The sequence below is a fragment of the Argiope bruennichi genome, chromosome 9 (assembly GCF_947563725.1).
Source record: "Argiope bruennichi chromosome 9, qqArgBrue1.1, whole genome shotgun sequence".
Classification (NCBI taxonomy): Eukaryota; Metazoa; Arthropoda; class Arachnida; order Araneae; family Araneidae; genus Argiope; species Argiope bruennichi.
In genome coordinates this window covers 3,589,368-3,647,054 of record NC_079159.1, presented here as the reverse complement: position 1 = coordinate 3,647,054, position 57,687 = coordinate 3,589,368, and the positions used below count along the sequence as shown (strand labels likewise).

Genomic DNA, 57,687 nt, shown 5'->3' with positions numbered 1-57,687 from the left:
TTATTCAACGTAAAGTTTTTCATTAAAAATTTGGCTTTTTAATATTCTCATTTTTTTAAAATATTTGCAACGATAGAAATATTCATTATTGAATTATTTACATTTAATTCAATAGAAAAAAAGGATCCGGATTCTTGAAGCATATTTTGTTTAATAGCAAAGTACTTCGGTTCAGGTGAAAAATTATCTCAGTCAATATCTCTAATATAGTTTTAAAACTAAAGGAATTCAAAATGAATAATTAGCTTTAATTTCCTTTTACTAGCTGTTGACTCTGATTTAAAAATATGATTATCATTGTTTTAAAAATATGCCCTTGAAATAAATTTTTCCATTCTTCAATCCAGTAGATTTCCATTTTTTAAAATTAAAAGCAAAGAATTATCTTTCGAGTTTTGTTGAAAATATTTTCTTAAAAACGGTTTATAAAATTCCTAAAAATAATGCGTCAAGGCACTGAACATTTTTTTAATTTAAATTTTCAATTGTAAACCGTATAAAAAGCATTGTTAAGTAATTTTTTTTTTCAGCAGTTCGAATTTAGCATTAAAAGATTTTTTTAAATTCAGATCGATTCAAACAAAATGGCAGGAATACATTCTTTTATTGCAAATAAAACACGTCATTGATATTGTAAGCCCATAGTATTAGAGTACTTGCGTAAATATTTATAAATCCGAATTGAGTATATACATCTAAAATTAATAAATTCAATGCATCTTAATTATTCAACAGAAAAATTAAACTAGTTATAATCAGCAGGAGCAGTGAACCCAAAACTTTTTCGCAAGCTCTCTAATAAAGGTGAATATATGTTTTAAACGCGTTTCTTAACAGCCGATTCCCAAAATGTGACGCGGAACTGACTACAACTGCAATCATAAAACCATATACCAAATTTCATTCATTTTTGTCACTGCGTTTACATGCTTCTGAAAGTGCAGATCAATTCTGAACTGGATTTGGTTCAATATTTGATACGTGTCTAAACTATAGACATTAAATCTGTGTGCCGAATTTTGTCCATCTAGCTCTCTTCGTTTTATAGTTATCGTATTAACTTATATTCAAACAACCGCACAGACAGACTTCCCCTGAATAGATTTTGCTATAAATTGATTAGAAATATAAAAATTTGGTGTAAAGGCCGTATACCATATTTCATCCATCTAGCTCAAAATAATTTCAATCTTAGCACCCTGACATAAAGTTTCGAAGCTGGAGGAAAATATGCGGATTGCAATTTTAAAAAAGAAGGTAAGAGCGCCGTTTTGATTTTTGTCTTGGAAAGTGGTTTTATGGTTGTTCGCATCTTGAAAGAAAAGGGGGGGGAGGCGCAGAAGTCTGTATTGAAAATAGGTCACTGTAGCCCTTAATATGACTTTAATAAATTGCAGACCAATAATTAAACCCTAAAATCCAATTTTTCTTTCAACGAAAGAACAATGAGGGTAATCAGAATAAACTATCAGTCCATCCCTTGGCTCGGAGCACTGCGCCTTTTTTTTTTCTTTGTAATTTTATAGGAGCTTCGCAGAGTGAGCAACAAAAAAAAAACAATTTGCCGTCAAATGCAAGCTTTTTCTCGTTCAAAAGTAATACAGTGATTCGCCAAAAGTCGCATATTTCTTTTTAAAAGTCTCTTTTCCGTCTGACCCAATGGCATTCGATTTGCTATCACTTTTCCCATAGAATTCGGACAAGCGAAATTGAACCGGGATCACAGGGGTGCACGCTATTAAGTGCCCAGTCACATGCGTCCGAAAATAACCCAATTTCCATGGCAACGTGCCAATTGCTGTGGAAGTGAGCGCATGCGTCTGTTGACGTAATGTTTTTGAGGGTCTTGAAAGGTAGCCAGATTTGGCAACTTATCCCTCTGCTTTATTGATTTCATTCTCTGTTCTGTTGCTGTTTGTATTGCACGAGTTCCATTTAATTTCCGGGATTATGTTGCGTTATTTTTTAATGAAGTTTTTGATGAATTTTGCCTTCCTTACATTGATGTAAGAGAACTTGTGAAAAGACATGTGAGATACGTTTGAGCTCTAGTTTCCTGTCTAAAGTTTTCTGATTTATAATTTGTCAAATGCGTAGGGTTCTTTTTAATAAAGATCTAAATGCTACAGTAATTTAACCTTGAACAGTTGAAACAGTTCTAAGCCTTTTATCAGTCGTTTCACAGATTTGAAAGTCATCTGCTTCTATTATTGTTTGTAGAGCTATGCAATTTGAATTTTTATAGCAGGAAACTCATTGTCGATTTCATTAGGACTAATTACTATAGTTAAGCACGATAATTCATCAAAAAGGATATAAATATGAAAAAAAAATTCATATCCGTGTGATCCATTTGCGACCTTTTGAGGAGAAAGTGGCTGGGAAAGGCGGAAGGCTAAAAAATGAAAAGGAACTGAATTCAGTCCTTCCGAATAATATATATATATATATATAAAGCTGATTAAATGTTGGGTCTACTTTGGAAAGTGAATTGAACGCTGCACATAGTTATTCTGATTTTTGCCATTTGATACTTAGCCTGAGTTCATAAAGTTTAGAAACCTAGAGTTTTCATAATTAATAATTTTAGCTTAGGCGAACTCTTTAAAGTTTCAAGGTAAAGTTTTAAAAACTTCTTATAAAGAGTCATTTCTCTTCGTTTGAATCATCATTCTCTAGTTGAAAATCAGACCGTTCATTGTGCTTTTTTTTTTTTTCTTTCCAAAGTATTCTTATGTGCTAAAGGGGCATTATCTTTTTCTTTATTAACGCTACTTTCACTGTTCATCATTCAGTTCATCATTATCAATTCATTCCCTGACTTCTTTATCTTCCATATTTGAAAATCGCTGCAATGGCCTTTTGAAATTTATAAACTATATTGGCTTCATTTTCTATGTGGCAAAGAGTATATCTACAAAGTCCCAATGTATGATTAAATTTCTAAGATTGGACAAATGGAAAGGAAAGAAGACAACCTATAAGTTCAAAACTTAATGATATGCAAACCCGCACTCAGTAAGGCCTCACTGTATTATGGATATCGAGGATACAAAAACATACACTTTGCACTTGGAAAAGTAATTCAATGCATAATTATTCACCTAATATGAGGACTTATTTATTACTCCGAAAAAAATATATATACTTGTTTCAAGTTGAATTTCGCCGAAAAATTACTTTACATCTTCTTATCATTCTGCAGGTATTTTTAACGATCAAATTTTAAAAAATAAATAAATAAAATGTCAAAATGATGCACCATCTGGAATGGTATCTGAGGGTAGCCACCCGGATGCAAAGGGTTAAGATCTAGGTATGAAAATATGTCTTTGAAATATCGTGTATGCTCATTTATCGAGTTTACAACAGAGAGCTCAGAGTGGAATTGTTTCGAGCTAGACGGGTGAATTATAGCGTATGGTCTTTACATCAAATTTCTAGATTTCTAATAAATTTTGAACAAATTCTATTCAGAGGAAATCTGCCTGTCTTTAATTAATCTTCTCTTAATCTGAGGAAGTTAACACGATAACAACAAAAGGAAAGAAGCCAGATGGATAAAATTCGGTATACAAATTAAGCATCTATATTATAAACGCCTATCAAATTGTTGGCCGAATCCAGTGAGGGGCTGAGTAGCTCAGAAGCATGTCAAATACATAACATTTTGTATGCGGTTTTTGTGACTGCGATTGTAGTACTGTATCAAGTTTTGCTTTCAATTGGTTGAGGAAAAAATTCTTCTAAAACACAAATTTTCCTTTATTAGAGAATAGGCGAGAAAGTTTTGGGAAGACCACTCCCGCTATTTGAATGCAAGATTTAAAAAATTGATTTTGGAAGACACGAGTATTGGGAGGAAACAGAAGGGCCACGGCGGCTGGTGGTAAGATCTCGGCTTCGACCTATAGAGCTTCAGATTCGAGCCCCGATTCCACAGAAAAACCGGATAAGCGGGCATGATGCACGCTAAGTCCGTCGGGGCAAAATGCCCTCCCACTGATGTAGCGTGGGAACTTGGGAAAGGAAGGTGCCAGACCAGGTGTCGTCCAACCGCAGCTCAAAATGACGAGATGCGTCCCAAATTATCCCTAGTGCTTCCTTAAAACGGGACGTTAATGTTACTAAACCAAACTCGAATAAAACAGAAGCGCCATTTTCTCCGCACATCAACCTTTTTTTTACCGCTTTCTCAGTGGCAACACATTTTTCTTCTAATAACTAAATTATTTCAACAAAATTTCAATATAGTACATATATTGCAAAAATATCGACTTGCCTGAAGTACCGCTCAGAATAAAATATCCTATTCAATCAACCTTTCAAATAAAGCCCTCTTGTAACCAGAATGTGCTGACTCAAGAAAAAATCTGAAAGGGAGAGGGTTCCACTCGTTACCGCCTCTTCTCCACATCCCTGATCTCCCCCCCCCCTTGACTACTTCGGTTCCACAGCGGCGAAAAGGGCATTGTGTTTCAGTAATAGATTCCCAGATACGATACCATTGGGCTCCTGATATAAAAAAGAGCCATCTTATCCGATGGATTATTTGAGATCAGGAGCACTATTAGCGATATATTATTCCTTGCATGTATTTTGATCATTTTTTAACTTTAAAAAGGCGTTTATTGAGAAAAATGGGTACGATATATATCAATCAAAATATTTTCCATCATTTTCTACAACCTTTTCCCATTTTGCAATGAATTGTCTTCGAATTTTTTTTGGTCCTTCAGGCCGTTCTTTGTCATTGACATCGAAATCACCACTTTTAAATCGTTGAAACCAAAACCGACCATCGGAATAGGACGGAACAGCGTCACCAAAAGTTTCTAAAAGTGTCTGATGGGCTTCGGCAGTAGATTTCTTCAAATAATAATTTAAAAAACCAATGAATGTCGAAAATGCCATTTGGAGCGTTCCATGATGAGTGTCTTCATACACTGAATAACTCAATAATACTAAATGGGAAAACTTTCAAAATAATAACAATAAAGTATTATTTATTGTTATTATTTATTTATTTATTGCAAATGCCCAGAAGATTGGCTATGACTCCATTGGATCTCTAACCTTCCAATATGTCAGAGACACAAGGAAGGAGACAAAGCCGTAGCAGATTGAGTGTTAACGAGGGTGCACCGCTTGGAGACCTGCCATATTACACCCCATAAAGTAAGAGTAAATTGGTAAAACCCAAAACCATTGTTGTTCATACAGATACTTCGCATGTTTACCGATAGATGTCACTGATTAAAAAACATTCAAGCACCTCCTATTTAGATTATTCATTCATTTTAATTTGGAGCAAGAAAAAAAATATTTAATCATAATTTCAAATACGTTAAAAGTAAAAATAGGGTTAGAGTTTGTTACTACATGTCTTACGATTTTGTGATTTATCAATTGAAAAAAAAAAAAAAAAAAAATATTTTTTCAAAAATAATTCTTGGAAAAATCTAAACTATGCACGTAATGGAAGTTACCCCCATTATCAAATCAATCCCCCCGAGGGACACCACAGATGTGGAGAGGAGAAGCTTCCGGTATGATGGTGGATTCTCGTTCCTCTGATGAATACAGAAATGACGAGGTGTCAGCTATCCCTTATCGATGATGGGGGGCGCCTCCAACAGGAGTGGTTTACCGTGTCCGGTGATGGCCTTTAGAGCCATAGTTCCGCCTATGCTGTAGTGGAGTTTCGATCATTCAATATTTCCGTGTGCGTTCGGAAAAGTCGTTGTAATTGTTTATAGTTACAGCCATTGTAAATGCTAATCACTCATACCTAATCACGGCTGCATCACTGATACCTAACATCATAGTTGTGCATCTGATTAAAATGCATTTTCCTATATCCATTAAATAAATAGTTAAAAACGTTAAATAATTGCAAGGTGTTTATACATGTTTTATTATATTCATTCAAACATTAAGTGTGGAATTATATTTTTCAATTAAATTAATACATTGAATAGAATAGAAAAAAAATACTGCTTTTTGTAATGTAACCGTTAAATGAATCGTAGATGCCATCGGGGGAGGGGCGAAAAAAATGTTAACCTTAGAACAGAAAACTTTCTTTCTTTTTATTTCCCAATATTTTACATTCTATGTATTTTCGTTGGCTTATAGGCACTCATTAAGTTAGATCTCTCAAATTTATTAAGAATCCCATGGTTCAAAATCAGATTATGCACCTTACATAAGGAGCACCATACATAAGACAGGAGACTACTGTTTTTTACGAAAATACGAATTTTTGTTTGTTTGCTAATATTCTTAATGTATCCACAATTTTCTTGATAAAACCATTTGAATTTTATTTTTAAGTCTATTTTTGGGAAGTGACGCTGATTTTTATATTTACATTGATATACTTTTTAAAGCTATTTTCACAAATTCTAATCCTTGGTAGAATTTCCTTATGAAAAAAACTCATGAATTAAAATCCAATGCAAATTTTTAGTTCAAATTCGGTATAGTCATTTCTCAATACGTTCTGCCGTTCCTGAATTAGCTAATAACTAATCTATTCATTTACAAATATTCTACAGTTGTTTCAATGCCTTACAATACATATTTTTTTTAAATTTTGATGTTATTTATGAGTCGAATTCCAATATTTAAAGAATGAACAGGAATACAGCTTATTTTTTTTAGCTTAAGAACTAAACAATATATTAAGTAAGCAATTAGCAAATGTTTACGCAAATCGTTTATTATATTTCTCTAAACTAACAGATACTTGATTTATATCTCCTTTTTGCCAAAAAAAAAATAATCTTTTTTATAAATTAAAAAAATATCATTTAATGGGTAGATTTTGATTTCATATACGTTTTTCCGATCTTTTTAATGCAAAGATTCAAGAATATAACTATTATAGAACGTTTCTCACAAAAAAACAAAAAAAAATCCCTGACGTAGGACCTACTTTTTGTTTACGAGAACCAAACGTGCCCCGTTTGCGTGGTGCGGCAGTTTGAGTGTTCGTTGGGTGAGATATCATTCTCGTCATTAAACAAGCTTCAAAAATCGCAAGGCCTGTCTCACGGTAACACCTGGCGTCGCTTAAAAAGGGACGTTGATTCTTGACACTCCTATTCGCCTATCTGACTAAAACAACATTTTCATTTTCTTGTTAGATAATGATCATTATACATGTCTTATAATAGCAGTAACTCCCTCAACAGCTTTTGGAAGTCATAACAAAACTATAATTATATTTTTGAACTTCCTGAGAGCTAAAAGAAATTTTTACATTCACATGATATGTATAGTTATACATCTTATTACTTTCCGAAATGCAAAAGATTAACGTTACTGAAAAAAAATTAAACAGCAGAAAATCTCCCTATAAAAATCTACATAATTAAAACAGTTCATTCATCGATCATTATTGGATGTAAGCCCGGGTTCCGGAGTTCTCGGATGAATTTTTTCAGCTCATTCGCCAGTCATTGAAACGATTATTGAAAACGTTCGAGCGGAAATATTCATTTCACATGCTGACAGTCTGATGAGCGCAACAACGTTGGGTCCAATCACTCGCGCTATTATGTGAGTGGAAATGAATCAGAAGGATCCTACTTCCTGCATTTTTTTTTTTTTTTTCGCTGTTGTTGTTTTATTTTTATCAACATCTGCCCAGGTCGAGAGATCGAAAAAAAGTGAAATGAAAGCATCTGTCGAAGGTTGTGAAGAATGCAGACATGACATGTCAATGGGTGGAGCTAAAAAAAGTGCATAATGATTCTATATATTTCATCTTGGAGAAGCAGGCCTTATGTACAAGCGATGAGCACACACACAACACAGAAAGAAATGAAGAAAAAAATCTCGAACATTTTATCCCTGGTCTTATATAACCTGAGATATGGATAGGGGAAATATTTCTTTACAGTGCTAATATATTATTAAGATTTCGATAGGGATTTTTGCTACACACGTCGACAAGGCAAGGGGAAACACAGGGATCTATTAAAAAAAAAATGTGTGTTGTCAGCGGTATTTTGTCCCTTCACTCGGAGTGTGGGAAAATTAGACTTTTAGCCGATTCAGCAATTTTACAAAACTTCTCTTGAATGAATTAATCAGGGAAAGTGGAATTGGATCAGGAAATAAGCGAATATTTTAGAATGAAGTTACTATGGGCTAAATTAAGATAAAACCTTGGAAATTAATTAAAAATGAATTAAATTCCAATTAAAAACTACTTCTGAAACAATCTAAAAAAACTAAAATTATTTCTGAATCAAACTGCAAAAGCACAATTGTATTTGGAGAGCGCTAATGCTGCTACTATTAAAATACAGACGAACATAACCAACTTAGTAAAATTAAAAGGAATGGAATTATTAATGTTGGAAGGAATTTATTATTGTTGTTATCTTTTAGAAAATCTAAAACTTCTTTGTTACTATTAATTATAAAGTTATCTTCATCTTTAATTTTATTCAGTATAATTTTCAAGTATTTAAAGAAATGTTTCCCCGTATAGTAATTATAACTGCCAGTGCTACAAGTCACGAATCTGAATTTTAATGAGGTTTTTTTATGAAATTTAACTGCAGGGAACAAATAAGGATAGTTTAGACAGCAAGTCTTACTTTTAGCATTCTTTTATCTAATTCCTTTTTTTCCCGTATTCTTTAAAATATAAGTTGCATTAGAGTTATATTCATTAATTAATAATTCTCTGTAATAACATTTACAAATTAAACAGAAATTATTTGCTGATTTATCTATTATTGTAATAAAAAATTTAAAAGAGAAATTTTTTATTTCTTTTTTTAATGTTTCGCTAAAATAAATCCCTCGTTCTTAAGATCTGCCAATATCTGCATTCATTTTTGTCTTTATTCCCTCTAAAATTCTCACTTTCCATTCTCCGAAACCTTCCGCAGGCCAATGGTATTTCCTAGATAATTTAGAAATAAAAATATCGAAATCTTTTTCAATAGAAAGTATGATTTTTTATTGTTTATTTTTTCTTTTAATCTAAATTTGGTTCCTCTTTCTATTAAATCTCTTAAAGAGCTGGATTCAATCATTTTTAAATTTCCTGTAATAATATGACCTTTATCCACATCAATAAAATCTTTATAGCTTTCTTTGTTACAGTTACAATCTGTTTTATTTATTTTATCTACATTTTTGCTATAGTAATTATAATTACAAATTCGTTTCCTTAAAGTTGATGTATAACTAAACACTATTGAAACAGTTACTATATCCTTTAAAGGAAAAAATACTTTACTGTTATGCACAATTTTAGGTCATTTTAGGTTTTCGAAGTTAAAATCCAAAAATCTTACCACACAGAATTCTTTAAATAATAAATCTTTTTTTTTTCCCAATATTGAGCTTAAATTTAATTAGATCAAGAATTATGAATTTAGTGAAAGAATTTTCAAACTTTAAATCTCCAGATCTATTGTTCATAAACCATTTGATTTTATTTTTTCTAAGACTAAAAAGATATTTCCTAATTGTGTGAATTTTTCTCTATTATGATCCAGATTACAACAATTCTGAAATTCCTCAAATATAATATTATAATTGCCGGCTTTACCTTTGCCACTCTTTTACTATAGTTTTCCTTATCTATAAAATGTTTAAAAATATAAATAGTTTCTAGGTCTAATCTTTTTTTTAAGTCATTAACATTATCATCCAGAATGTGGATATTAATATTATTAAAATGATGGTATTGAAAGTGTACTAGTTCATAGTCAGAAGTCTTATTTTTTTATAAAGTTTTTAATTAAACATTTTATAAAAAACAATGTGTTCCAAAGCCTGTATATGAAATATGGTTTCATTTCGTTCATTAGCTGTAGAAGCCGTAAACTGGGAAAGTTATTTTAAGGTCACTCTATATATATAGAGAGAGAGAGCGAGAGAGAGTGGCCATAATATATATATATATATACATCCCAATATAATATGCGACATGAAAACAATTTGACTTTTTTGGAGGTTAATGATATAAAAATAATGGTCCTCCTCAAAGTGAAAATATTTTCCTTACATTCATTTATTATTACATCAAACTTAATTTTTTTTATCTGCAAAATTTGTTGAGATATTAAAAAACAAATGTAGTCCCTTGCTTGAGCAATGTTCCTAGTCTTTTCAGGGATAATACAGATACAAAAGATCATTATCCTGATTTAAAAGGGCGGAATCATAATGCATTTACGCCTTGATGCATTCATTACGTTTCATTAAATTTCGAAAGTGTTCAAATAAAATATCTGTTGGAGTATTTTGAAAGCTTATTCAGAAAACGGTTATTGACGCTTATACAAAATTCTTGAGAACACGCGATCCAAAATAGACTTAACAATATTTTTTTTAAAATTAATTGAAAATAGAAAAAAAAAATTCACATAAAAATTGCCATAGTTAAAATAACAATTTTTTGAATTTTAAAGCGATGAAAAAATGAATTTTATGCTGAAATATTTTTGGATCTTAAAAGTAGAAAATGTCAAAATTTCCCTCGGTTTTTTATTTACATAAAATTTTAAAAAATCGTTCTGAGATGGGCATTCCTACCCTCCAAAGGATATATGTGCCAAGTGTGTGGGCTCCAGACTTATAGAGTGTGAGAATACATGCGCTCATTTATCTTCATTATTAGTAGAGATTGGAATAGTATTAACTGACAATAACTAACGGTTGTTAAGTTTAAGAGTTCAGGTTCCTATCGGTTTAATTACCTTTATTTAATTGCAACAGTGTTTATAAGCATAAAACTCTACTCAAATAATATTAGTATACAGCAAGGGTGGGCATTAAGTCAATCACGATCGACCGGTGGACCTCCAAGGCATTTGAGGGCGACCGCCATTACTAAGACCTAAGATCAGAACTTGAATAAGGCAGGGGTATACGGGGCAGTTGCCCCGGGCCCCCACATCAGAGGGGAGAGGAATCGAATAGAAAGTTTATTTTACGTTTCCTTCTTTAATGGCTAATAGCTATTGTAGATTTTAGTCAATTTTCTTGTTATATATCTATAATGAGATGAAAAGCTGAAATATCTCCATAAAGTTCGATTCTTCATTACTAAAGTAGGGAAATAGTGGAAGGCCCCCAAAGAAGTTTTGTCCCGGGCCCCGATTAGGCTAAGTCGGGCCCTACCTAAGATGCGCATACTAAAAGAAACATATTTATGGAACACCGATATAATATAAATTATATATTCTCTTTATCTCTTGATGAAAACAAAGTTTTTCTCCTTCAAAAGGACATCATTTTAAAAGCGTGTAGTTCAGAACCCTAAAAATAAATTTTTGAATCTAATGGACGGAGTAAAGTATCCCGATTTTAAAAAAAAAAAGTTGTACATCATTTAACATCGTCCTTTGGCTCTTCCCTTCCTGTGTGAATCTGCCTTTTCAACGATGAATATAATTAAGGCAACATATCGTTCCCTTCTCACAGACTACCATTTAGAATCCAGGGCGAGATTAGAAGCTAGTTTTTATATACCGAGATATTCAAGATTAAGACTAAGTTTTCTACCAGAACAGGCCTTCTCTGTAAAGGGGCCTGGATGCAAAATCCATTTCGGGCCCTAAATCTTTTGCAAAGTTAAAAAAAAAAATACATGAGCACGAACATATATTACGAATGCATGTTTATTTAATACGTTATTTTGTTTTTGTTACAATATTAATTCAGAAAAAATACTATGTCTTGCATTTTCTTTTTCGATGCTTAAGATACCAAGTGCCTTTAAGCGCTCTACACACATGCTTGAATGAAGATAATTCTTTATTAATTTTAATTTGCTGAAAGAGCTCTCAGCACTTTCTATAGTAACTGACAACGTAAAAAAAAGTTTAAACACGTTTAATGCATTCAGAATACTCATGTCTTGCAATCCCTTTCATTCAAAATCGAATCCAGCAGCAAGCCAGTTTTCAGGATTAGGTTTTCATCTACATCTTTGTTACAAAACTTTCCAAAGTTTTTAAAACAGTTTTCTAATTCATGTTTTTCTAAAAATTTCCTATCAGTGATTCATTAGAAATCAGAAATAATACTTTACTTTTAAATCGATCTTCTGTTTCTACAATAACAATATTAATTACGAAATTTTAAAAATGACATATAAATTCATATACTGGGTTTTCTATAACTTCATCTTCTGCTATTTCGTAATATAATTTTTTTTCTTTTTCGATTTCGTTTTTCAGAAAACTTTCTAAATTTTCAAATTACGTGCTTGTACTTTTGATTCGTCCAAAAATGTGTCAAAATTTTGTATTTCGGTTTAAAATTTTATTGACTAAATTAAAAGCCGACTCAAGAACAATTGTTTTTGCTGAAATAGTTTATTGATAGTACTAATTTTAGAAAATATTGCAAATCCATACTCTTAAACATAAAATAAATAGCATTTTTTGTATTGAATCTAAAAGTCTTCTAGTTTTGTATATAGCTGCATTATTCGGTTCTTACGTCAATAAATTCTTCCAGGGCATTACAAGTTTGTCCAAATTTTGTATACACTGCTTTCAGCGAATCTGTTTGGCTCCTCAACCAGTGTTGCACAATGATTTAAGAGTAATGATTAAATATTTTTGTAGAATTTTCCATCTTTTTGCAGATGCAGAAAATAAGCGTTGCAATATCCCCAAAATTTTTTACAATATATACTGCTAGAAGCGGTGTCACAAATTAATAAATTAAAAGAGTGTGATAGGCAAGGCACATGAATTGCATGAGGGTTTAGAGCAATTATTCTAGATTGTAACCTCTATATTTCCATTTCATGTTGCTACCGTTTTCATATGCATGCCTGCCCTCTGCAATCCACAATATCTACATCCAGCTCACTTAATCTTTTCAATAGAGCTTTTGCTAGTCTTTCTCCAGCCACACCAGTTACTTCAGTAAGCTCCATAAATGGTTCATTTATAGGGTTTATTGAAGGTTTAGGTTTATGACACACTAATAGGATTTGCGGGATTATTTCAATCTTTTGTCTTCAAAATTTACATACCTAATAAGGACTGAAGTTTGTTCCTTTTGGGAAATATCAGGAGTACCATCCATTTGATCCGATAGTAAATGGCTATTTTTATATCTCCTTTCATTTTGTTAAGGACTTCATTTCCTACCGGCATCAAAAGACACTCAGTCAGCCACATGGAAACAAACTAGTTCGTATACTTTCAGTATGTGTCAGAATATTGTTTAGAACATTATTTTAATTCTTGATCATATTGATTGGGCGAATGCCAGTGCATGGCATCCGCCGCACCCCCTAGATGACCGGCTGTGCTTTCAACTTACTGTAACTACAAGAACTAACTTTAGATGAAAATATTCTTTAATGTTTTTCGAATTTTTTGATGTTAAATGCATCATTTGATTTTAATAGATTTGCGGCTAATATTATATTTGTATCTTGCTATTATTATTATGTTTGTAGTTATGTAGGTAAGTACATATTCTGCATTTATTACGTTGTATTCTGTATTTATTACGTTGTATTTTGTATTTATTTAGATTCTGTATTTATTAAATTGTAATAAATATTGCAGACCTTTTCTGAGCTCGCCACATCTACGCCACTGGGTGAATCGCAGCACCGTGAAAAAATTAGAAGTAGCTCGTACCGTGGAAAAGTCTGTCCACTCCTAGTTTACAATATTGCGGATGTTGCATAGGCATAAGCCATAAGTAAATATGAATATACACATATTTACGGAGCTTCTAAAATAAAAATTAACCTAAAATAAATAATTAACCTACTTATTAATTAAAAATATATCAAAATATAAAAGTGAGTTGATTAATTTATTAAGAGTCGGATCTTATAAAATGCAAACTGCTTGATTCCGCCACTGTCTATACTCCCCCCATTTCGTCCATTCCGCCACTATCTATACTCCCCCCTCTTTGTCTCCATACGTGACGCCTTCGCCTTTTTTGAAGCAACTTAATGGCTATTTCGGGACGAAGCTCATAATTTTTAACCGTGGTCAGATGATACCATGCAAGGAGGAATAAGAAATCAAAAAAATGCCGCAGAAGCTACAGCACAGAAGCGAATATTAAAAGTCGAGCGATGCTAATAAATGACATTCGATGCAATATGTATTCATGATGCCGGAACGGAAAAATAGATGGCTGGGGAGGGGGGGGGGGAATTCTGCCGATAAAAAAAAAAAAAAAAAAAAAAAAAGAGCGGAACAAAACCGAGCGGGTTAGCTTCCGGTATTGGCGAGAATTTCTGGCGCCGTTCTGTGGAGGCCATCGTCGCCGCTGCTTTTCGGCAACCATGTAATTGCCGGCAGTCAGATGTGTTTTCAACTCTGCTTCACGAAACTTCAGATCTGCGTTGATGTCCGCCGCAGCAACCCTGAATTTCAGAAGCATGCCGCAATTTCTCATTGTAAACTATGCAGCAGCTGACCATCACGACAAAGATGCACTTTTCGAAATGTCCTAAGTTTCATATTTAGCAAAAACCTATCATTCCCCCCCTCCATTCATTTACAATGCCTAAATTTCTCTTGGTGCGTATCTTCCAAAAACCAAGGACCAAATACCTGATTTCGATTGTTGTTTTGGTGTTCGTTTCCATCGCAATCCTCTACCACAGCGTCGGAAATAAACAGAATCCAACCCCGGCATCGCGGCTGGAAAGCAGAGATTCGGAAATATCTGTGCAACTCGTCGAGCAGATAGATGCAGAAGTGGAGATCGTCAAAGTGAAATCGCGCCAAAATCTGCCCTGCGATCCTTTGCCCCCGCTCAGAAATGTCGACATAAACACCCCCGACGTGTACCCGACCTTGAACTTCAAGCCCCCATATCGGAGCTATTGGAACTACACCTTCGAAAGGAGGTACCTCAAAGTCAAGGAAAACTGGAATAAATTGCCTTTACAAGTAAGTGTCCTCCTCCTCCTCGTTTTATAAAAATAATTATCATATGGTTTGAAATGATTTCCTTATTTTTGTATCTGATTGAATTTTTTTAAACTTTCATTTATGAGAGATTTTTAAATAGTGAGACGGGTCTAGCCATAGCTCTGGTTGTTAAAATTTTCATACTGTTGTTGTCTGAAAATTTTCCGTATTAATAAGGAAAAAATAATAATAGAATTGTCTTAATGAATCGTATTAAAATATGTTAAATAGATCTGTATTTAACGTTAATTTTGCTATTATTTATCATTAAAAATTATTTCTTTTCCTATACTTTCCATTTTTGATCAAAATGCGAGTCAGATGTAAGTAGGGTTCACTTCTGTATAAAGAAATTAAAGAAGCCCTGATTTATATTATTTCCTTTCTAATATCCATCTCAAAAGAACGTTATTCATTTCAGGTTTATTATAATGTATTTATATACTTGATTTTTGTATACAATTTATAATTTTCTCTAATTATATATATTATGACTGAAAAATTACGTTAACTATATTACTTCTCTTGTGTAAGAGTTAGTTGTTTACATTCAATAGCAAGCAGTCCAAGGTCTTATCGTATTCAGTTCCTCTTCTGTCTGGGATTTCATTGATAGAGATTTATATTGGTTCAAAACAATTAATATTCTTTGCAACGAATTGGCATTTCAGTTAGTTTGAAATATTGTAATTCTAAATTTCATTGTATTAGCTTGCAGTTACTTAATAGAATAGTTGTTTGACTTTACTTATGAATATAATTGTTAGTTAATGAAATATGATTATACTACTGTTGTTGATGGTATATCTCAACTTTTGTAATAAATTAGCCTATATTGTAATTCTAAATTTATTAACAACAGTAAAATTTTACATTTTAACTTTAAAATTTACAGCTCTGGAATTAAGTATTTTTAATGGAAATGCATTGCTATGTAGAGATTTTCCAGTTTATAAAACTCCCAGTTTATAAAAAAGTTAGCATGATGTAATGTGTTTCTGTTTCTTTATGATTATGGAGCCTGGATATGGATTTACATATAAGAATTGAAATCTGTGGACAGCAAACGAACGTCGCGAGCAATCGTAGTAGTTAATTACACAATATATTTTTTTATAATTTAAATACTTAAAATGAAATATGTAAAAGATAGCTTGCTAGGATCATAATTTAAACTGTTTTTCATTTTGTTGGAATAAATTTATGCTGTGATGTTTTCTAATATTTTAATCTCCGTAATTAAATGCCTTTTTGTTCAATTTTTTTTTTTTTTTAAATTAGGAATAAATCATAGGATTATACTCTTTAAGTTCTTACTGTTTTCTTCAGTGGTGTCTAAGCACAGTAAAACTTTAACATTGGAATATATGATTTATTTTCTCGTTTAGCTTACAAAATTTTTTATACATATCCTGGTTGTCTAGATTCATAGTAAAATAGTTTATTATTTATACTCATTTCACTAATAAAAACGGTTTATTGATATTTTTATATATTTCCCCTATCAAAAATTTTGATCCTTTTCCTTTGAATCATTTTAGCAAGTTCATTTAGTTGACCCAGTAATAATTTTACAGTTATATAGCTCTCCAATGTGTGCTTTTTGTATTTAGATTCAGTAAATAATTTTCTCTTATAGTGAATATTGATTTATTTTCCGACTTAAAAAGATGTACTGTCAAAATGAAAATAAAAAATAAAAATTTGTAACTGAAAACAGACATGATACATTTTCACGGAAGCTTGGATTTCAACTTTTTAAAAATCTAATTTTATAATTTTTGAGATCCAGTTGACCTTTATGTAATAATTCGAAAATATTTTTGATGTTCCAAGCATCTTCTGTATAAATTCATCAGCTTATGATTCAATTAGTCGTACTTATTTTGTTTTTCGGAGTTCATATTTGATGCAATTCATTATTTTAAGACTTTCAACTTTTTTTTTTATTCCAAGTTTTATGTCATATCTGTAATAATAGTTAAAAATCAAAAGAATTATAATTGTATTCAATGGTAGTGAACTGTTAAAAGAAAAAGTATCGACAGTTGATTTTCGTTTGTACCACATGTTATTAGTTTCATTTCATGTTATTCGTCTTTAATTATAAGAAAAAGAGAAAAAAACTCATCTTTGTGGTTTTTCATGCTTTATTATAAACTTAATTATTGTGATAAGCAAGAAATACAATTTAGTCGGCAAAATTTTACTGGAACTTCTGCCAAGTTTTGAAAGAAATATTACTCCATATTTTCTACAAAATGTGTTACATCTTGTCGCAAAAATGCCAAAAATAGAACAAATAAATAAAAGGCATGATAAAAGAGTAACGCTAGAATAACGATGCTGAATAGGATGAAAAAAATGGTGATTAATAGCAGCAAGCGAAATAGGGCGTCGTGTCTTCTCTTCATTGATTAAACAGCGGTTTCGCAAAGATCTCCTCTGCATTCATTAGCAGAGTAAACAAACATGATCTGAGATATGATCTGTAGATCTGCGATGCACGTTGAATAATTAGGCAGCGATAATTACACACGAGATTCTCTCCACTCATTGGATAAAGAATTTTCGGTATGTGGGGAAGAAAAAAATTTTTACTCAAGTTTCTAAAATAACATGACAGAAGAAGTATGATGGGTATTTAAGTACTGGTTTTAATTGGGGGGGGGGATTTAATTGAACTCCTCGTTAAATAAATTAATTAAACCGTTTTCGTTACAAAAAAAAAAATAAACAGCATTTGAAAGAAATTCATCTGCTTGAAAAACGTGTTTTCTAAAGAATTATATTTTTTAAAAAAAATTGTTTGCCTCATAAAAGCGCAGCGAACTGCAGAAAATAAATGGAGAGTGAATGCTGAGCTATGGTTTAAATTGAAGAGAAGGAATTTAAAAAAATATATTTATATAGTTTTTTTTAATTGATGAATTTTAACCTATCAATTCTTTTAAGTACGAATAAAAGAACAAAACTGAAGAACAGAAATAATTTCTAGTCCGTCTTCCTTTCTTTATTTCCTTTCTACAAGAATGGAAAATTCTGGCATTGGGATAAATATGTATTAAGTATTAAATTTTCCTTTCTGAATAAATATTTGGTACAGTATGAGACCAAATTGGCGCTTGTGCCATTAAACTAAACTAAACCCTTTCATGATCTTTTTAGCATTTTTTCTTTTTGAACTCGTTAATGCCTTTTTCATGGGATTGTAACCTAATCATAAAAAATAATAGGGGGGGGGGGCGCTTTTTTTCTATTTCATTTCATTTTACAAGAGACATTTTATCGTCAGAGGCAGGATATTCGCATTTTCCCTACTTTTGGTAATTTCATTTCCTGTCTACCTTGTTTTCAATGAATTTGACATTGCTTTTACATTTGAATTTAACTAAATGGAGCATTTTTTTCAGAATCCATTGGTAATTGGAATTTTTTCTTTGATTCCTTCAGTTGCCTCTTAATTTTATATTATAACATTATCTCTAATTCTAATTTATTTCGGTTAATTCGAAGTCAAAATTAAGAATTGAAAAAACATTTTTGTTTAATTGCTTTCATGAGAACGTAAAATGAGTCTTATCTAATTGCAGTTTAGATAAACTGTATTAAGATTTCAGCTAATCTAATTACAGTTCATATAATCTAATTTTGAAAATAAGTAAAGATTTTTCATGTTATTTCTACTTTCAAATGCTGATAATTAACCATTCTTAAATTCCTTTATAATTATATTGAGCATTTTGTGTTTAGTTCAAACATTTTATAAACTTCTTTTTATTACAGTTTATACATCTTTCAAAGGATTTACACAAAACGACATATAACTGAAAATAATCGAAATTTTTATGAAGAATTATTTATTAAGAATTTAAAATTACTCATATAAATTCATTATTTTACTCATATAAACTCATAATATTTGATTTTTTTTTGAATTAATCGTAATATATTGCTGCTAAATAGTAAAAACGATTAATAAATTTGAAAATGAAACATATAATGATATCAAATCATTAAATATTTTCTCATTTGCATTTTGACACATAATGTTTCTTTAAATGAAGGTAGAATAACTTTTTCACATTCTTTTTCATTAGCGCTTAAATTAGCAATAGCGCAATTTATCTCCTATTGAACGGGGGAGTATTGATTGATGTGCAAATGTAAGAAAGGGGGGAGACGGTATATAACCGGGGCTGTTAAAATGATGCATTTGATCAGCACAATGGTCATTAATGAACCGGGAATGGGATGAAATTTTAATATAAATTGAAATCATCGTGTTTATGTATACATTTATATTCCACATCTCTTCCTAAACACTGGCGCGAATTCAAACGAATTTTGCATATTTTTTAAAGATAACTTTGAAAAGTGGACAGAATCCTTTTCTTAAAATACTGATATCTGGAGCAATATTGTTCTATTTTCAAATGTCATTTGTGTAAAAACTTAATTTCATGTATGAAAGTATTTTATTTTAAATATTTCCGAAACATATAACTTTTTTTTGTCCCAGATTTTACTCTCAAACCAAAACAAATGCTTGGAATGGTTCTACTCTTCTGTATACTTAACCCCTTATAATAATGAACAATTGTACATGAAATAACCATTTAATTTTTATTAGAAAAGTTCATGTTATAATTCTTACATATTGTTATTTAAAATTATATTATTGATATGGATTAACTCCAATTCGTAAGTTCATTTTCGACGCTTTTTTAAAAACCACCAATGACTTCGGATTAGTAGCTAATTTTACGATTCGTTACTGTGTTTATTTCACGGCCAGTTTTTCCTCTAGCAAGACGGTTATTCACGCTAAATGTTTACAAGAACGGAGTGTGATGGTGATCTGTGACATCAGCATAGGTAATAAAAGTGCTGCCGGATTCAGTACACTTTGAAAATCATCATCACAATCAACGGTAACTTGAGTCGCTCGGCGAGTGTGGCTCGGCATCCTGCTATATGGCATGAAAAACCAATGACGAGCTGTACTCGTCATTTTACCGGAAGGGGTTAAATCACTGAAGAATTGGCTGAGGATTGAAATAAAATGAATTTTGAGTTGGGTATAACTCAAAATTCCTGCAAATTACAAGAGTTTTACAGTAAAAATCATAGGGTGGATGATTTGATCTTTCCTGAGAGCTTAAAAGGTGCATAACTTTACAATGGTAACTTTTTTTTTCATTCTTTGTTTGGTGCTTTCCACTATTACCATTACAATCTACCATGTACGCTATTATAATCTATCAAGTGTACGCGCATACCACAGGTTGGAAACCTCCGAGTTAGAGTACATATGAGCATTATATATTTATATTCTTTTTTGGATAAATCTGCTGGGAATATATCTGCTGGTTCGTGTTCATATGAATACCATAATTTAATTTGTGGCCGTGGTCCTCTTAAAATTTTCTTGCACATTCTCTAATAAAGGTGTTACCCCTTGCTCCCCCCTTCCCGAGCTTAAAAGGAACGATCTTGGTCAAAACTGATTACCATGAGCCGCAGTGGCCTGTTGGTTAGGTCTCGGCTTCGGAACCGGAAGGTTTCAGGTGCGAGACTCGATTTCCCCGAACCACTGTTGTGAAAACGGGTCTGGTGCACATTAAATCCCTCAGGGCTAAATGTGCTTCCGCAGGTGTGGTGTGGAACTTTGAAAAGGGGGGGGTGCCAGCTGAGGTGTCGTCCTTGTCATCTGACCGCGGTTCAGAATGACGAGGTCCGTCCCAAAATAGCCCTAATGTTGCCTTAAAACGGGACGTTAATATAACTAAACTGATTACCACGAGTACTCCGATTTCTAGTTTTAGAGTCCCACCTTCATGCCAGTTGTGTGTTTCGTAGTATTGTAAAGAAAACCGGTACTTGTATGTTAATTGTATGCTGCAACAGTAGTTACAAAATATCAAATCAATCTTTGGCTGTTTATTTACTTTTGTTATTAATCGTTCCGATGCGGTTAATATGCGTTCCAAAAAACCTAATATGCATTTCAGACGTCTTTTCCTCGACCCATTGCAGTCAAAATTTGACATAGAAATGCAATTGTGATCACAATTTCGCATCCCATATTTCATTCATTTGTCATTGGTTCGATTAAGTTATCGTGTTTACATGCATGTAGAAGTGTAGACCGACAGACGAGGAATCCTTTGACAGATTTAGTACACAATTTGAAAAGAATCTGTACCTCAGATGCTAAACCTATGTACCAAGTTTTATTTATCGAAATCTTTACGCTTAATACTTATCGTATTCATTTGTACTCGAATAGACAGATTTCCTCTAAAGGGATTTCTATCAAAATTGTTAAAAAATCTGCTAATTTAGTGTAAAGAATGCGTGCCAAATTTTATCTATCGAGTTCAAAGCGTTTTTGAGTGATTGTAGTCACAAATAGATGTAATACCATCAATCGGTTTTTCTGATTCAGGAAAGTCTGAAACGTGGAGATTCCTAAAAATCTCGGGCTCGATTTTTTTTTTTTTTTTTTTTTGACAATTTTAATACTCTTGTATGCTTCGTATAGGAGGAAGTAAAAATGCGACTTAATAGAAGGAATTTGGCATGAACCTTTTTTTTTTTTTTTTCCCACTAAAATTATAAATCTGTAACAAATTTTAGGCAAATCCGGCAACAGCCTCGGTTTGAATACGAATGCAGTTATTCAAATTCAACGAACGAGATAAATGCGTTGTGTGGTTTCAATACTGCAGATTTGCCACAAATTTTGATCTTCATTGGTCTGAAAAAAAAATCCAAACGTATATTTTGCATTTTCTTTATTCTGCCGGCTGATCTCCCATATTGTGTACGAATGCATGAAAGGTGAAGAAAGAATATTCATTTCGATTTCTGAGGAATTTTACGATTATTTTTCCCTGTTTTGAAGTATGATTTCTTTTGGTTATTTTTTGCTTTTATATTGATTGACATGTTTTTGTTGCTTCACATTATTTATTTTGAAATGTGAAAGGTTTTACTTCGTCGATTTTCCGTAATGCTTATTGTACCAAACTGGAAAATTATGACTTCCCTTGTTTTGTATTTTGGTTGAAAATTTTTATTTGTTGGAATCGCAAGGTTGTTGATTTATGACGTGATTGCCACTGAAACTGTCATTTAGAAAAGCATAAACGTCGTGTACCTAATATGTAGTGAAACACTATTTATAAACTTTTATTTTTAAGAAAGTGACGTCGAAAATGTGTGGATTCAACAAAATCTCGAAACCAGTTTTTTGACAAACACAGTTACTTTCCAGTATACGAAGCACACAAAGAATTATAATCGCCAACAAAATTCAAACTCTAGATTTTGCCGAATCTCCATTTTCAGACCTCCGTGAATTCCGAAAAGAACATTATTGGAATTATGTGTAACTGTCTATAAACACCGTAACTCGAAACGCTTTGAGCTAAACAGATAAAATTTGGTAGGCGATCTTCATATCAAATGTATAGATGTGCTTCACATCTCAGGGGAGTTTGTCCGAGTACGAATGACTGCAAAACGTGAAGATCTTCACAAATAAAATTGGATACGCAAGTTTAATATCTAAAGCGTAGATTCTCATCAAAACTTGGAACTACTTTATCTATCAAAGAGTTCACCGTCAGCACTTCCGCTTGCATGTAAAGCGATAATTCAAAAACACAGACTAAAATGAATTCAATTTGATTGCGATTACAATCAAAATTCATTAGCCAAATGTTGTAGAAGAAAAAAAGTACCCAAAATGTGTATTCGATTTTATGTTATTTATAAATGAATCGCCAATAAATAATTAAGCAAAATCGCCAAAGAGCGCATGTTGATATGTCCTTTTGTAGCTGTTGTGCGCCAATGGCTTGAAATAAATACACTGTTATCTACATGCCATTGGCGAACTATAATGTTAATACCATTAATGGTTTTCTTTACTTCACTACGAAGCAAACCATTCTCATGTGGTCGAAAAAAGAATGCGCTGCGTATCAATCTAATATATAAAAAGGAATTTTTGTTTGTTCTTATTTTATGCTCTACCGTACCCTTTGTTCGATTGCGATAAAACTTAGCCAACTTATTACTTGCGCTTGCGGAAAGGGTACAGTATAATTATTATATCTAATATTTAAAAATCAATTTTTATTTGTTCTGTTTAATGCGCTGCCGTACCGTTTATCCGATGGCGATACATCTTTGCCGACTTAGTGCTTTGAACCTAGAAAAACCATGTTTTTCACATGGCTAGTTGTATGTTAGATTTTAACGAGTCGGATAGCCAAAAAATTTGTTTTTGCTGAAGACAGAAAAACAAAGTATTGTGTACCCTAAAGTATACTTAAATAATAAAGTTTAAAAAAAAGTAGAATTATTATTTATACTTCTCCATTATATATCATCAAATTTCATTAAATTTATTCATTGTCGACAAGAAAATAAATATCACTCCTTCTATGAATCCTAATGAAACAAGATAATATTTCAAATTTCAAACGATGCTTCCAAAATTATTTCTTCTGCGGCAGCAATGCGCCGGTATCGGCTAGTAACAAATAAAAGAACATGCAGCTAAACGTCCTGCACAATCATGTGACAGTGATATTTTTTAAGGCCATTATAATCTAAAATGAAAAAGCGTTCATGTGCCAGGAAAACTGCATGCGTGAAATCACGCAATGTGTTCATACGCAAAACACATGCATCACGAAAGCACTTAAGATTAAGAGGGAGAACGAGAAACACGCCATCGTCTGTTTAAATATTATTTAAACTAAAATTTGTGAGCAGATTTACCCGAGTGTCTGGGAAAAAGTGTTTGGAATAGGCTTCTTTTTTTTTTTTTTTTTTTTTTTTTTTTCCCCACTCTAAACTATGCATTTTTCTTGTGTGAGGAATTGTTTAAATGTTGAGATGAAAACATTTGAAATGAATTTTCGAAAGTTATAATTGAATATTTCTACCTCTCTTTCGGGTAAAATCCATACAAGTGGGAAACTTTTCATGGTTTAATATAATGGCATCAAATACAATAAAACTTCAACTATTCATCCCGAGGTCAACCGATGACGATTACTATACATTACACTCCCGAGTATCCGGTTCACGACATCCGGCTTCCATACTATCCGGCCTACTTTACTTTCATCGTCATTAAATGAGGAAGGCAATGCATCTATTAATGACTTTTTCAAAACCTAACAACTGTAAGTTTTGATTCTTATCTTAGAGTTACTTTTTCATATCTGTGTCATCATTCATCAGAGAAAAATAAAATCAGTTTGAGTCCATTTTTTTAGGAATGAGTACTACGATTTCCGTAAATGTTTTGTTTATGTTTCCTGCATTTAAGTTGGGCATTACAGAATTCACATTAAAATGTGAACAGTTTATATCCTTTTACTTACTTTTTCTCTAATAACTTCTTGAAACGCGCAGTGGAGTATACAAACATATATAAACTACCAGTACACAGTCCTCTATTTTAACTCGACACGTTACCGGCAACTGCTTCTATGATTCACCGGCCCACGGCCGCATTCACTATCTATGTGGTTTGAGATAAATATAGTCTTAGTGCTCAATAAGAAGAGAGAAAATACGTATTATAGCTGTGAGTTTTGGTATAAAAACTTCTGGTATGGATGGGCAAAGAAATGAATTCATAAAACTCTGACCTATCCGGCTATTTTCTTTTCCTGCCAGCCCACCCGCCACATTAGGTCTGAGAATCAGTAACTTTACAGAATCGTCTTTTCTGTTGCGCATATTTGAATTGATTAGAGCATGGTAATATTTAATTACTTATTTTTATTATTTAAAATAATTAATTTTTCTAAACCTCATCTATACTTATAAAGCTCGGTGTGTGTGTGTGTGTGTGTGTGTGTGTGTGTGTGTGTGTGTGTGTGTGTGTGTGTGTGTGTGTGTGTGTGTGTGTGTGTGTGTGTGTGTGTGTGTGTGTGTGTGTGTGTGTGTGTGCTGGCCCTCTACAGGCCAGATCGTTCGACCTATAGCTACCAAATTTGGCACATGCATACCTTGGAGGTCGGGAATGTGCACCTGGGGTCCTTTTTTGAATTTTTAATTAGAATTTTAATTATTAATTAAAAACTAACTTTCCGGCCAAAAAATCTTTTCATTTCCCAACCAACAAATGAATAAGGCTTCAGTTATTTTTCCCACGCTAATGAGGCTTAGGCTTAACATATTTTCGGCCGATTATTTCAAACTATTCTGTTTATTTTCTTAGTGTTTGATGCATTTAAAATTAAAAATTGTTAATGAATCGATCTTTCAGGTTCATTCTGAAATAATTTTGAATTAAAATAAAACAGAATAAAGGAAATTTAAAATTTCTAATCTGCGTAGCGTTACCAAAACTGGCGTAGAAAATTCACGCATTTGCGTTACTATAACTGGCGTTGAAAAGTTCACGCATGCGCATTGTGTTCTGATTGTTGACAACTCTATTTTCAACGGATATAGACTTGGTTTTGAAGGCTTAACATGTTTCCGACCGATTATTTCAAACGACTCTATTTATTTTCTTAGTTTGATGCATTTAAAATTAAACATTGTTAATTAATTGATCTGTTCATGATGAATCTGTGCAAATTTTGTAGAAAACTTCTTGAGATATTACATAAATTAAGAAAGATATTCTTTAGTGCCCATAAGGTTTAAATACTCAGCGACTCTGTTTTTAGTACTCATATTTAAAAAAGGCTTCGTTTCAGTAAAAAACGTTTTTATATTAATTGCAATTTCACCATTTCCACTTTAATTTAAAGCATAAATCCTACGGGTGCTAACAGAAAATTCGAGAGATATATTACATATAAGATAAGAGAGATAATACATATTACGTTATGCTGAAGGTCTTTATAATATTATGAGTGAATTATATGACTACCAAAATGTGAAGTTTTAAAATATTTTGATGAAGAAGTTATTAAAATAGGAGTTATATAAAGGAAGAGGAAATAAAATATTTAATTATTAAAAATTTTAACGCGCATTTAGATTGCCAAGCCGGCTTGTCTTAAATAAATAAATAAAGAATCCAAAGTTTATTCGAGCTTTTTGCTGTCCCGTGACTCACTCTGCTCATAGGGGTTCTAAGGTAATCAACCAACAGAGGGTTGCTGATGCACTCGAATGGGTGGACATCTGCATTTGAAATGGAAAACAGTTGTTTGAAATATGCCTGCATTGTGGGTTGAATGACCAGATTGAATATTAAGATATTCACTGCATACATTTGTAGCACGATTGGGAATAAAAAAGCGTACTGCAATGTTGGATTTTTTTTAATTTCATTTTTTATTTATTTGTTTATTATTTTGCATTATGTAGTATATAAACAGATACTGTGAGTGTGTATTTTTTGCCGCTTTACAAGCTAGATTACTTGATCTAATGCTACCAAATGTGACACAAATGTAATGTAGAAAGTGAGAACGCGCAGTATGAACATATATATATATATTTTTTTTAATTTATTAATTATTAACTGAGATTTTGGCGATTTTCCTCGAAACTTTCAAAAATGGAACTGTACAAAAATGATTTTTGCATCAGTTTACAATGCAAAATATTGCATTTTTAATTATTTAGTTTAGTTCTATTTTCCCCCCAATTTCAATTATATTTCTTTTGAGTTATTTTTAACATTTTTTCAAACCATTTCCATTGTTTCAACAAAAAAATTTAATCTTGGGATTTTCTTCCATTGTTGAAAACGAAGGAAGAAAAGATTCTGTTTTCAGTTCATCTCAAAATTATATGGACAAGTGATATTTTTCACATAACAGTCAAAAAGGAAGCAATAATCACGAAAAAATTAATAAACACATGGAATCATAACATAAGTTTATCAATACAAAAAAATATAATATAACCTTTACAGAATTTGCATAAAAAATAGAAAAATAGACTATCCTAAAAATATATGGAATTTTTGAATATTTTATATTTAAATTCAAATTTTTGATCCATTGCTTTGGATTAACAATCCTCTCAGGCATGCTTTGAACTAGAGTTTGGAAAAAGTGCGGCTGTAAAGAGAACCAACTCTTCTCTACGTGTTGCTTTAATTCTTGAATAATTGAAAAATGACGACCACGGACTACACATCTCATGCAAGTACTTTTTAAAAGTTTCCCATGTGATTCATGTCTGGGCTGATGGCTGGCTTGTCTATAACATCATTTGATTCTGCGTAAACCAGTATGTTGTTGAGTGGGAGGTGTGAATCAACGCATTGTCCTATTTGAAATTCCACTTTTCCGCTTGTAAGATGTTTCCAGTTGGAAGTAGATTGTTCTTGGGGACATTTTGATAATCCTCAGAGCACTGTCGACCCTTAAAAAACACAATATCCGTTGTTCTGTTAAAACAGAATGTGTCCCATACCATGAGGGAACCCTCTCCTTGCTTCCACTGAAGAACTTGCGAGGTTCTCGATGTAGATCATGTCAATCAGGCCGATCTAAATTGATTTTTTTTTTTCATCATTGAAGAAAACATTTAACCATTCGTCCGTCCAGTGCATGTATTTTTTAACCCAAAGAACGCGTGCCTTTCTATGGTGCAATTTCAGCAGAGGTGCCCGATGCAGTCTTTGATATTTCTGAAATGTGCTTGCCTGTTCGCGATGATGAAGAGTAGGTCTTGAAATTGGAAACGCCAGAGTTCTCTTCATTTCACGAACAGGCCTTTTTTGCTTTGAAACTTCTCGCAAAATCTCTGTCTTATCGCCGGTATGGTTTTCTTAGTTAACCTGAAAGCTTTTTAGCAATCACTTTGTCACCTTTCAATAAAATTTCATAAATTCCAGATCTACTACTTCCATTTGTTTGGCGATATCAGAAACTTTGATATTTTGAGCTTTTAAGCACCAAATTTTAGCTATATCAGCAGGAAAGAATTGAACGTTTTGAAGCATTTTACTTCTCCAGAATTGAAGAACGAGCATGATTTTACATTTCGAAATTGTTACGTCACATGTACAGAACGCAGAATATGCAAATTATTTTATACAGTGGAAATATGAGATTCTTTTCATTGTCCATATATTTTTGGGACAGCTTATTTTGAATTTTACAAACAATCTATGATATCAGCATAATGTTTCTGAATTGTAATAAATTTGTTATGATTCCATAAGCTAATATTTTTTTCGTGATTATTGCTTCGTTTTTTTTAATTGTTATTTTAAAAAATCGCATGCCCATATACTTTAAGACACCTTGGATTGTCTGCTTATTTTACATGAAAAAAAAGGGGGGATGAAATTACAATATTATGAAAGACAATGTGTAATTAGAAAATAGATTACCGAACACTAAAAGCTATTTTTTTAAAGTCATGCGAACTCACTGTGACATGGCACTCATGTACACAATGAACAGGTGTAAGATTCTTTTAAATAACACGGCTTTAATGTTTTATTACAATTTAATGCCTTAAAATATTTTGTTGGAAACATCTTGAACATAGTGTTATGTATAAAATATTTGGTTGAAGTTTAACAGAACTGGTGAACCAGCTAATCATCGGAAACAATTATTAAAAATAAGATAAAGATTATAATGTATTGAAAATTTAAATGTTGTTTGAGATTCGGAAGATGTTATATGAGAAAGAAAGCATAAATAATTTATTTCCTATTGCTTTCACCAGTTTTCTTTAAGCTTATTAAATCAAATTGGGTATTATTAGAGTGACGTTATAAAGTTGGGATGGAGAATCCTTCGGAGCTAAATTTTATTTTAAAAAAATCAACATAATTTTTTTAATAAATTTATTTATCGATAAATAAAAAGGGAATCTGGTACATCTTTTCAGTCGGAGCAATTAGTCAAAAATTGACACTGGCCTGACTAATTTAGGATTTCTCGTCTTTTCATCCGCATATAAAAGCTGGGCATTTAAAATTAATTTCCTGTATCTAACTTTCTCGTATGCCAAGAAAACATATTGTGATCGACAAAAAAAAAAAAAAAAAAAAAATTAACCATTATATTTTGATGAATTTTCAGGGCTGTGGGGATCTGGTAGTAAAGTCTCGAGTGCGGAACCGGAGGGTTTCAGATTCGAGATTCCATTCCACCGAAGAACCATCTTGTAAGCCGGTCTGGTGCACGTTAAATCCGTCTGGGCCAAGCTTCCACACGCTGATGTGGTGTGGAAGTTTGGAGGGGGAGTGCCAGCTCAGATGCCGTCCTCGTCATCTGACCGCGGTTCAAAATTACAAGGCCCGTCCCAAAATAGCCCTAGTGTATATTTAAAACGGGACGTTAATATAACTGAACCAAACTAAAGTTGATGAATTTTCACATTTTAGAATTCTCTAAGACCGAAAGAAAAGAAAAGAAAGAAAATGTATTTTAATATAATTTTATCTCCGAAGCGCAAGCATATATATAACCAAAACATAAGTATATAGTTTTATCACCATTATATGGTGTTTATGGAATCTATTATGTAATTTTGAAAAGAAAGTTGGAGGGGAGGGGGAAGAGAAAAAAATTAAAGAAAACCAAGTCTGCAATAAATTTAGATAAGAGAAGGGGCGAGAAACAGTTAGGTATTTCAATCTCTCTCATTGGCTTAGGAAGAAAACCCAGTAATATTTTTGGCACAGCAATGAGAAATACGCCAAGGAAACGAAATACATCTATCATTTTTCATACATCTATCATTATCATAGAAATTTTTAATTTAATTTATTCTGTTTTATTTTAATTCAAAAGTACTTCAGAATGAATCTGAAAGATCGATTCATTAACAACGTTTAATTTTAAATACATCAAACATTAATAAAATAAACAGAATCGTTTGAAATAATCGGCCGAAAAATGTTAAGCCTAAGCCTCATTAGCGTGGGAAAAAAATGCTGATGCCTTACTCATTTGGCGGTGGGGAAATGAAGATTTTTTTTGGCGGGAAAGTTAGTTTTTTAATTAATAATTAAAATTTCAAAAAAAGGGACCCCAGGTGCACATTCTCGACCTCCAAGGTATACACGTACCAAGTTTGTAGCTGTAGGTCAAATGGTCTTTTCTATAGAGCGCCAACGCACGCACACACACACACACACACACACACACACACACACACACACACACACACACACACACAAACAAACAAACAAACATTGAGCTTTATATAAGTATAGATATATAATGAATTAGTAATGTTTTAAGTGCGAGTCGGTGAGTTTTAAGTTCCGGGAATTCGTTTCCCATTTCAAGCAACTGAAATACAGTACACTCTCGAATATCCAGCCTAATGTGATGGAAGGGCAGGTCATAAAACAAAAAAGCCGAATAGGCCTGAGTTCTATGAACTCATTTCTTTGCCCAACAACACCAGAAGATAAAGTTTCTATAACAAAACTCACTGTTATAATGGTTATTTTCTCACTTCTTATTGAATAGTAAGCCCTCCATTTATCTCAGTGTGAACGCAGCCGCGGCCCGGTGAATCCTAGATGCAGTCGCCGGTAACGTGTCGAGTTAAATTAGAAGGCTCTGTACTGGTAGTTTATTTGTGTTTATATACTGCATTGCACATTTCAAGAATATTAGAGAATAAGTAAGTTAAAGGAGAGAGACTGTTCACATTTTAACATATATTATGTAATGCCCAACTTAAATGCAGGAAACATAAACAAAACATTAACGTAAATCGTAGGCTTAGTTCTTAAGAAAATTGACTCGAATTGATTTTATTTTTCACTGATAAATGATGACACAGATATGAAAATGTAACCCTAAGATAAAAGCCAAAGCTTACAGTTTTTAGGTTTTGAAAAGTCCTTAATAGATTATTGCTTCTGCAAAGCCTTGCCTTTCTCATTTATTTATGATAAAAGAAAACTAGGCCGGATAGTACGGAACCCGGATGTCCGGGAATGTACTGTAATGTCTTATTTTATATAAAAATTATATCAGATTTTTTTATTAGATTATATATTCCAGTATGCATGCAAATATGCAATAAGGGGGTTGATAAAAAACGCCCAAGAACGTCAAATGTTTTGAACCATTCTTGCTTATAAATCAAATGTAGGAATAAAGTTGATATTTCGGGGTCGTCTCGGTTAAGCCATGATTTCTGGTCACCTTAGTTAGGAAAATGTTTGAAAGGTAAGACATAGAATAGTGTGATTCCGCACTGAATATTTTCTCGTTCCAGATGTGCTGCTTGATTCGGTCCTGGCAAATAGTTCTTCCTTCTACGGTCCGGGGCCTCATCTGATAAGCTCCAGTTGGCCGTTGAGGCATTGTTCTCCGCCGTCATTGTCCTCGGGGCAATCGAATCCATTCTCTGACCTGTCATCGTATTGTGCTGCCGAATGGAATGACGGGCCGCGAAATGAGCGTGATATGTATTCGGATGAACCCTTTTCTCGCTGTTCGGTCGAGGCACCTTCAACAGATGTGTGCGGGGCGAGAATCCAGGTCATTGGGATAGGCCTCCGCTTGTCCCTGACCTTCTTGGAGAAATGGCCGAAGGCTCTAGAAGTCGGGCGTGGGATGGCTGCTTTGTGCTGTTACTCGATTTTGCTATCGACGGGCGAGGACAATCTGCTTTTATTTATTTAGGCTGCTAGTTGGATAAAAGCATCGTGTTCATTGAAATCTCTCGATTCGAATTTCACATAAATACTAAGTATTGTCATGAATGTAACACATTCTGTATTTATTTATCTACAAAATCATACGATCCTCTTGATGGACTGCTATCCTGTTTACGATATCTCAGGTATCATTGTCACAGATTAACTAATGAAAGATCTAAATTAAAATTGTAATTTATATAATTGTAATTGATCCGCCTATTACGTTTTGTAGTTGTTGCGTTCTTTTCGAACAAATTTCCTGCATATGGTTTGTTAGAAATGTGTAAATTTTGTGCTAGGATCATTATCGTGATCACAGATTGATAGATGCGACAACAAATTCCAAAATTGTGTTTTTCGGTTGCAAGGATGTTTGAAACATGGAGATTCATTAAAATCGCGATCACATTTTTGGTGGTTACTATTCTTAAAACGCGAGAAAATAAAAATTCTAACCATCGAAACATCAATCACTCGAAAGTCCTAATTATTGAATGTTGAAAATAAATTAAAACTTAATATTTATTATTATATATAAAGTCGAATATTAACTACACTGTTTTAAACTCCATTCTGCAGGATTAAAATAATTTCTTCCGTAATAAATATCTGGGGAAAAAGCGTCAGCATAATTTAGATTAGTGTATGAATAATAGGGTCTTGATTATAAATTAAATTTTCTGATTCAAAGTAACTTGTGTGAAATTTTACTTAATTTTGTTATTTTAAAAATTACTTGAATTATGAAATGAAGCGCTTGAATTAATTATGAACAAATAAGTAAATTAAAAAAAAAACAATATTTTCTAATTTATCTTAAATATTTCATGCGACTTTCAATGATTTTTTTTCCGTATATCTAATGTAATACTTGCTTTTGTTTAATCAAATAAACGCAATCATTTTTTTTATGTATGAAGGTTTTTTCAACTTGTATGAAACAGTGCCATTTCAAATTATTTGTTAAAATTAAAAATATATTGGTTATAAGTTTTAATTTTTATGGCCTTCATTATTAAATAAACCAATGAAATATATTAATTAACAGAAAATGATTTCTATCGATGATAAAAATTTAAGAACTTATATTTTTTTGTTGGCTTCTGATTGACATTTAAAATCCCAAACGATTTTAGAAAAACTCTAAACATCTTATTAAATTTTAAAAAATAACACTCCTTTTTGTTTCCACCTTTTTAAAAAGAAATTTCAAATCCTGCCAATATGAGATTTAATTCCAGAGTTCTGCTGCTGACAATCCATTCCACATATCGCATTATTTAAGTCCTGTTAAGAGGTAAAAATAGAATGGGAGAAACAAATCCTTCGGGACCTAGTCGCAGTGGGGAGGGTGGGTGCACGTAGGAGATCGTGACTGGAGTACAAGGGCCCTTATCGATCGTCCGGGCCATCTGATGATTCACATCGCAATCGAGTCACGAAGGCGCTCTTTGACGTGCGCGCGCACTTGGGTCGGTGCGTTACTTAAGCGAAAGTGATCATCTTTCCGTTCGACATTGGCAGGATGTGAAGGATGAAAGCAAGCTCTGAAAAAATAGAAAAAGAAGTTTTGAAGGGATTTCTTAATTATGAAATCGCGATCTTTATGTCAGTGGGTTTTGTTTTAAAATTCTTTTTCTTTTTATTTGCAGTCAGATGTTATGGACCTGAAAAAGTGCTTCTATAAAATGAACAAAGCGAGATGTTCGTTATTGAAGGTGCAAATATTGTTAAGATGTTTAATGTTTGTGGTTTATATATTAAGTTAACAATGAAATCGTTCGTAACCAATGCAATAAATGCTAAAATTTTAAATTGTTTGAATAACTTTTCTGCACGTTATTATGTAGCGAATCTTAACAATTAAAAATAATTAAATAATATATTAACTATGCATCATTTCCCTCTCAAAATGCAAAGACATTTCCTTCGTCATCAAAATTCTAGTATAAAATAAAATTCCATCGATACTCTAGTTTTTTATGTTTTGTTTACTTTGCCATTCACACTATGTTATTTTAATTCTTTCTATGTGTACATGAATCTTTCGCATGGAGGCTGTCCCTTAAAATCAAGCGCTTTTAAAAGCGGGAAGCTTCTTTAGTTTTCAGCAATGGAAAAAAAATCACGCGATTAAATATTTGATAAAACAATGAAAGCAGTTTGAATTTTGGAGCAACAATGCGCAATCTATTATTGGAAATGAAGGGAAAAAATATTTTTAATTGTTAAAACTCAACAACTAGTACGACTATTGGGGGCCGCGGTGGCCTGGTGGTAAGGTCTCGGCTTCGGGAAGTGGGTCTGGCGCACGCTACATCCGTATGAGTTAACCGTCCTTCCGCTGATGGTGGTGTGGAAGTTTGGAGAGGGGAATGCCAGCTTAGGTGTCGTCCCCGTCATCTGACCACGATTCAAAATAACGAAGTCCGTCCCGAAATTGCCCTAGTGTTGCTTTAAAATGGGGCGTTAATGTAACTAAAGTAAACAGTACAACTATTGAATTGGTATCATTATAAAGACATTCTTTTTGAAACGGTATAAAATTCTTTTTTTTTTTTTTTTTGCAATAATTTTTGGATGTTGTCGCGAAAAAAAAATGTTTGCTAATTTTTTAATAAATAAAATTTATGCAAAAAAAAAATGGATCGGAAAGGCCATTTATTTCACCTGAACAAAACTTTCTACCTAACAGAAGAATTTTATCCATAAAATAATACTGAATGTAAGAATGATACTCAAATTTAAATTAGTTATATCATTTGGTGTCTTTGCGTATAATAACAAAAAGGTTTAAAAAAATTCAAAAGACAAGAAATTAGTAAATGAGAACACAATGCTAAGCATAGAACGGAGTCCATTGATGTGGAAGTGTGCCATGGAAAATTGAACTTACTCCAAATGGATGCGAAGAAACGTCCTATTTATAATTCAATAATTAATTTTCGAACAATAAAGAGTTTGGCTTTTTTTTTTCTTTCTGTATTGTTCCACTGCATCTAAATTTTTAAGCTCATGTTTCTTAAGGGTATATCAAGTAAGGTAACTTTAAAAGCCAAAATGTTATATTTATATATTAGTCATAAAATTTATGTCAAAGTCGTAACTTCATTCGCTTTTGTAAGACATTTTTATGAATTTCAAATATTAAATTACTTTGAGCAGTTTTAAGAATCATTTCTAGTCTTCAAAAGGGATTTGCTTCTTGGAATATCGCCTGTTTTTATCCATTTCGAATAAAAAAAGGCGAATCATTATTTTCTTGAGAAATCTTTCTGGGGGTTATTCCTCTCACCTTTTTCTGTTTGTGTCGTGCCCTCTCGTTTTACACATCTCCCGAGTCTCTCATCACACATTACAAACGAAAGCACGCCAAGATCTCTTGTTCATCAAATGAAATATCTATATCAGTATAAACCAGAAATATATTTGCTAGGCAAATGAAATTTTGTTGCGGTCCTTTTATTTTATTCATAATTACTTACCTCAGACGAAGAGGTAGTTCGCCAAGAATATTGGCTATACAGTACACTCCCGAGTATCTGGTTCGCGACTATCCGACCCAGTTTTCTTTTCCGTAATTAAAGGAGGAAAGCGAGGCGTTTATTAAGTCATCTATTAAAAACTTTTTCAAAATTTAAAACTGTAAATTTTGACTCTTATCTTAGAGTTACATTTTGATATCTGTGTCATCATTTATCAGTGAAAAATAAAATCAATTCGAGTAAATTTTCTTAAGAACTAAGCCTACGATTTGCATGAATGCTTTGTTTATGTTTCCTGCAGTTAAGTTGGGCATTACAGAATTTATGTTAAAATGCGAACAATTAATATTTTTAATTTACTTTTTCTCTTATAAATTCTTGAAACGTACAGTGCAGTATATAAACATATATAAACTACCAGTACAGAGTCTTTACATTTTAAACCGGCAACTGCTTCTATGATTCACCGGGCGCGGCTGCATTCACTTTGAGATAAATGGAGGGCTTAGTGCTCAGTAAGATGTGAAAAAAAGCGTGTTATAACATTGTTTTGGTATAATAACTTTGTCTTCTGGTATTGGTGGGCAAAGAAATGAGTTCACAGTACTCCGGCCTATCCGTATTTTTTTGTATTCGGCCAGTCCTTTTGCCACATTAGGTCGGATACTCGGGAGTGTACTATATTTGATTTCAGATAAACCGTTTAGATATAACTTCATGTCCAGGATTGTGCCATATTGTTTGTCAGTAACGTTATTTTAATATTCTTTCTTTTTAATTATTGTGTACATGAACCTTTCTAATGAGACAGTGCCTTAAAACCATGCTCTATTAAAAACGTAAACAGTGGAAGAATATCACGTGATTAATTGGGCAACAATATAATCTATTGTTGTAAATGAAGGAAAAAAGTATTTAAAAAAATGCCCAAATTCAAAGAAAAATTTGTACAACTATTAAATTGGTATCATTAAAAAGACAATTTTTAAAAAATTTCATATGGTCTATAATTCAAATTGTGCAATAATATTTTCGGATGTTATCGGAAATCCCTCCTCTCAAAAAAAATCGCTTAATTTTTAATAAATTAAAATTTTAAAAAATGCCCCCCCCCCCGACTCTTCTTTGTATATATGTGCCTAGTTTGGTAGCTCTGACCTGCAGAGCGCCAACATACGCACACAATTCGTCTTTATTATAAACTAGCCGCCTTTGGCGACCAGTTGGTTCGCCAATCTTAATGTTCGTTTAAATTTTAATAATTAAATATTTTACGCAATTCCTACTTTAATAGATTCTTCATCAAAATATTTTAAAACTTCAAATTTTGACAGTCATATAATTCACTCATAATATTATAAAGGCCTTCAGTCATAACGTGATATGTATCTCTCTCATTTTCTGTTACCTCCCGTCGAATTTATGCTTTAAATTAAAGTGGAAAGAATTAATCTGCAATTAATATAATAATATTTTTTACTGAAACAAAGCATTTTTTTATAATATGATTACTGATAACAGAGTCATTGAGCGTTTAAACTTTATGGGCACTAAAGAATATCTTTTTAAATTTATGTAATATCTCAAGAATTTGTCAACAAAGTTTTTTCAGATTCATCATGACCAGGTCTATTAATTAACAATGTTTAATTTAAAATGCATCAAACACTAAAAAAATAAAATGAATCGTTTAAAATAATCGGTCGAAAACAGTTTTAAAAAAACTACTTAAAAAACGATGTACTTAAAACTATAAGCATATACAAAAAACATATAACTAACATAAATACAATTTAGTTACAAAAGCACAGAACTAACGTAAAAATAATTTAAATCGAGAATCATACGTTGATAATATTGTCAACAATCAGAACACAATGCGCATGCTTGAATTTTCAACGCCAGTTACGGAAACGCAAATGCGTGAATTTTTCTACGCCAGTTGGGGTAACGCTATGCATATTAGACATTTTTAATTTCCTTTATTCTGTGTTATTTTAATTCAAAAGTACTTCAGAATGAATCTGAAAGATCGATTTATTAACAATGTTTCATTTTAAATGCATAAAACATTAAGAAAGTAAACAGAATCGTTTGAAATAATCGACCGAAAAATGTTAACGCTAGCCTCATTACTGTTGGGAAGAAAAAAAAATGAAGCCTTACTCAATTGGCGGTGGGGAAAATGGAAGATTTTTTGGCGGGAAAATTAGTTTTTAATTAATAATTAAAATTCTAATTAAAAATTCAAAAAAAGGGACCCCAGGTGCATATTCCCGACCTCTAAGGTATACATGTATAAAATTTGATAGCTGTATGTCAAATGACCTTGCCTGTAGAGCGCCAACACACACCCACACACATTGAGCTTCATATAAGTATAGATACAAATGATGAAATAAATTTAATAAAATCTCTTTTTAAGCAGATACTTTTACTATCTTAATTCTCAATTTTTAGATTCTCATTTATGATTCATTTTTATATATATTTGATCATGATTGATTTATGATTCATTATTATTATATTCTTTATTTTATATATTCGAAATTACTGTTTCTCCAATTTATAACCAAGTAGTGCCATTAGTAAAGGTTCAAAATTTAATTATATTAATCGATTAATTGAAGATATAAAAATAATGATTTTACATCGAGAATGCAAATATTAAAAATACAAAATTTCCGAACGTACAAACATGAAATAAATCAAATTAATTTGAAATGTTTAATAAATTGAAGAAATTCTATAATTTATTAAAATGCTCATCCCGTGCATCATATTGTACACTATTTTTGATGTTGTTACACTATAAAATATTTTGTATGATAGTTAATGCGATTCTGATGAATTTTCCATTTTAAATACATATAATCAATGGAATGCGCATGAACGCTCAAACCGTCACTATAGCTTCTGGAAGATGGCAGAAAAAAGGTTGTTTAAATGTTGCCTTTTAATAAAAACCAGTCAAAAGTGGTTATTATTGTTTTCTCTAAATTTAATTATTAGAATAGCTGGGAGAATATATAAGATATTTAAAACATTTTAGAAGCTTAACAACAAACAAAAAAGCTATATATAGTACGCTCCCGAGTATCTAGTTTGCGACTATCCGGCCTAGTTTTCTTTTATCGTCATTAAATGAGGAAGGCAAAGCGTTGTAGAAGCAGTCATCTATTAAGGACTTTTTCCAAAACTAAAAACTGTAAGTTTTGACTCTCATCTTAGGATTACCTTTTCATATCTGTGTCATCACTCATCAGAGAAAAATAAAATCAGTTTGAGTCCATTTTCTTAAGAACTAGGCCTACGATTTACTTTAACGTTTTGTTGTTAACGTTCTGTTTTCTGCATTTAAGTTAGGCATTAAACAATTTGTGTTAAAATGTGAGCAGTCTATCCTTTGACTTACTTTTTCTCTAACAATTTCTTGAAACTTGTATATAAGCATTTATAAAGCACCAGTACAAAGTCCTCTATTTTAACTCGACACGTTACCGGCAACTGCTTCTAGGATTCACCGGGCCGACTTCACATTCTACGTGGCTTGAGATAAATGGAGGGTTTAGTACTCAATAAGAAATGAGAAAATATATATTATAACAAGCCGGAGTTTTGGTTTAAAAACTTTGCCTTCTAGTATTGTTGGGGAAGGAAATGAGTTCATAGAACTCCGGCCTATCCGGCTTTTGTCTTTTCCGGTCTGCCCTTACACCGCATTAGGCCGGATACTCGGATGTGTACTGTAATTATAAAATAAACAGTCGTTTATTTGTAAAAAGAAATAATTTATTTAAAGGACGCTGAGTCGGCGTCCTGGCATAGGGTTAGCGCGTCTTCCCAGTGATCTAGGCATCCTGGGTTCGAATCCCGGTTCGGGCATAGTTGTTCTTCATCTGTTCTATCTATGAGATGTGTGAATGTGCCCTCTTGTAAAAAGGGGTTGTGCAAACGAATGTGATGCATGAGTAGCTAAGACGTTCTCTTGGCTCTAGTTGGCGCCACTAAAAACAAAAGACACTCCCTTGGCTTAAAATCGCTGACTTTGTCAGTGGGCTTGTCCATGGCTAGTGCCATTAGAAACAACAAACGACGTTGACATCTTTATGAATTATACTACTATTATCTTTGTGGGTTTTATCAGACAATAAGGAGAAATAAAGGCATCTATAGAAAATTTATATTCATTTAGTTAATCAACTACTTTATTCGTGATTTCATTTAACCAACACTTTTATTCATTCAATTCAGAATTTAAAAATAAAGTTGTTTGCTATGTTTATGTTAGTTTGCTATGGTTATGTTACATGTTTATGAAGAGTCTTTTCAAAATATCAAAAACTATTTGAATGAAAGAATGCAGATATCTCAAAAGTCCTTTTTAAGAAATAAACTATTTGTGAAGTTTTAGAGAACAGAGGGAAAAAATCCTTCAAAAAAATGAACTCATTCAGAGAAAATAATGAGCTCCACCTAATGTGGAAATAAAGGGAAAAAAATTCTTTTTCCCTTAACTAACGAATTATGTAGCGGACTTTAAATATGAATCTTCTTTCACCTTTCCTTTTTTTTTTTTTTTTTTTTCGGAGAATCTCCTTAGAAACCCAAATAAGTGGAATAACGAAGAAGACGGTGAAGGGAATGTTTTTAGAAATTGGAGTGGGGAAAAAAAGAAGTGACCCGTGACGATTTCAACTGCAAGAAAAGAATCGTTCTCTTCCAATGATTTCCGGGATCCCCTCCCCACACACACACACACTTCTTTTTTTGCAAAAGAGGAGTGGAGAGGTAGCAAAAAGAAAGGAAGTCATCTCATTTGAATTTTATTGTGTTCCCGAAATTCGCCTTCTTCTTTCTGCCTTTTCTTTACCTAAGGCTTGCTTTAGTTAATGGCCTACTTTTCTGATTAAATAGGTCCCAATTTTGGAGCAACATTGTGCGTATTAATTAGGCTGGGTTCTTGTTTTGTTCTATTTTAATAAATTAAGACATTTGTATAATGGTAGTGGCAATTGAGATTGCTTTTATCCATTTGTCCTCACATGCAACTATTAAACTTTTTGTGGGCCGTACGAAAGTCATTTGTCTAGTGAAGTTATTTTATCCGAATAATTGCTGCTGCTGCTGTATCAACTTTTACGTCGGCTTTTTACTTTTTAAGCTCCACTACTGAACTCGGATACAATTTATTTTGTTTGATAATAATCCTTAAAAATTAATTTTTGTTAATATTTCTAAATATTATTTATACGGTATAAAATTCGAAACTTTTAAATGGAATTTATTCAAAAAAAATTTTATAAATATTATAAAGTGCAAGCAAAGTTGTAGTGAAATTTTTATGAAGATTCTTCGTTTAATAATGGATTGATTTTTAACTATAAATCATATTGATTATACTGTACTAAATTGTACTAAAGAATCTGTCCTGAATTATATTAATCATACTGTACTAAAGAATCTGTCCTATCTTAATTTATAATGCATTTCCACCAAACAAAGTTTTAATATTGGAAAATTCCTGTTTAAAAATAATATAATATCAAAGGTGTGTTGTATTGTGTTGGGATAAATCAGATTTAACTTGAAACTATTTTAAAAGACGGAGATGTGTGTTTTAAAATAATATTTAATAAATTTTAACTAATAAAAAATTGAGCGAGATTTTGTTGGTGTTCACAATAATATTTTTATATCAATTTAAAATCAAAAAAAAATTTTGTCCTTTTGATAATACAAATTCAGTTGCATGCAATTGTTTCATTTTTTTTTGTGTGTGTGTGTGTGTGTGCTTTATTTTTATTTATTTTTTTTCCATTCTTGCTGTGACATTCAAATTATTTTCATTGTTTTATTGAATGTTTGTTCGTGTGATTTTCTCCCAATCTGCGAAAGAAATATTCTTTTTATTGTGTGCACAATTTACAAGAGGAATAAAAAAAAATTATGCAGTGCTTCAAGAATCGACGACAAAAAGGACAGTTACATTTTTTAGTAGCTCTGTGATGCCATAGGATGTAACCACATTAGAAAGATATTTGTACACAATAAACAGAGTAGGTGCATGTTATTAAAATAACACCGCCATAGCAGATCGTTTCGAGAACTTTGGTCGAGAAATTTTCGTCCACGTCATCAAGTCTTCAGTTAACCCTTTTCAGTCGAATGTCTTCTCTCTGCCACCATTCAAGACGGTGCATCGACATTTTATTTATTTTTATTTTTAAAAATACCTACAGAATGTTAAAATGATGTAGATTCATTTTTCAGGGAAAATTAACTTAATGCAGTTGTATGTATTTACTTTTTAGTGTAGTAAACAGGTCCACGTACTAAGTAAATAATTATGCATCGAATTATCTTTCCGACTGCAAAGGATTAATTATTTGAGCACATTCTGTAAGGGAGGGGGGGGGGCAACTTCGCCATTAAATTATAATCTGCCTATTTTCAAGTATTTATACTGACTACATTGAAGAAAGAGTAATTAACGAGATTAAGAGTGACACCCACGCATTAACTGGTCCACTACGTTCCATGCCTGATAATGGTAGATGAGTGCGCTCGTACTTCATTTATTTGGCAGAAAATAAGGTCTGAAGGTCGTCTGCCTCGTGAGGGTGCGGCAACTTGTTGCGCGAATAGATCTTACAGATAACTTCTATCTCACGACCCTAGTATATTAAGATCATATGCTCTTTAGAGGTACATAAGTAAATTTGAATATTCTCGAAATTGAATGGTATAAAATAAAGTGAATAGAAACAGAATGATTTTGTGCTGTCAGTAAGTTCGTTCATGAGCTGCAATACTGGTCCATCTAAAAAAAATTGAATTTTGAGCTACACGTATTTAAATGTTTCAGTGATTTTTTGAAATGCGCGCTCAATGGATTGTTTCATAGAGTGACCTCACCGATACTGAGAAAAAGAGAAGCCATTGCTGGGCGCAGAAGAGACGATTTTACAATGTTAGGAATAATTATCACTCAATAATTCGCGATTTTCCATCTGCATCCATTTTTCAGCCCATGAAAGAAGTGATAAATCTGTGCAAATCATACCTTGCGATCATGGGGAAGTTATGACTTGTTCAATTGGCATCACTGCAAGGTATTGTTTTCTTTATCTCTTCTTCTTGCTTTTTGTTTATTTGGAATTTAATTTGCAAATAGTAATCTACGAACGATTCTTTTATGTAACTGCCGGAGAGGTGGGTGCCAGCTCAGGTGTTGTTCTCGTCATCTGACTGCGGTTCAAAGGTACGAGGTCCGTCCCAAAATAGCTCGAGTGTTGCTTTAAAACAAGACGTTAATATAACTAAATAAACTATATGCAAATCTAGTATTACATGATTGAATTGAGTCGATTAGAATAATCGGTGAGGGATTTCCTATTAGGTAGCTGGTTTAGGGGAGGGGCGCTGACAGTTTGGTTAAAAAAATATATTAACCTATTTGCGAAATAAACAATCTTGCAGAAAGTACGTATTCTATAAATTTTAAAATATTGGGATAACATTAATATTTTGTGTCAAGTGTCATTGGCGGGGTTCTTGCCCGTTTCATGGTGTGCATTTCGTTATGACAGAATGTATTAATACTGAGCATCCTCTGCAATAATTTGGAGGAAAAGCACGAATGCGGCGTCGTGAAGTCATTATAAATAAACAAGAGTATATACATTTTCACGAAATGAATCAGATAAAAAATATTGATTAATTGAAATGAAATTATTATTGTTCATTCACTTAAAAATGTGCTCGAATGTGAAACTGAAATGATTAATTTACTACAAACGAAGGCTTCGTAATACGATTGAATAATATATGTAATGATATCTTTTAATCTAATTTAAATCCTATATAATTTAATCTTGAATTAATCCGTACTCCTTTGTACTAAAATCTTCTCTTAATTTCTGATCCTCATCCCACTTTTTTATTTCATTGTTTCTAACACGGTCTCTGAAAAAGTGATGACTGTGAAGTTCTCGCGGTGCAGGATTAAAACCTCTTAACTCCCGTAGCATTCCTACCAAAGATATTTAACATTACCTTTCCTGAATAACTGCTGCCAATGAAATCCCTGTAAGAATGTCTCGGTTAAAGCACGAGGGAAAAGCTTCTTCCAGTATGAATGGACACATCATCCTCATGTATAAACTGTGGCCTTCAATGGAAAAATAAATTAAAGTTAACTTTATAATTGTCTTCGTGTCGACCTAATAGCTGGGAAAATGTTCTATATGTTTCTTAGGGGCACAAAATATCGAAATCCGCCATTCAGAAGGAGACCCAACCGAAGTTCTCAATTCGAGATCATCAAGATTTTAATTTGGATGGGTATTGTATTTATGAATTAAGAACAGGTCTGAAGCAAATGAAAAGGATCTTTTGTAGCACTGATATGCATACGAACATTGCACTCATTATTTCGTTCTACAATCATCGAACAGATTCATAAAAAAAAAGAAAAAAAAAGGCGGAATTGGAATGGGTCTTCTCACCGATGTAATTTCAATTTTTTTAGGTTGTTCAGTTTTCTTGTCAATTACAGAATAACTTCAAGTTTTTAATAAGTCCAACTGTTCTAATCATTGTAATTTTTAGGTCTTTCATATATGTGGGATGAATAAGACACTAGACTGAGGGAACGGGAGGGAGGTGGGATCCTTCCTTTTATGGCGTGGGAGCTAAATAGTAATGTGTCCATTTGAAACTGTGCTTCATTTGCAATTCGATAGTTGCTGCAGGTTCCAGGTTTGAACCATATTTTTAAAACACTTTTATCAATAATTAGTCGATCTTGAGGAAAAACTTGTTTTTCCCAAAGATTTTGAGGGAACATCCCATTCTTGATGTTTTGCAAAGAGCTGATCATAGTTTTAACTGGATTTGATACTAAAAATTCTTTACTTTTTCACAAAATACAACTTTTTCTTTCAACTCCAGATGATTATGTATATAATGTAAAACACGTATCTTCGAGCAGTTTCGTGGCAGAAGTGAGAGAAGACGCTTTGAATTTTTAAACTTCGCTTTTATTTCAAAACATGGCGGCATAATCTATGTACAAGCAAGAAGCGACGAGGCACGTCAATCTACAGCATGGCACAAAAGAGAAAAGAGCGCACGAAATATCTATTCCCATGTTTATATTTTGTGAGATTCTGATAGGGATTTCTTTACATGTGTCGATGAAGGTAAGGGAATTATAGGGATCTTTTAAAAGAATTTGTTTAGATCGACACATTTTTATCCCTTCACCTGGAGTGTGGGAACTTGTCGATGTCAGCAGTTTTACAGAGCTACTGTTGCATTAATTAAATAAAAAATTTGCAATTGGATCAGGAAATAAGAGAGCATTTTAGAACGAAGTTAAATAAGGGCTAAATTAAGATAAAGATTAGGAAATTAATTAGGATTTAATTTAGATTTAGAGATATCATTACATGTATATACATGTATCATCTGCCACCGGAATTCTGTAACACATAAAAAGAAGAATTTTCACATCAAGTCATTTCAGTTTCATATAAAAGGGAAAAAAATTTGCAAGAGAATGGAGAAAATGGTTGGTTAGTAGAAGAAAACCGAGGGAGAAACGTTTTTCCTCGAATTCAAAAAGAACAAAGAGGTGAAAAGAATGAACGACCGCTGCTGCGTGACAACAAACCATTCCGAAGTTGCTAACTAAGAAAACCATTTAGTAGAAGTAAATAGACATCTCCTCAAAAAAGAAAAAAAAAAAAAAAAAAAAAAAAAACTGCCGACCACGCGTTTTGCATTTGGGCGTTGCACGAAGTAATTTCCACAACTTCTTTTCTTTCTTTTATATGTTTGTGAATGGGTTTTGCGAACTTAGTTTTGTGAAGCAGAAAGGCTTTCTTGGGGATTCTTGATCTCTTTTGTTCTCTTACACAGAACGGCTGTTTTCGAAGGTTTTAGAAACGCACGTCGGCCGACGACATCGGATTGCTAAGTAATTGTTCAGGTTGAATTTAATTCTTGAGATCAAACGTACACGTAACCAGTGGTGGATTTACGACTAGGCAGCAGTACAGAGGCGCTGAGCAGAAGAGAGTCTTAGCGTAAACGATGTAAAATTCCTTTTTGGAAATAATATTTTTTAGCTGTCATAACTTTTAAGATTCAGCTTAATTTTTAATTTCTTGAAATTTCAATTAGAATTTGAATAAAATCGCTCCGCTGTGCACATTCCTACCTTTCAAGGTATAGTTGTACTAAATTTGGTTACTGTAGGTCAGATTTTGTGACGTGTAGAGCACCAACACGCACACTTGTTCATCTTTATAATTAGTATAGATTGTGCCCAATATTTTATTTTTCTACTTTCTAAACAGGACGTATATAAAATATGAAATGTATTAAAAAATTAAGATGGAGCAGTACACATGATTGGTGTGTCATGCGTACAAGAATGAATTGAAAATGATTTGAGCATCCTTACATTTTATTTAATCAAATATAATCTTAGAAAAAAATGATAAAACTCTCGCCTTAAAGGGGAAAAAAGTTTTTTTTTTTTTTTTTAATCCCTTGAAACTAGTCAGAATTAGTTCTACTTCCTTTATTGCGAGAAAGCCCCTTACAAGGTTCAGTAATTTTCGATCAAATTCTGAAGGTCAATATCCTGGAAAACACGCATTTTTTCCCACGCTGCTTTAGCATTTGATCCGGCACCGCTGCATTAAATTAAGCAGCAGTTGGGATTTCTTCGAGCAAATCCTGATGGTCGGTTCAAATTTCGTCTCATTTAATACTTAATGAACTGCTGCTGCGGATTATCTTATATATAATTAAGGGAGGTTCGCGAATCACAAATAGGATGTCATTTTCTTCGATTTAAGATTTTGTCGATTAAGTAGAAACTTGATGTTTTTGAAGCCCTGAGTTATCCACAGGGACGAACTAGTGGGATTAGACTAGAACTTCCCCTGCTCGTTTTTACTAATATTTCAACACTTCAACATCCTCCCACATGGTACTAATATGAGGTAGTTCTAATCACATTAAAGATGATTTTATTTTCCTATTCCTTGCTTCTATTTCTCTAGAATGATGGAATAGAGAACAGGAATATATCAGACAGTCAAAAGAGACAACAAATCTCTCTCTCTCTCTTTCTTTTAATGAATGAGGTACTATTTTTCAAGAAATTTTTTGAAAGCGTATACACTTTGCTACTCTCTATAGTAAAATATTGTTAATAAAGAAAGAAATAAAAAAGAAATTTGTGTGCAAGCTTGCTAGTTTTGAACGAATTGTGTACCGGATATTCTTGAACTGCAAATATGGCATTCCTCTAGCCCTCGAATATCGGGGGGAAAAAAGTCGTTCTTCTTTTTCTCAATTTGGTATAGAGTTTTTACATTAAATTTCTATTAAATTTTGAGCAAAATATATTCTGGGGAAGTCTGTCTTTCCGACTGTTCAAATATAATTCAAGACGATGACTAGAAAACACAGAACATGAGATGGATAAAATTCGATCCACAGATTGAACACCTGTTGTCCAATCAAATTTTGAGAAAATCTGACAAGGAATGGATCGTCTGTCAATCTGTACATTCAGAAGCATGTAAATGCAATAACTGAAAAACGCAATGATTTAAATTTATCAAATTTGGTATGTATAATTTAGTATTGTGTTAAATTTTGGTTTCAGGTATTTGGCAAAAACGAGTCTTAAAACACAAATTCACCTTATTTAGAGAGTATGCAAGAAAATTTGGAGAGACCCCTTTCTCTGGTTTGAGTTACACGTATGTGAATGTATAGACATTCACATTCATGTAAACGCGATTATGAATCTATAGTTTAAATGCTAAAATGGTGTGCCACATTTTATCCATTTGACTGCATTTTGCATTTATCATGTTTACTTAAATTCTTCAAAAATTTATCAGAAATATACGAATTTATTGTAAAGACCACATACCAAATCTTATCCTCATTATCATGCTCATAATTACAAAAATATGTCTCCCGCTAAGATTTCTTGTAAGGATTCATTCAAAATCTCGAAATCAAGATTTTGATAAATTTACAATACTTTTCCTTCGTATACGAGAAAGCAAAAATCGTTTTTTTTTTTTAAGTGTGTGAAAGTGGGGAGTCACGGAAGTTAATGATTTACAACTATGAGTAATCTTCGGAATCGGAGGGCTTTAGTTTCGAGACCCGATTCCACCGAAGAACCGTCGTGTAAGCGGGTCTGATGTTCGTTAAATCTGTCGGGGCCATACGTCATCTCGATGGTGTGGTGTTGAATTTGGAGACGGAATGCCAGTTCAGGTGTCGTCCTCGTCATCTGACCGCAGTTCAGAATGACAAAGTCCGTCCCAAAATGGACCAAGTGTTGCTTTAAAACGGGACGTTAATATAACTAAACTAAACTAGAATTTACTGTATTTAGTTGTTAATTAGATCGAAAATATAATGTCACGATCGCTGCATTTTATATGATTGATGTAGATTTGCCATGAAGTGTCGGGTAGGTATAAAAAGATGCAATCCTTTGTTTCAAAAATTTCTCTACGTTCTCCTTTAAAGAAATTGTCATTTCTGAAGTATCTGAATCGAAAAGGGAGTCAACTGGATAACAGTGAATGCGTATCGCGTGAATTTGCATTTTTATGGTTTGTGGAGACGAGGACAATGAGCTGCCACCCGCCTTAGGAAACAGTCACCTTCTACTATTCTTATTTTTTCCCCTTCATGAGGTAATACTTTTAAGACCATTGTGAATCAACAACAGATACGCAAAGTAGGAATTTTAATCGCTTTTGCACTCCGTAAATTTGCATGAATTACGAATCCGTGAGTGATTTATTAGATGATAAATACTCTTCTTATCTTCGTAAATATGTCTAAAGAGGATTGCGTTATTTAGAAAAATATCCTGAGATTGGAGAAAATATTTGAAGGTTAGTTAATTATATAAACGTCAAATTTTGAAAATGACACTAGGTTTGTTTGTTTTTTCCCTGGATGAATCTTGTAATTGTCGGAACTCCGATCAAATGACAGGGACGACACCTGAACTGTTACGTTCTTTCCAAACTTTCACACCACATCAAAGAGAGATGTCTTGATCACGAACGTCAGACGTAATGTGCACCAGGCCTACATACGTGACAGATTTTTAATGAAATCGCGGTTTCGAACATGGGGTCCTTCAGCTCCGAAGCTGAGACCTTGCCGCTAAGTAACCGCGACCGATAAGATTTGTGAAATCCCAGTGTTGTTATAATAAGAATCGTGTATTCGGTCCTGTATTCTTGAAAAGTCCTATAAATCAATGAAAAAACAAATGCATTTTCACAAAAATAAAGGAGACTCATATTGTAAAATATCTTGGACCTCAAAGTAGCTAAAGCCACTGTTAGTATTCAGATATACAGATTTGCAGAAGTGATTTTAGAACTCAGAAAAGTCTGAAATATAGAGATTCGTTTAAATTTCGAGGTCGAATTTTTTGACAATTAAAATATTATCTCTTTGCATACTTTGTACATGAGAAAGTAAAAACAATCGCGACTGAAGCGGTCGCTTCTTTTCTAATGCTGCCAACCAAGAACGGTTGAATGTAAAGTGCAAAGAAAAATCATTTATATCGAAAAAATTGTGTTTTTTTTTTTTTTTTAATCTTCTTCATCTCATCTACCTAAAAAAGAGTTAAGTTATTAAAATCTCTAAGAAAGATTTGCAGTAACATAAGCATAGATAGTATTCATTTTTAAAAAATGAAAGTGGTCGGATAAAATAAAAGTAGTTTCCTAATGGGAACCTAAAAGTCCTTGAAGAATATCGTTTCGGCTACCATCTAGTGAAAAGGTAGGAACTATTAATCAAAAAATCAAATTTATTAAGTGTCAAATAATAAAATCACATTTGATAAGAATCAAATTTGTTATTGAAGGAAGTGTTTTATACTTTATTTTTCTGTCATTTTCGATGATACTAGAATTTTTAAATTTTTTTTTAATGTTAGAAAACTATTTCAATTTCCAAAATTTAAAATTAAGCGATTAATCGTTAATTAAATATGGATTTCATATAAAACACACCATTTAGTAGCGAATTTTATTTTAAAAAGAATTGAATGCAATGTTTTATAATATGCATTAAGTGCTTGCATGTATTTTTGGTCATTTTTTTTCACTTCAAAAAGGCATTTACTGAGAAAAATTGATACAATATATATCAATCAAAATATTTATTATGTTATTGTATTTTTTGCTTAATTAATGGTCGTATTCTTTTATAATTTTTTTTTTTTTTTTTTTTTTTCATTTCTGTAAAAAAATGTTGCATCTCTTAGGCCTTAATTTCAGAGGATTTTCGAGTCACGAGGGGTCAATATTGTTGGACAAAAGTCTGGATTCCTCACAGAAAAAAAACTCTTATTTTGAATCCCTGCCTGAGGATGAACCTTAAGAAAGTCTTCAGGCCGGATTCTTATCTTAATTATATTGGTTTAATTTTGATTCTATTTTTTTCCTTTTAACTTGGTTTTTATTACTAATTAATCGAAATATTTCATTATATTCATTCCTTCAATCATTTCAAAACATCATCATTTTCTACAACTTTTTTTTCCATTTTCGTCTAATAAGTCTTGCAGCTGATTATCTTCGAATATTTTGTCCTCCAGACCGTTTACTGTCATTGACATCGAAATCACCACTTTTAAATCGTTCAAAACCAAACCAAACCCACAATTGGGAAATGGCGGAGCTGCATCACCATATGTTTCTAAAAGTGTCTTATAGGCTTTGGTGGCAAATTTCACCAAATCAAAAAAAAAAAAAAAAAAAAAACTATGAATGTCGAAAATGCAATGTAAGCGTTCCGTGATTGCGGTCTTTATACCCTAAATAACTCAATAATACTAAATGGAAAACTTTCAAAATGATAACTATAAAGTAATAATAAATTGGTAAAATGCAAAACCTTGTCATTTACCGGGTGTTTCAAAAATGACCGGTATATTTCAGAAATCAATAAAAACTAAACAGGCAGACAAACTTGCGAAATTAGTTACAATGTACAACAACAGATGGCGCTGCAGGCGATTTGAAAGATATAGAAAAAAACACAGTCTGAGTTCGTCATTCTGTAAGTCGTCTTTCTGCTTTAAGCGTGTTCTGTTCACAGATTGTAAGTTTGTTGTGAAAAAATGGTTTATTCCTTAGAACAGAGGATTTTTCTGGTGCTGGAATTCCACCGCGTAGAACACAGTGTTGTTGCAACAAGACGAAGTTTTCAACGAAAGTTTAATGTAACCAAAGAGCCGAAAAGCGATACAATAAAGGATCTGTTTGAAAAATTTCAACGGACTGGAAAGATAGGGCGACCGCGGCAACCACAGAGGGCAGTACTCAGCTTGTGCAACAGGTGATCCAACAGCGGCTTCGGATTTCCATTCGCCGTGCTGCAGCTGCGATCAAAATAAGCCAACGTCCACGTATCATCTATACAAAACACAAAATCAGCAACGCCGCAACGCTACTTCCATCAATGCACGAGAGATATTCGCTAACGATATGGTGCAAAGGAGTGATAACGGCGATATCCATGCGGGTAGCATTTGGTTTATTGACGAGGCTTATTTTTACCTGGGCGGCTTCGTCAATAAACAGGACTGGAGCATATGGGGAACCGAAAAACCTATGTTGCAGTCCCATCGTTCTTGCATCAGAAAAAAGTAATGGCTTGGACAGCCATTTCTACCAAAGGACTCACTGGCCCATTTTTCAGATCCGTAATGATTACTGCACCACGCTATATGGACATTCTTCGTGAATTTGTGACGGCACAAAATGTCTTAGAGGACACTGCGAACACCTCGTGGTTTATGCAAGATGGTGCCCGGTCACATCGCACGGCCGACGTTTTTAATTTCCTGAACGAACATTTCGATGATCGTGTGATGGCTTTGGACTATCCCACACATACAGGAAGCGACGTGGATTGGCCTCTCTATTCGCCAGACATGAACTCCTGCGACTTCTTTCTGTGGGGACACTTGAAAGATCAGGTGAACCGTCACAATCCAGAAACAATTGAACAACTGAAGCAATACGTCTGTTTTGCATGTGAAGCCATCCCGCCTGAGACGTTTACACGGATTTCTGCTCATTTCATTCTGAGACTACGCCATGTTATTGCTGCGTATGGTGAATATTTGGAAAATATCGTAGTTTAGATTTTTTCCAGACTGCAGCACCATCTGTTGTTGAAAATTCTAACTATTTTCGCAAGTTGGTCTGCCTGAAAATTCTCTGTTGTCCCAAGCATATTACAACAAACGGTGTATTTTTATCGCTGCCCGTTTAGTTTTTATTGATTTTTGAAATATACCGGTCATTTTTGAAACACCCGGTATATGGATACTTCGCATATTTATCAATAGATGTTTCTGATTAAAATACATGCAAGTACCTAATGTAATAATAAAAAGTAATTTAAAAATGTTTTTAAAAAAACTCGTTTTTATTAATGGGTGGGAAAGTGGATCATCGTTTCATTTATCAAAAATGTGAAGGCAGTGTTAGGACACGAGATGTTGATGAATATCAATGAAAGAAAGAAAGAAAACTAGCATTCTTTTTTTAAAAAAAACTAAATTATAGATTCTTATTAAAATTTCATTTTGCTTACAATGTTTCTGTAATATTGATGTGAATAAAAGTGTGTTTTTAAATACCATATTTTGTCTATCTTTTAATCAGTTTGTTCATGAATGTGCTTGTATTTGCAGGTGATAATCGTCCCCCATTCTCACAATGATCCGGGATGGCTGAAGACGTTCGATGGCTACTTCATAGCTTTCACGGCCCACATACTGAATAACATGGCCGATAAACTGGCCAAGTATAAGGACATGACTTTTGTGTGGTCAGAGATCTCCTTTTTCTCCAGGTGGTGGAACAGGTAATGTGTACTTTCCCCCCTTGCGTGGTTTTTTTAAAACTCGGATAAGTGATGGATTTAAATCTAGGCAGCTGCTTAGGACCACTGGATTGAGAAGGGAGGGCGCTAACTTGTTGCAAAATAAAAAATAAATTATAAAATATGAAGACTAGATTGCATTTATATTGAACTATTAAATAAAAAATATATTTAATTTCTTACTTCTAATATATTGGAATATCACTTGCTCTTTTAACTGGTAATGTTATATTTCACTTCCATGTTCTATAAAAAAAATTGTCAAAACTGTCTTTGTTTGGCGTTTATTTTTTCCAAAGTCTATCATAATTATTGAATGCTCTTATTTTTAAATAAGCAAATTATTAACTAATAATTATAGGTCATTTTTCAAGAATTTTTATAACTGATTTATTTTCCTCACTGTTTGACTTTGAATTACTTACCGTTATGTCAGAATGTACTACCATCTTGGAGTAAACATTCGAACAAGCAATTTAATGTTTAGTAACACCTGAAATTGTTTATTATTCCGATCCTATTTACGAATGTAACTATGAAATTGTTTCCTTTTTTACGAAAAAGAAATCAGTTTCAATTCATGTTTGAAGAATTTGTATTTCTTTATGTACAAACTTGAGAATTGTAAAATCATATACAAATAAATCGAAGCGTATAGTTGCACAAAGGTACTAAATTCAATAATTTAATTTATGAATAATTGGTCTCACTCATTTTATTCTTCTCTCCTTTTAGTTTGAAAAATCGTCCACATCTTCGAGACCAAGTTCGGCAATTCCTCCGAAAAGGGCAATTGGAAATCCTGACAGGCGGCTGGGTCATGACAGACGAGGCGGCTGCTCACATCTATGGCATGGTGGATCAACTCATCGAAGGTCACCAGTGGATGAGATCGAACCTCGGCATAGCTCCACGCTCTGCCTGGTCTGTGGACTCCTTTGGGCATTCATCAACTGTGGCTTACATGTTGCGCGCTGCTGGTATGCACAACATGGTCATACAACGAACGCACTACGCCTGGAAAGCATACCTTGCAGAGAAGCGTCAGCTGAATTTTTGGTGGAGGCAAGAATTCGATAATCTCTCGCCCAGCAATCACACTGCAGATATCATGTGCCAGATGATGCCATTTGATTTGTATAGCATTAAACATTCTTGCGGACCTGATCCAGATGTTTGCTTACAATTTGATTTCAGGCGAATACCGGGTGAATACTCGGAAAGTCGGGCATCTCCTATCACACCTGAAAAATTGGCTGAAAAATCAGAACTGCTGTTGGGTCAATACGGCAGGATTGGCTCACTATTTCCCCACAATGTCGTTTTGATTCCTTTGGGTGATGACTTTCGCTACAATCACGACACTGAATGGGACCAGCAGTACGAGAATTACGCTAAAATCATGGAATACATCAATTCGAGAACCGACTGGAATGCAAACGTAAGGTTTGGAACTCTTCGCGATTATTTTAACGCAGTTCATAAGAGGATGCATTCCATCGGATACGAGAACATTCCGAGCCTTACTGGGGACTTCCATACTTATGGAGATATATATGGAGAAGGACATCCTTCGTATTGGAGTGGATATTTCACTACACGCCCGTACTGGAAACACATGTGTAGAGATCTACAACATTGGTTAAGAGGAGCTGAAATTTTATATTCTTTTTCGAGGGCCTTTGTTGTTCAGAATAACCTTCTCCATCTTTTGCGGCGATTAGATCAAGATTACGCGTATTTGACTCTTGCCAGAGACAGCTTAGGCTTGTTTCAACATCATGATGCGATTACTGGAACATCCAAAGAAGCAGTGACAGCTGATTATGGAATGAGGCTCTTCAGAGGAATAAAAGAATCAAAGGGTATCATTGCTCATTCGGCATTATATATGATGGCAGAGGAAGCAATCAAACGGTCTGTGGACCTTCGCCCAGCACACCCTTTGACTTCTTATCTTTATCCGGACGTCGATCAAACACAATATGACAAATTGCCGGAAAAAGTTCCTCTCAGTATTCCATCGCAAGGTAGGAAAGTTGTTATCTTCAATTCAAAGGCTCGTCGTGTCATTGAGCCCATCAGATTACGGGTTGGTAGTGCCTTTGTAAGAGTTGTGGGTCCTGACGGAGAAGAAATTCCTGTACAAGTGAACCCAGCTTGGAATGGTTCTGTTGCAGTCTTGGGCGACGTTTTTGAGCTTCTGTTCTTAGCTGAACTTCCTCCTCTGTCTTTGAATACTTTCACTGTAGTGCCAACTGATCGGGCGCCACGTCCGCGATCGCAAGTCGCCATTACTCTGAATGATGCCTTCGCCAAGCAACCGCATAGTTCCATTTTCTCGTTTCAGAGCCCATCAGATGTTGATATAGAACTAGTATCTCCGTTTATTACCGCCAGGTTTTCCAAGCAGAGTGGCTTGCTTCAGAGTATTGAGCTCAAGGATTTCAATGTCATTAATAAAGTCGCACTCGTTCTGCAAGCTTACAAATCTGAAGAATTCAGAAGTGGTGCTTACTTATTCCATCCACTCACAACTGATCCGGTGCAAAACATATCTGGCCGGTTTCCCATCATTCGTATTGTCAGGGGACCAATCTGTTCTGAAGTGACTGCCGTTTACTCAAATGTTGTTATGGTCACTCAGAGGATTTATCATAGTTCCAGTCCACTGGGCTACGGCGTCGAACTGGAAGTCGAATCGGATATCGCACAACTATTAGATGTCAATCTGGAATTATTCATGCGCATTAAATCTGATATCAAAAGCGGTAATACGTTTTACACTGATGCCAATGGCTTTCAGATGATTAGACGGAAAACGCTAAATTATCTCCCTTTAGAAGCTAACTACTATCCAGCTACGTCATCTGTTTTTCTCGAAGATGAACAGTCTCGTCTTACCGCGCTGCTATCTCATGCACATGGCGTGGCAAGTGTAAGTCCTGGTTGGATGGAGTTTATGCTGGACCGCAGACTGAGAGGTGATGATAGTAGGGGACTGGGCGAAGGAGTCATGGACAACAAGCGCACCTTGGCTCAGTTTTGGTTGCTATTGGAAGCAATGAAAGAAAGGGGAACTGATGAAGTTCCCACACTGTCCCTCAATAGTCATATTTTGTCATCCCTAATTGCCAATCCTCCCATAGTAGTAGCCACGCATAGTTTCGAGCAAAGGAACTTGAAGTCGAGAATAGACTTTCTTGAATCTTCCTTCCCTTGCAATGTGGAACTGTTCAATTTGAGAACAATACCTGCTCAAGATGACTTTGATGTCCCTTCCAACAGCAGTTTGTTGATTGTGCACCATAAAGGCATCAGTTGCAGGGTAAAAAGTTGGAATGAGGAATCTTGCTCTAGTCACAAAGAAAATAATATAAAGCTTGATTTTAAAACAGTGCAATTGTCATCAATACACAAAACATCCCTAACAGGGATTGTGTCTGAAAGTAGCATTCGAAATAGTACTACAGTTCAACTCAGTCCCATGGAACTGACATCTTTTAATGTTACATTTCGAACTTAATTACATCAGTGGGTTTGGAAAAGTGTTCTTGAAATAGAAAATGGCTCATGGTATTTATAAAAAGATTTTTACAAAACAGGACCAAAGTTTTTGTTACTAAGTTGTAAAGGAATAAAAATTCGTCTAAAATAGATGCATATTCTTAAGCATAGGAGCAAGCGTTCTCCAGCTATTAGCTACCTGCTTTGAAATGTCAAATGCCCTTATAATCATTTTTACTACAAGACTGGATACTATCAATGTTTTAAGCATTTTATAGTTGTTAATGAGAAATCTGTTTATTCACATAACTAAACCTTTTTACAAGTGATGAACTGTACTAGTTTTAAATATTGCCTTTTTTCAATTCTGTGATAGTGTCATTTATGCTTTTTTTTAAAGTGCATGTATAAATAGAAATTTAAGAGGCATCTAATGACTCATATCTACTGCTTTGATATTAATAATACTAAACTATTTTAAAAGGCAAATTTATGTTTAATGCAAAGAGAATAAGATTATTAACAATTTGCTTTTTAGATATACAGTATGAATTAAAAAAAATATTGACTTTATAAAGAAAATTATTAGTTGATTTTATCGCTTAGCAACATTTTGTAATTTGTAAATAATGGACAAGTTTACTTAATTTTGCAAAAAGTTAGCAATTTTAGGAAAAAGTTTCATATTTTTCAGAACGAGAATGTACGATAGCAACTATTTATTTCCCCATTAGGGACTTTTTAAGATTTTTTTTTTTTTCGTCTGTATCAGATTAAACTATTCATGTTATACATGATAACAAGGCTGTCAAAGTTTTAGAGCATAAACAGTCACTGCTGGCCATGTGGCAGTTTATATTTATTATGACTGATTTGCAAACTTAAGTGTCAGAATTATGAAATATGTCATGATGTAATTTAAAAAAATGTGTTTATTTATAGTCGTGAAAATAAAATCTTTTCTACAGTAAATGACTTTTTATTCCTCCTTTCCAGTTATTATTTCTACTTACAAAAAACATTTTAGATTATATTATATATATATATATAAAGGTAAATTAAGGAATTATCTTATTCTAAAAATTTGAAAAGCTATTATGAAGGGGAAAAAAATCAATATAATTTCCCATAATTTAAAACAATATGTAAACTTTATTTAAAAAACTAATTTTATTAAATTACTTCCCTTTTCAACTTTAGCAACTATTATAAAAATGTTAAATTTAGTTTACTGCAAAATGCAAATTCGATATAAGCAGCAGACAATGGCTTTTCCCTTATTTCAAATTTCAGTATTCGAGGGACTATGCACATTAAGTGTTGATCAGAAAAGGAATGATTTATGGAATATAAAGAATTTTGGTGTGCAGAAATTTTTTTACAAGTCTTGAAAAAGATTTTGATCCAATAACTTACCTGCAGTTTTGTTGAATAGGAATAAAACATTTCATTGTTTGCATTTGCATCCATGTTTAAGGATATTTAACACTCTTGTTAAATAATTCAGAGAATGATAGATTAAAAAATTTTTTAGAATAAATATATTTCACATGCAAAATCCCAGATTTTGGAAATTAAAGAAAAAAAATTAGATCCACCCCCCTCCTCGCCATATAATTATTTTGTAAAAAAAAAAAATGGTATCATAACGAGACAGTATTTACACGAGATATGGAGATTGTTATCAAATGAATATCACTTGTTAGATTAGTTATCCTATGACACTATTAAGCATATATCAGGACTACATGGATGGAATATCAAATAAGGAATATATGCATGGCCTCAAAGATTATGAAACAGAAAATATAAAGTTATTACTCGTACATATTGACTAAAAGAGGGGCAAGGAATACTTGTCATAAGTATATTCCCATCAGTAGCATCCCTGATTAGATGGCAGACATACCATCGATTCTATAAGAGAAAAATGGCTGAAGTAGATTTTGACAAAAGCCTTCTGGAAAGCTTGGTTTTATATTTGAAGGCAAAAGCGGTTTCACAAATAAAAAATTAAGGGATTTTTTTTTTAATTCAAAACAATGTTGAGGAGAATAAAGGATAGACATTCTTGTTATCTAACCTGTTTTAAAATTTCAATCTGTTTCCAATGATATAGAATAATAGTTTT

The 57,687-nt window shown here is 33.0% G+C and overlaps 1 protein-coding gene across 1 annotated transcript; it reads left to right on the top strand.

The window, feature by feature from the left end:
- The first annotated feature begins 14,321 nt into the window (after positions 1-14,321).
- On the top strand, positions 14,322-56,522 carry LOC129984357 (alpha-mannosidase 2-like). The gene is made up of 3 exons (XM_056094227.1): positions 14,322-14,924; positions 51,859-52,031; positions 52,785-56,522. The coding sequence occupies exons 1-3, from the start codon at positions 14,532-14,534 to the stop codon at positions 55,573-55,575; spliced, it is 3,357 nt and encodes a 1,118-aa protein (XP_055950202.1). The 5' UTR covers positions 14,322-14,531; the 3' UTR covers positions 55,576-56,522.
- The last annotated feature ends 1,165 nt before the right edge of the window (positions 56,523-57,687 follow it).

Excerpts from the sequence above, each read along its gene's own strand:
- LOC129984357 (XM_056094227.1), top strand. The coding sequence starts at position 14,532 with ATGCCTAAATTTCTCTTGGTGCGTATCTTCCAAAAACCAAGGACCAAA. Across the intron at positions 14,925-51,858 it reads GGAATAAATTGCCTTTACAA|GTGATAATCGTCCCCCATTC; the intron begins GTAAGTGTCCTC and ends TTGTATTTGCAG. Across the intron at positions 52,032-52,784 it reads TTCTCCAGGTGGTGGAACAG|TTTGAAAAATCGTCCACATC; the intron begins GTAATGTGTACT and ends CTCTCCTTTTAG.